The following is a 70,026-nucleotide window of genomic DNA, read 5'->3' as shown; positions in this document are numbered from 1 at the left end:
CCCCAAATGTGGAAGGATGTGAAGGAATTTGTCCTTTCTTGTGATGTTTGTTCAAGATCCAAGATCCCTCGACATCGTCCATATGGACTTCTCCAGCCATTGCCTATTCCGCACCGACCATGGTCTTCAGTTTCTATGGACTTCATTACGGACCTACCGCCATCGAATTCATTTGACAGCATCTTTGTTGTGGTAGATCGATTTACAAAGATGGCGCATTTCGTGCCTTGCAAGAAAACATCGTCAAGTGAAGACACCGCAAGACTCTTTCTTGATAACATATATCGTTATCATGGCCTACCAGATGATATCGTGTCGGATCGAGGTACTCAGTTTGTATCCAAGTTTTGGAGGTCCCTCTTTGAGATATTGAAGGTGGATATTAAGCTCTCTTCGGCTTTTCATCCTCAAACTGACGGTCAAACGGAGCGGGTGAATCAAGTTTTGGAGCAATATTTACGATGCAGCATCAACTATCAACAAGATGATTGGACTGCATATCTACCGCTTGCTGAGTTCGCATACAACAACACTCTTCATGCGTCAACTCAATAAACACCATTCTTCTCCAACTACGGATACCACCCCAAGCTCGATTTATTGAGTTCTTCAGCAAATAACAACCCAGCAGCTGAAGGATTTGTAAAGCAACTATCGGAGCTTCAAGCGACGTTGAAGCTTCAATTGCAATCTGCCCAAGAGAGTTACAAGGCATCTGCAGATAAATATCGAAATGAGGCGCCTACTTTTAAAGTTGGAAGTAAAGTATGGCTTCTTCGACGAAATATCAAGACCAAGCGGCCATGTGACAAATTGGACTATCGGAGACTAGGGCCATTTGTTATTGGGAAGCAGATCAATCCGGTGGCATATCGTCTGGAGTTACCAGCTACTATGAAGGTACATCCAGTCTTTCACGTGTCTTTGTTGGAACCTTATCGAGAGTCAGCTTTTCTCCAAAGAGTACAAAGTCCGCCACCAAGTATCGAAATTGAAAACCATGAGGAATACGAGGTGGAAAAGGTACTAGATTCACGGCGTAATAGGAGAAAATTGGAGTATTTAGTGCATTGGAGTGGATACGACATCAATGAACGAACGTGGGAGCGTGCCAAAAATCTTGCCAATGCACCAAAAAAGGTACAAGAATTTCATCAACGATATCCTCATAAACCTAAGCCGATTCAACGATAGCTTTTTGCTGAAGCTTGCTCATCAAGTAGCATAAAAAGGGGGGAGGGCACCTCCAAAACCCATAGTTCGATAGTGTAGAACTTTGTTAGCAACTATAGTTTGCTCTCATCATTTTAGCCTTTGGACATGGATAGTCAAGATACTACACTTGTTATGTCATCTCAAGCGACTAGCTCACGAAGACGACCGCGAGATGAAGAACCGCCTGCACCACGACGACGTCGGAGGATACCGAGTAACAGATCGCTAGTAATTGTATTTGAGGTCGAGCCTGCCTACGACGGTCAGCCAGAAGGTGTGTTTGGAGGACAGTTTCACAATGAAGACACAGAAGTCCATGCTTGGTCAGAGGTTGAAGGTGTTGGTCACTACCGTTGGCTCCAAGGGCCGATGAATCATTTGCCTCGCGAACAACAATTGGAATTCATAGCGAATGTGATGCGACAGATTTTCATTTTCTTGCGTTGGTATTGACTGATAACAACATTGCTTCTTGGAGACCTCGAAGTTAGAAGAGGAGGTGATGTCATGGACATACATTGGAAGATTCTTCGAATATTCTTCTAGAATATTCCCTAAAGATTCTCTTAGAAGGTTCTAGAATATTCTTAGAAGTTTCTAGAATATTCTGATAGATTCTAGGTAGTTGCTCGAGAAGTTTCCTAATTAGTAGAAGTTGTTGGAGAAGCGTCCTAGTTAGCGGAAGTAGCTCGAGAAGCTTCCTATTCAGTAGTATATATAGGAGTCGAGGCTGAAGGGTTCTTCAGTCTCGACAACACATCTCTTGGAGTTCTAGCTCACCTTTCTGGTGTTGTTCTTGTACTCATCTGTTTAATCTAGTTCTGCCACTTCTTCTTGAACTTCTTGTTAGATTTCAAGTCTGTATTTTGTGTCCGTGACACCATCATAAGTAGACTCGATCTCAAATACAATCACTAGTGATCTGTTACTCGGTATCGTCCGTTGTCGTCGTGGTGTAGGCGGTTCTTCATCTCGGGGTCGCCTTCGTAAACTAGTCGGTTGAGATAATCTGATTGACATAGTATCTATCTCTTGGCTATCTATATCAGAAGACCAAACTATGGCTACTGAAAAAATTCTACTTTATCTTGGAGAAAATAACTACATCAACTATGAATTTTGGTGGTGCTCTCCCCCTTTCTTATATTCTTGGGTGAGCAAGCTTCAAAAGGAAGCTATTGTCGAACCGGCTTAGGTTTATGAGGATGTTGTTGATGAAACTGCTATACCTTTTATGACGCATTGGCGAGATTTCTAGCTGGCTCCTACATTTGCTCATTAATATCGTAGCCGCACCAATGAACAAGATACTCCAACTTGCTCCACCTTCGCCGTGAATCCAGTACCTTTTCGACCTCGTATTCCTCGTGATTCTCGATCTCAATACTAGGTGGTAGACATTGCACTCTACCAGAAAAAAGATGACTCTCGATAAGGCTCTAACAGAGAAACATGAAAGACTGGATGTACCTTCATAGAAGCTGGTAATTTCAGACGGTATGCCAGTGGATTGATTTGCTTCTAGATGATAAATGGTCCCAATCTTCGATAGTCCAACTTATCACATAGTCGCTTGGTCTTGATATTCCGTCGAAGAAGCCATGCTTTATGTCTAATTTTGAAAGTAGGTGTTTGATTCCAAAATCTATCTGGAGATGCCTTGTAGGATTTTTGAGCGGATTCTAATTAAAGCTTCAACATAGTTTGAAGCTCTGATAGTTACTTTGCAAATCCTTCAGCTGCTGGATTGTTATTTGTTGATGGACTCAATAAATCAAGCTTTGAATGATATCCATAGTTGGAAAAGAATGGTGTGTATTAAGTCGACGCATGGAGGGTATTGTTATATGCAAACTCGACGAGCAATAAATATGCGATCCAATCATCTTGCTGATAGTTGATACTACATCGTAAGTATTGTTCGAAGACTTGGTTCACCCGTTCTGTTTGGCTGTCAGTTTGTGGATGAAAAGTCGAAGAAAGCTTGATATCCACCTTGAGTATCGCAAAGAGAGATCTCCAAAACTTTGACACGAACTGGGTTCCTTGATCTGATATGATATCATCTAGTAGTCCATGATATCGATACACATTATCGAAAAAGAGCCTTACTGTGACTTCACTGAATGATGTCTTTTTGCAAAGGACAAAGTGAGCCATCTTTGTAAGTCGATCTATCACAACAAAGATGTTATCAAATGAGTTCGATGATGACAGGTCTATCATGAAGTCCATAGAAACTGAAGACCATGGTCGACGTGGAATCGGCAATGGTTGTAGAAGTCTATAAGGGCGATGCCGAGGATTCTTAGATCTTGAACAGATGTCGCAGGAGAGGACAAAATCTTTTACATCCTTCCACATTTGGGGCCACCAGAAATCTCAAGAAACAAGCTCCAAGGTCTTGTTGAATCCAAAATGTCTCGCAACTGGAAAATTGTGACAAGATTGAAGAACTCGGAGTCGTGCTGGTCCTTTTGGAATATACAATCGCTCCTCAAAGTATAAAAGATCTCCCTCCACCTTGAACTTGTCGTCATTGGCACACTGCTTGATATCAATGGCTACTGAATCTTCAATGGTCATGGCATGTACCTGGTTCAGGAAGTCAGCATCAATTGGCACAATAGTAGAACAAAGCCAAAATTGCTCTGGCTTAAACAACGTCGTATATTGTTGATCAAACGCTGCTTCTTTAGCCTTTGGTAGAAGATACGATCTCCTCGATAAGGCATCAGATAGTCCTTGTTGCTTTCTAGGTCGATAAGTGATAACAAAATCGAACCTAGATAGCGACACATTCCACCAAGCTTGACGTCGATTTAGAACTCGAGCCGACATGAAATACTCCAAATTCTTGTGATTTGTGTATACGGTCACTGGGTGTGCAGCTCCTTCAAGAAAGTGATGCCATTCTTAGAAAGAATCTACTATAGTAAGAAGTTCCTTATCGTGGATCTTTTAATTGATTTCAGCAGCAAAGAACTTTTGAGAATAGAATGCAACCGGATGGAGCTTCTTGTCTTCTCACATTTGTGAAAGTACAGCTCCCAAAGAAAAATCCGAAGCATCAGTTTCTAAATAGAAGGCCTTTGTAAAATTTGGATGTACCAAGATTGGAGCCGTAGTAAATGCTATCTTCAGGTCTTGAAATGCCTTCTCCGCTAGAGGTCCCTATTCTTGCTTATCCTTGTATATCAACCGAGTGAGAGGAGTAGCAACTTGAGAGTAATTCTTGATGAAGATCCAATAGAAGTTAGCAAAACCAAAAAAACATTGTACGTCTTTAACCATCTTCAGAACCTCCTAAGACACGATTGCTTCCACCTTCTTGAAGTCCATCTTTAAGTCTTCTGTAGTTGCAATGAATTCCAAATACTCCATCTCCATTTGGTGAAATAAACACTTCTCCAACTTGGCATATAGTCCTCGATTGCGTAGTTTCTCCAAAACCAAATGAACGTGCTTTTTGTGCTCTTCCTCATTTTTGGAGAATATCAGAACATCATCCAAGTAGATGATAACAAAATCGTCAAGGTGCTCCCAAAAAATATCATTCATCATATGTTGGAAGACCGTTGGAGCATTGGTAAGACCAAAGGGCATGACATTATACTCAAAATGGCCATACCTTGTATAGAACGTTGTCTTGGACTCGTCTCCTTCCTTGATTCATACGAGGTTGTAAGCTCCCTTTAGATCAATTTTTGTAAAGATTTTTGCACATCCAATTTATTCTAAGAGACCAAAAATCAAGGGTAATGTGTAACAATTTTTCTTTGTTATCTTGTTGAAGCCTCGATAATCCACGCACATCCACAACGAGCCATCTTTCTTCTTCACAAATAAGATGGGTGTCCCAGTTGACGATTTTGAATGACGGATAAAGTTCTTAGCTAGATTCTCATCGATGTACTTCTGAAACTTTGCCAACTCCATCTACGATAGATTGTAGATTGGGCCAAAAGGCGGTTGTGCTCCTTCCTGCAAGTCTATCGTGCAATTATATGGTCAGTGTTCCGATAGCATGTTGGCATTCTTTTTTTGAAACACGTCTTTAAAATCCTTATATTGCTCCAGTATACTTGTTGTCGAGATCTTCTCCCCTGTAATTGGAGCGACATAAATGACAAATGATGTGCCTTCCTTGGACGATCTTACAAACGTTCTTGCTCCAATGAATAAGGATTTCTCTATTCAGGGTTTTCTACTAGGCTTGCTCTTGGTTGGTTTTGTGGGAAAGGTCATCTTTCACAACCTCCAATCTATGGATGGGTTATGCTTTTTCAACCAGGAAAGATCAAGAATAATAAGATTTGATGGAGTTCTAATAATATTGAAAATAATATGACTACTATGGCCCTTAAACGTCACTTCTATAAGTTCTGATTCATGGGTGACACTACCAGACAATAAAGGTCGTCCATCTATGACCTCAACGTGAACAAGTTTGGATTTTTGTACTAAAGGGATCTTATGACGCTTCGCAAATTCTTCGTCTAAGAAACAAGCAGATGCTCCTGAATCTAATAATGCTAAGGTTCTCAGTTTTTGAGGGCCAATAAATAAAAGGATTGTAAAACAAAGGGCAAGTTGAGCAGAAAGAAAGGAACCTGGTTATTATTGCGATATTTCATTGTCCAGTCGTACGATTCCTATTGTGGCTGGGCATCCTTTTTTTCCTGAAAAAACGTGCCCCTGGTCTTGATAGTGCATCGATTTTGCTTCTTGGAGCAGTTTCGAACTTTGTGGCTGGGCATCTTCATTTTCTTGAACAAACGTTGTCGTATTACGTACTTTTCTGCTCGAGAACGCATCGGGCGTTTGAATGTAGAAGGTAGTATAGAGATTTACTAATATTCAAGAAGTCTATCGGTTTTTGACTGTTGGAATATAAACAATTACAAGAATATATCGTAAATCTATATGGATGTCCTTGGACTGCTCGCCGAAATCTTTTTTGCCCCAATCAGTAGGTCTCTAGATGTTACAGAGAACCCCGAACAACCCAATCTGCTAATCTCTGATACTGCTTTATACTCACAACCTTGTATCCATTGACTGTCTTGTTAGATAAATACAAAATTTTTCATTCACTCCGCATACTCAATTCTATAGACACCCTTTTAATTCTTCAATTACAGATGTAACTTCGATTTCACAAAACAGTCAAGAGTAATCACACCCACTTCATTAAAACCCCGATTCACCAATACAATACTGACTTCAACAATGATTGTCTCAGTCTTCCCAAAACCCTATGAAGAAAAAAAACCCCAATTCTCTGTCTTTTTTTCCCCCGAAGCATAAAACTAGCTCTCCGACCCTTAAAACTCTAATTCTCCCCCATTCATTTCTTAACCTATCCTCCTCTTTAATCCTAATTCTCCCCCTCTTTCAAACCCTAGCCTCTCAATTTCTTCAATCTTCCGTCTTGGATCCGAAATTGGCTCCACTGTCAGAGCTTTCTCCTCCATTTTTTGCCTTTTAAAAGGTTCTTTTTTTCGAAAACAACATTCCCTGAAACGGCTCAGAGAACAGGACAGCTTGAAATGGAATCGAAACTCCCGTAATCGGGACCACATTGAGTCGCCCGACCAATTCAAGTCTCAGATTGGCTAAGAGGCCCGTAGTAAGACCTAGATGTTCTTGTAATTGGGTCAAATTATCCTTCGCATCAGATTGGCTAAGGGGCCCGTAGTAAAACCTGGATGTTCTTGTGATTGGGTCAAATTGGTCCTTCGCGTCAGATTGGCTAAGAGGCCCGTAGTAAGACCTGGATGTTCCCGTAATTGAGTCAAATTGGTCCTTCACGTCAGGCTTGCTCAATTATCGATTTAGTCCTTTCAATTCTGTTGACTCCCACTATTGGACTCGAATGGAGCATTTCGTTATTGGTAAGTATGCCCTGACCGACTGTGACGGGGTATCTGAACTAATCCCTGAATATTGGTACTAGAATCGATCGTTGCTCCCAATATTCGAGGTAACTGAACATTAATAAAAGTCCTTTTTCTTTATATTTTCACGATATACTCGTGTTACAACACGACATCCACCCCCTCTGAACTTGTGCATCCTCCGGTATACACCAATTTATCCAATTGCTGTTTGATTTATAATATATTCTTTACGTCTTTGTCTAGTTCGTCTTCTTCACCTTCATTATTCAAATCACTTTCATCTTCTTGCTGCAGAATCTCTATACCTTCATTAAGGTCTTCCATGTTCATTTCTACAATTCTTTGTTTAAACGATTTCACTCTCTTCCCTGCAATTGGTATTTTTAACCTTGAGCCATCTAACTCCCGCAATGAATAAGTCACATTATCATGAACAATTGTTACCACATACAGTCCAAACCAACGTTTTGAAAACTTCCGTGAAGTGCTATATTGGTTGTCTAGACTACTATCATAAAAAAGTACCCAATCACCTTCTTCAATTGCTTTAGATCTCAATCGATGTTGCTTATCAAATCGCACCTTGTTTTGTAACCTTGCTCTTTTTAACCTTTCCAATGCTATCTTCACATCTTCCGATCTTTGCTCCAATTATCGAATCCTAATAGCGAGAAGTTCTTCTCTTGTCAATCCATCTTCCTATGGTAGCATACTCCAAGTAAGTACCTTTTCTTCAATCAGCATAATTGGTTTTCGACCTGTCATAAGTTCTACTGGCATATATCCTGTCATTAAACTATGTGTTGTTCGATCAGCCCATAATGCAAATAACAAAAGCCGTGGCCACTCTCTAACTTTCCCATTACAAGCTTTAACTAATACTTTCACAATCGGTGGATGACCATGTTCGCTTTTTGCATTCCCTTCTGGATTATAAGCAGTAGTCAGTGATAGTTTAACTCTACATCTTTCAAAGAACTTACAAGCTTCTTGTGCATTTAATTCTCCATGATCTGCAGTGATTTTTCCTATGCATCCGTAGCGGCAAATGACATCTTCAAGCAAAAACCTACAAATCCCCTCTGTAGATTTTGTCCTCAATGCTCTTCCTTCTACTTGATTTGATAAATCTTCACGAACTAAGACCAAATATCTCATCTGCCATAACCCAACCGGCATAATAACCAAATCAAGAATCCATTTAAAATGAATAGCCAGAGGATACGTAGGATGAAGACCATCTCAATGTCAGATATTAGAATACGATTGACAGATTTCACATGACTCTACAAATGAGAGCACATCTCGATACATATTTTTCCACCAATATCGTTCCTTGAGTTTAGCAAAAGTAGCCCAAATTCCTCTATGCCCTATCCATAAACTATCATGAAACTCCTTTAATAATTTTAGTTTTTCTTCCTTTTTGCCTATTACTCGTTGTGGCATCCCAATTCCTTTCTTCGGTCTCTTCCATAAGAATCCATCCCGAAGCAAAAATCCATATGCTTTTTTTCTTATTTGTTTGAATTTTTTTGTAGACCAATTCCTCTGCTTAGTCAAGGTATTCAAGTAATGACCAATATCCAATAATTCTCCTTCATAAGATTCTTCAAGAAATACCTTGTCTTCTCTATTGAAATTTGATATTGAATAGAATTTCAATCCGACGTCATCAATGTCTTCAACCATTTTGTCCTCCCTCTCGTATCTTGTTCGAGATAGCATGTCTGCTACTAAATTGTCTTTTCTAGTAACATGCTTAAATTCCAGATTTAGTGACTTAATATAAGCAATCCATCTCAACATTGCAATATCTGGCGTTGAACAGTTAGTAATCATTCTGAGCAATGGTAAGCAATCTATTTCAATTACTACTACTGCTCCAATCAAATAGTCTTTTTCAGCTTTCATAGCTGAAACAACTCCCCAAAGTTCTCTTTTGACTTGCGAATATGCACGTTGACGAATACTTAAAACTTTAGTTCCAAATCGAACTGCAAATCTATTCCCACTTGAATCATCTTGACCCATAGCCCATCCAATGGCAATTGGACTAGCGTCCACAGTAAGAATCACTGGTCTATTGCACTTATAATCAACCTTCTTCAATATTGGAGGTGACATCAATAATTTCTTCAATCTTTGCATTGCTTGAATATATCTTTCTTCCCATTTAAATCGGTAGCCCTTGCATAACAATTCATATAATGGATCCGCTATGTGAGCATAATGAGGGATCCAGATGCGATAAAATACACATGCACCTAAAAACCTGCAAACCTCTGTTAAAGATTCACAATCCTCTTTCATCCTTCCAATTGCATCAACTTTAGTCGAATCTGGTTTTCTTCCGTAAGATCCACATAAATGTCCAACAATCACAACCTCTTGTACTCCAAATACGAACTTCATACCTAATAATGTAAGATGAACTTCTCCAAGCCGAGTTAAAATCTTTTCACAATTTTGTATACGATCAACAATATATTTGCGACACCCCCTCTTATCTAAAGTCTCATCCTTGTCTCCTTCTCTGCACCCTTTTATAGGAACATCATCCAGAAAAGGCATAGTCTTCTCTGGAATAAAATCTCTCAATACCTTATTCATCCCATTCATCATATGCGCAACTGAGTTGGTTGCGCCTTGAGGAAGAGTGTACATTCTAACCAATCCAAGTGGTATCCTCATCGTTGTCATATCTCTACTTCCTTCGGCAAGTTGAAATTGATCATAACCTGAATACAAGTCATCCATTGAATAGATCGCCCTTCCTGCAAACGCCTCAGCAAACTCATCCACAATAGGTCCAATTCCTACATTCCTGACAGTTATTGCATTCACCGGTTGCATATCTTGAATAAAACGTAGTGACCCATTCTTCTTAGGTACCATAAACCATCGACTAGAATACGGTACAAATTAGGGTTCCAATATTTTTATCTTTATTTTTTCTTTTAATAGTTCCACCAATTTAAGTAAATATGCCCTCGGTATTGGAATCGGTCTTAGATTCTAAAGTACATGCGGTACAGTGAAGATAACCATAGGTATTATAATATTTGGATCCACACACCCAATTTCATAAGATTCGAAGGCAAACGATCTACTTTGTTTAGCCAACAACTTTTTGAAGTAAGTAATTTCCTCCGGCAATAAAGAACCATCAGAACCAATCTTCAATTCTTCAAAAGTCTCTTTAGTAAACTGATGTCTAATTCTCATTCGATCTCTTAAACTTGCTTCTTTTGATGCTTCTCCCATTTGTTCTTTAGAGTCTTCTGGTAATGGTCCGGTAACAGGCTTTACCTTCTTATCTGCCGTTTTATATCTCATCTCTACAGTGACTTCTGGTGCTTGAAAAGATTCAAGTATAGTATAAACCTCTCTTGAATGAATCTCAACAATCTTATCATTATCCCCTAACCCAATAGATGTAATCAATTCCAATGAATCTTCCAATCCATTTTCTTCATAAACACCTAAAATCCTCTCATCATCTTGCAATGTACCTAACTTGCGTAATTTTCTTTCAATATTATATAATCTTTTTCTTTCTTTTCTTTTAAAATCATCAACTTTCTTATATATAATATTTCTATTCTCCAAAATATCAATAAAACTCGCATCAAAGGCACCTTCATTTCGCGAGAGTACCTCCTCTTTTGTACCTCCATAATCTCGCTTTATAGTGGTACCTCCCCAAAATCCTTAAATCCTTCAACAATCTTTGGCAATGGTTTCTCCCTCAATCTATCTCGATTCCGTTCATGGTTAGTAAGTACTGTTAGAAATTGTACAGCTTTCCTCTCATCTTCGCTACATATCCTTGCATAAGCAGAACCATCGTCAAGTACTTTTGTTTCCATCCATGTTGCCGTAATATAAGGTTGTCCTAAAATCAACGGATAAGACGTTGTATCTTGAACAAAGAAATGTTGCTCCGTCGCAACATCCCTAATCCAAATTTTGACATCTGGACAAGCTCCATATAATTCGCGCCGTGTGTTATTAGCTATTCGTATTGTCCATCCATATTCCATATTAATTGGCCAATTTTGTTTCTTATAAAGATTTTTAGACATAAGATTTATTTCAAAACCATGGTCAACTAAAACAATAATTGGTTCTTTTATATCTTTTACTTTCACCAATACCTCAGTAATTGCCCTTGTCCAATACTTTCGAGTATAATGACTCAAAGTTTCCATTTCCTTATCACTATAATCTTCAAAATGTACTCGTTGATTATACCCATTCTTTTCATATGTTGGTTGCTTGTAACCAATATCAACCTCTTCTTCATTTTTATATATTCTTGCATCAATAGCATGACTCATTCCTATTTTGCCCATTAATTGCCTCTTTCGCTTAATGCTGTCAATGATAACATCATGAAACTCCTTCTTTGCAATTTCTAAAACTTCTTTCAATGTGAATTCCACCTTAGCGTTTAATATATGTTCTTCCAACACCCCTCTCAAATTTGTTGTCGCTTCAATGTCAGAAAGTAGCTTATAAGCAATTGATTTGCCTTTATCTTTTGTCTCTCTTGTTTTTTCTTCCAATGATGCTGAGGTATCCTTTACAGGTAATTTTTGTGAAGCTGCCTCCCGAGCCTTGTCTCCTCAAGTTTGCTTCTTAGAAGAATTTCCTTCTCTCGTATCATCAAAAATTTTTTGTCTCTTTTCTTCCATCAAAGCTTCATGTTGGCTCTTAACAATATATGCATGAACTGAAAGAGACTCAACAGGATCCTCCCAACCTGTTGCACCTTGTATTGTATCTACAGTCCTTAATAACGCTTCTTGAGGTAATTTCCCTTCTTGCATTGTAGAAACGGCAGAAGCCCAAAACTCACTAGTTTCCGTTCTTCTACCAAGGTCATCATCTACTCTAGCACCATAACTTGCACTTTCTCGTGCTGCTGTTTCATGCTCTTTTAAGTAATCTTGAACCAATGCTCTCATTCCTCCCTTGCCAAAATTGGTTTGAAGAAGATCCTTCCTATCTTTTAATGCTATCTTCCCATCTTTCCAGCAAATAATTCCTTGCCGTATCATATTATTAAAATCATTGCAAAAACAGCTTCTTAGTAACGCAATCAGCATCTTTCAAGAAATATTCGTCTTTCAATGCATGTGAAAAAACCTCCCATAAATTCCCATAACGATCCGTAATCGATGTAATATGGTCTCTTATCTCCAATATTGTGGCAAGTCCAAATAATTCAACCATTTTCTTCTCAGAAACCCGATTTAATTCCATTTTACAAACATAACATCTTAAATACCTTGAAATATTCCTTCTATCAAATTGATCAATTTTATTGACCACTGCTTGCAATTCTTTGGTTGCCAAAGCTTTCTTTCGATCATTGATTTGTTGTTGCTGCATTGATAATGAAAAGGCTTGAAATATACTAGCAATAGATGGATCCATGTGCATACCTTGTCCTTTAGAAGAACCCCCACCAGAAACTCCTCCCAAAGATCCTTCAAAATTTTTATTTCCGTTCTCCATAAAAATAAAAATAAAATCAAGCAAAATCTAATACCTTCTACCTCAAGATTTCATGTCGGGTTCACCACTTATATTGTATTACATGCTATCTTGCTCGAGAACGCATCGGACGTCTGGCTATAGAAGGTAGTATGGAGATTCGCTAATATTCAAGCAGTCTATCGGTTTTTGAGTGTTGGAATATAAACAATTGTAAAAATATACCGTAAATCTATATGGATGTCCTTTGACTGCTCGCTGAAATTCTTTTTGCCCTAGCTGGTAGGTCTCTAGATATTACAGAGAATCCCAAACAACCCAATCTGCTAATTTCCGATACCGCTTTATACTCACGACCTTGTATCCACTGACTGTCTTGTTAGATTAATACAAAAATTTTCATTCACTCCACATACTCAATCCTATAGACACCTTTTTAATTCTTCAATCACAGATGTAACTTCGATTTCACAAAATAGTCAAGAGTAATCACACCCACTTCATTAAAGCCCTGATTCACCAATACAACACTGACTTCAGCAACGATTGCCTCAGTCTTCCCAAAATCCTATGAAGAAAAAAAAAACCCCAATTCTGTGTCTTTTTTTCCCCCGAAGCATGAAGCTAGCTCTCCGATCCCTAAAACCCTAATTCTTCCCCCTTCATTTCTTAACCTATCCTCCCCTTTAATTCTAATTCTCCCCCTCTTTTAAACCCTAGCTTTTGAACTTCTTCAATCTTCCCTCTTGGATCTGGAATTGGCTCCGTCGTCAGAGCTTTCTCCTCCATTTTTTGCCTTTTAAAAGATTCTTTTTCTGAAAATAATGTTCTCTGAAACGGCTCAGAGAATAAGACAGCTTGAAATAGAATTGAAACTCCCGTAATTGGGACCACATTGAGTCGCCCGACCAATTCAGGTCTCAGATTGGCTAAGAGGCCCGTAATAAGACCTGGATGTTCTCATAATTGGGTCAAATTGGTCTTTCGCGTGAAATTGGCTAAGAGGCTCGTAGTAAGACCTAGATGTTCCCGTAATTGGGTCAAATTGGTCCTTTGCGTCAGATTGGCTAAGAGGCCCGTAGTAAGACCTGGATGTTCCCGTAATTGGGTCAAATTGGTCCTTCACGTCAGGCTCGCTCAGTCATCGATTTAGTCCTTTCAATTCTGTTGACTCCCACTATTGGATTTAAACAGAGCCTTTCGTTACTGATAAGTATGCCCTGACCGACTGTGACGGGATGTCTGAACTGGCCCTTGAATATTGGCACTCGAATCCGTCATTGCTCCCAATATTTGAGGTAACTGAATATTAATAAAAGTCCTTTTTCTTTATATTTTCACGGTATACTCGTGTTACAACACGACAATATGCCCTTGGTCTTGATAGTGCGTCAATTTTGCTTCTTGGGGCAGTTTCTAACTTTGTGGCCTTCTTCACCGCAATACAAGCATAGACCTTCCTCCATACGTCACTTTTTTTCTTCTAAAGTAAGGGATTTGACATGTATCGCATCAATTTGCATGTCTTCTATCTTTGAATGTGAATTCACATTGCTTGCTGATATAATTGGGGCATGGCGAATCATATGTTATCTTAAGCATTAATCTTGGTGACATTAGAATAGGCGGTTATCGCACTTTACAACTTGGCTAATAGCTTCGTTGAGCATTCGTGGATTAGGAAGAGTTAACAGCAAATCCTTCACATCGTCCTTTAAATCCCAATAGAATTAACTCATCAATGCTTCTTCATCCCAATTGATGTCGCATCCTAATTACCTGAAATTCGATGCATAGACTGATGTAGAGTGCACCCCTTGTCGTAGTGACCGGATCTTTGTTATAGCCCATCGAACCTTGTCGTGTTCACCAAATGCTTCTGCAAACGCCTCCAAAAAGGTTCCAAAGTTGTTTAGTATGGACGATCGTTTCTCAAATAAAGAAACAAACCATGATAGAGCTTGTCCTGTAAGTAAGGTTCTAACAAGCCCAACACGTGATTCCTCCGTTGGATAGCATTCGGGCTATAAAACTGTTATCAACTTGATTTGATTGACGAATCTTCAAAACTTGGAATGCATACTATCGAACTTCTCCGGAAGGCTAACTCGGAGCTCCTTATGTTGTAGAACCAGCAGTGCTTATCGAACTTGAGGCAAAGTTGCTTCTCCAAGTGCAGAAGTTTGAGGCTGATGCAACCTAGATTGTGCGATCCCAGATGCTCCATCATTATGAAGCCTTGCCACGACTCCTTTAATCTCTGCAGTTCTTTGTGATAACGTAGCGAGGACATGCATGATAGCATCCAACTTGGACTCCGAACTTTCCATCATACTAATGTCTTGGCCTTCGGCCATTCTAAGAGAAAGACAAAAATGACTCTACAAGAAGACAATATTGGTTTAGAGGAGGGTACTCCGCAACCTCTAAAATGCCTTAAGAGCTTCAAGAAAAGGAGTAATCCACTCTCTCCAAGAAGAATAAGACCCCAATATTGTAACAAAAGAAGTATCGGTTTAGAAGAGGGTAATCCGCAACCTTTAAAACGCTAGTACACCTTCAAGCAGAGGAGTAATCCACACTCTAACGAGGAAGAAATTAGACCTGATATCTGAGATGAGTGCAATCTTGACAAACTGTCATGGACACAAAAATACAGGCTCGAGATTTAACAAGAAGTTCAAGAAGAATTGACAAGAACTAGATTAATCAGATGAATATAAGAACAATACCAAAGAGGTGAGCTAGAACTCCAAGAGATGTGTTGTCGAGATTGAAGAACTCTTCAGCCTTGATTCCAATATATACTCCTATTTAGGAAGCTTCTCAAGTAACTTCTACTAACTAGGAAACTTCTAGAAGGTTCCAGAGACTTGTTTCTAGAAAGTTCTAGAAACTTGTCTCTAAAAGGTTCTAAAGACTATGTCCTTAACATCTTCTACCAACTAGGAAGCTTCTCAAGTAACTTCCATCAACTAGGAAGCTTCTAGAAGGTTCCAGAGACTTGCTTCTAGAAGGTTCTAGAAACTTGTCTCTAGAAGGTTCTAAGGACTATGTCCCTAACATCAAGCTAGCTCTCAAATCATAACCTCCAATCTTCAAATGACTCCCTATTTTTCCCTAGGATGTCCTTTTTGTAGTCTGAGGCTTGATTTGGACCCTGTCTCACAAATGGTTGACCCTCGAGTATCAATCTATCCTATCCTAAGGTGTTTTTAGCCCAATCCTACTCTCAACTTAATTCTAGTACCAACTACACTAATTATTTACCTCTTCTAACCTGATTTTATTAATTTATGGTCTTTCTAAGGTAATAGAAGAGGCTCTATAACGTAGAAGGTAAAATTACTAACCAACCTTCAACCTACTAATTATTATGATAAGAAAATAATCTAAGAGGCTTTTATAAAAACCATGTTTAGATACATCAAATTATAATTGAATTAAAATAATTAGATATTAATTAGAAATTCAACTTTGATTACAATTTCACTATATAGTCTTATTTCATCATGACAACATGAGCAAGTTTAGTTTTTTTAGCTAAAAGTATGCTCTGTCTTTTAGCAATTTTTTTATCTAAGAAACAATGTTGTTTAAGGTTTCAACCACACAGTCCCTATTATAGTTAGACAAATTTATTTTTTAACATACTATCTTCTTTGATGGCCGTACTCTTCATTTTGTGGTTGTATCGCTTTTTTGGATAATATTGAATATTGTACTTAGATTCTCCACAATACAAGCAAAATCCTTCTTGACAATAATAAGTCTTTTTTTGCTTAGTTACAAGCTTGAAACATACTGCATTAATTTACATATCCTTTACTTTGAAATGTATATATTGAGAATATGTTGGCATTATTTTTAAATTATAATAATGTTGAGGTGTATTTGTGTGACTCTTATATCAAAATTCAAAAAATCAATTATTACATCTCACAACAAAGTCAATTACTGGACTCAATGTTTAAGAATCAAATAAGTTGAGTATCAATTTTTTTACCTCATATTATAATGTGTAGAAAAATTGACTAACAAGTGCACTATCATTCTATTTGATATCAATTACAAGTTATCAAAACTATAAAACATATAATATTATCAATTGATTTCTTTGTTGCAAAATATAGATCTTATTGGTTGCAATACAAATTACATCATGTTCTCCACACATATATCAAAATTTTTTCAAAAAAGCCTCCATATTATCTAATATTGAATCTTGTTATTCAAAAAAGAATAAAAACTATGATAATGCTAAGTTTGAAAAGAGTTTATCAATAAATATCACTTGCAATTTTGGAGTTTAATAGCTTTGGCATTGAAGTTCAATCATAAGTTGTATCTAATCAATAAATCCTCAAAAATTGAATCTTATACCATCAAAATTTTCAAGCAGTGCAATCTTTGGTTCTTTAATACTGATAGGATGTTCCATTCTAGAAGAAGGAACATGATTTGGTATAGATATTGAAGCACCTCCAATTATCTCTATATCTAGGCTCTTTGCTATTCTTATTGCCTCTTGTGGTAGTAAATTGAATTGATGCATTATAAGTATTAACTCCTTTAATTCCTCTTGTATTTATGCCATGGCACTCTTTATTTCAAAAAAATTTGGCATAATAATACTTATAAAAAAAGAGATGTCTAATATTATTCTAGTCAAATAGATGAAAAGACTTGAAAAAAAAGAAAGAATACTAAAGATAATATCAATTTAAAAGAGGATAATTTCTAATTCCTAATCTGCTTAAGCCTTATTAAGAGAAAGAAATAATCTACTATTAATGAAGAAAAGACAAAGCTTTAATATTATAAGTGTACTCTTGTCAATCTTTCAAGGATAAGAACTTGATGAAAGCAAATAAATAAGTAATACTTTTTTAAAGAAATATAACAAAATAAAAATAGAGAAGCATGTATATTCAAAAAAAAACTAGAATGACTATTGTTAAAAGAGAAAGAAATTAGAGATTCTTGAAATTAGTTTAGAAACAACAAAAGAGTTGATAAGAGTGAAAAGACTTCATTTTTGCCCCTATATATACTACCTACCTAAGATCTATGTAGAGATGTTCTATAAGACCTCCAAAAACATATTCACTTTGTATGATATGTATCTTAACTGATAAGACAAGTTTTCTATATGGGTGCTACATAATTAACTTATTCTCTAAGCTACCAATATATGTGGTATGTAGTTAGCTTGTTGACCAAGTTTCTAACCTATTCATCAAGTACAAATACATATAAAAAGCTTTTAAGAAGCTTTTTTAGAAGATGTTATGAAATTAATCTACTTTTACATACTTCTACTTATTTATATTATCTAAATAATAAATACAATAGATATATATCTATGATACTAACATGTTGATAAGACAATAAATAAGCAAAGGTGTTGATATATATGTCTTTGCAATTGTTCAATTGATTTATATACTAAGAAATTAAAATATAATATTAGATATCTTTTTATTTTAAATTCTATTCACAATCATCTATCTTCTTAAAACATATTAATATACTCTATTAGAAGATTTTTTTTTTTTATTTATCATGCAATAAACAGTGCAATAAATTTTTCTTTTAGAAACCAAGTTTAGAGCACTTTTAACTACTATTTGACAAGAACCTGAAATTATGAAAACATCTTCAAACGTATAGAATCAATGTAGAATCATGCAAAGTAAATTACTGCAAAGATATATATATATATATATTGTGATGAAAGCAATGCTATCACTCAATTATTCTTTGCTCATCTTCTTTCAATAGAACTTACAAAAAAATATTCTTATGTTATCTTATAAGATTACATATATAAGAAAAATAAATTTCAAATGCCACTCTTTCACATTATGGATGTAACTTCTTTGAATTCTATTTTTTCATCATGTTTTGTGTTTTTGAAGGATGAAAAGAAAATTGACTATATTTGAATATTAGAGATGAATAAATCACTCTTTGATAATAGAATGATACCACTTATATTAGTAATTGATAGGAAATTAGCAATTATATTTGTAATATAATTTTTTTTTATATCAATTAATCTTCTTTGCATTTGGCATATTAACAAGAACATTCTTGTTAATTACAAGCAAGAATTTTTTGGAGATGAGTAGGCAAACTTCATCCAATTTTGGAATCAGATTGTGGCTAATCATACAATTGATTTTTTTGAATTCAATTGGCAAAAAATTGAGTGAAACTATATTAGATTTTTTTTATTGTTATTAGTTAAATAACAACAATTTAATTGCCTTTAAAGAAGAGAAGGTCCAAACTTGGATTGATTTGAATGAACACTTTTATGATCAAGTGGTTTATATAATTTCTTATTTTGTACTATTAAAACTATATGTATTTGTAGAAATATCAAATAAATAAGAAGAGTATTTATGATAGTTTACTACCACTTTTGGTATTCAATGCAAACATCTGCTGCATGAATGTCTTAGAATCAATAGTTATCTAAAACCATTTGAGTTTTATCTAAAACGGCATCTTGATCCTCTCCCGCTTCTATCATTATCTTTAAGCTATATCATCCAATAAAATGTTTTAATAAATAGAGGTACTATTGAATTAATTTGCTGATATATATCTTAAATTAGGTCTTGATTAATAAACAAAGAAAAAGATAATCTTACTTGATTTGACATTCTAACAATATCATGTTTCCAACAAGCCTAATTGCTAAAAAATTTAAAAACATTCTCCTAGTACATTGAATTATAACCAATCACAATCTTTTATATAAATAAATCCCTCTTTGTTTAAAGTTGTGGAGGGACAAAAAAGGCAATGTAAGGCATGTAGTCAAAATGGACATAATATTAGAATATTTTTTATACCACGACATTCAATTTAATTGATGTTCTATGTTAGAATATTCAGATACAAATATGATTAAGTCAATTAAAGTCATTGATATTAAGAGTAGGATAGGCCTTTCAGGCCTAGTATTAGCAATAGTTTGATTAAGTGAATTACTTATATCCAAGGATATACAATCTTGGCATTATATTTGAGAGTGTCCCAATTTTGCATATTATAACATTAAAGATAATATTTTTTTTTATTTTATTAAACTTTCACTATTCAAATGTTACAATCCTTTATGCCTTTGTTGACTATCATTGTAATTCTAGATTGATGTTGGAATTATGTTGTGATAAAAAAAAAAAAAATTGGCATTTTAAATATACATAGAATTAACGAATTTGATTTTTTTATATTCTATATTTTGGATATGTGCTAATATTCTTCATCTATATGATTTTAACAAGTCCTCTTTGTCTTTGTATTGACAATGATATAATGCTAATTTGGTATTGCACATCTTATTATGGTTGAATACAAGGCCATGTATAGATTATTTTCAAAGTTAAATTATATTTTAACAACATTTAAGTAGTTTTTAAGCTTCATAATTTTTTCAATATGTGCAACAATCATTGAAGGCACATGGCATGCAAGTATATTTTTGTCTATATTTGTGTGTATTTGGTCTTGATTTTTATTAAAGACAAATATTCGTTTAACTAAATTAGGATAAAGCTTACATTCCACAATTGGTTGTTGCTAGCAATCTTTTGACCACAAGGGTTGAATTTGGCACCATTCTTTTAATTTTAAAGCCAATAAAGTTAATATTTATTTTTTATTTTTTTATTTTATTTTTTATATTATTAAAGAAAGAAGAAAAAATATCATTTTGTAATATTATGTGACAACAATTGAATGGTTTGATAGTATTAAAACTTATCAAGTTGCATTGTAATGGTTGTAAATAAACTCTAATTTCTCCAAATTAAAAGTAATATCATTGTTGAAATTATTACAAGGATTTAAGGTCAAGTGAGAAAAATTAATAATTAGTAGTTGAAATATATTAATGAACTCACTTGTTTGATAAGAATAGACTATAATAGCATGGCATTAGTATTAATCAACATCCATCCTCTTTTATAGTTGTAAAATAGAATGATAAACAATACATAATTTGTTTCATTCTTTTTTTAGTCTATCAAATATCTTTGTGTAAACAATAACCTTGTAGAATTTTTTACTTACTTTTTTCTTATCTTATTTGTATGTATCAAGAAAAAATAAAATAAAAAATATCCCATTTTTTTTAAAATTATTCATGATTAATTTGTTATTTTAATATTATCATTCTAATGACAAATAGAGCCTTCTAACAATGTTGGGATAGAGAAAATTTACCTCAAAAAAACGTTGGACTTTTGGCTATCATTAATTATTCAATTAAGCTTAAAAATAAGAGAAGCCCTAAGTATATATATAATTTTTTCTTTTTGAGCAATTATACCAAATATATAAGCCTCAAGTAACCAACAACACCTAATATATGATAAAATCCTCTAAAACCTTGTGTATCCTTATGTGGAAATTTTCCTGAACTTCAACACTTCATATCTCCTACTCTAATCATCCAAAAAAACTCAAATTTTACATGAAATACTGATGTATTCTTATTAACCTCTATAATAAATTTTAACAACAAATTCATTGCTAAGCTTGAGATATCTTAAAAATCCTAACAGTCACTTTAAACCCTTGTCTTTACACACCTACATGTAATTTTCTTCAAATGCCACGAAATTTATATTTATAGCTTTCTAATACAAAATTTTATATTTTTCAAAAAATTTGAGCCAAAAATTTGTTTGAAAACGCAAGTTATGGCTCCAACCATTACTATAAACAAAACCATTCACTTATTGCCTTTGATTTGGAAGTGCCACCTTCAACTTCCTATAACTCCTTTATATGAACTTCAAAAGCAATAATTCTTTTATGAAAGATGTAGGCCTTAAAATCGCCGTTCTAATTGCCCTTTTTGATCTTCAAAAGCTGCTATACAACTCCTCATATCTTCAAAAGAATAATAGAATGTCTTAAATTAATACCTTATCTTCAAACGGCTATATCTTCTTCATCTTAACTACAAATTTTCTAATTTTTGTACACAAATTGTAGCCCAAATCCTAAAATTTACAACCTTGGTTTTTAATTCTCAAATGCCTTCTTTGAAGTCACTGAAATCCTTGTTAAGGTCACAGGCAGCCTCCTCAAAGTCCATTGGGCATGGTATTCGACCAATAGGGATGAAGTTCTCTATTCCTTGCCTTCATCCAACCATGCCTTGCTTTCATCCCTTCTAATTAGCTTCCAACTAGTTTAGATTTTCATCCTTAGGCTTCCACCTTCTCCCAAGGCTTTATATTAAACATTTAAGTCCTATATTTTTTTTAATACTAAAATCAAAACAAATAATAATAAAGAAAAAAAACAAACAAAACAAAACAAAGTAAAGTTTCTTATACCAACTCTTTTTAATTTAATCTACTAACTACTCTAACACACATCTAGATTTATTAACATATACTATATTTTAACTAATTTTTATATACTATAAGAAATTACAATATGACAACGGTTGTATGGATGTGATAAATGAATCTAATATCTTTAAAGAGATTTTGCAAAAATGAATAGAAACTTAGGTGGAAAAAAAGTAACAATGTTTTATCAGCCATGCTTTCTTCTTGTTGATTCCAAGTTCGTATATTCATTTGCAAGTTGTGATCTATCTTGCACTTTTGCTTAATCAGATGGATAAGCTGTGATGCAATATGTTGTGGACAATCTAATTAAAAAAACTATAAGCTTCAAATGATATAACAATATTATCTAACAAGAATTGTCTGCAATATATTCTAAAATTCTATTTCATAGAAAGTCTTATCATTCTTTCAACATATTAAGAGAATTTCTTTGAAATGAGACCTATGAATGAAATCACATGAGTTGACACACAAAGTTTTTATATGTCACGGCCATAATCATGTAAGCTAATAATTACATATAGAAATAGGTAGAAGTAAGTAAAAGTAGGTAAAAGTAAGTTAATTCTATAATATTTAATATGGATGCTTCCTAAAAACTTCCTAGATACTGCTTTGACTTCATAGGTGTCTTTAATTGACTTTTTGGATTAGAAACGTGGTCAACAAGTTGGCCATGTGCCACACATGTTGTTAGCTTGAAGATCAAGTTAATTAGGTGGCCCACACGTAGAAAAACTTGCCTTATAACTCAAGGCATGTGCCCTACAAAGTCAACACATATTCGAGGTCCTATAGAACGTCACAACATAGCCCCTATTTAGAGAGTATATATAGAGACAAGAGTGAAGGCTTCTTCACTCTTGTCAACTCCTTTCTTGCTTCTAGTCTAGTTTCAAGGGTCTCTAGTTTTCTTGTCTTTTGGCAATAGCCATTCCAGTTCCTCTTTCAATATATATACTTGTTTAGATATATTTTGTTACCTCTCTTTCAGTGAAGGCTCACTTGTCTGAATTGTTTTTTCATCGAGTTCTTGTCCTTGACAAATTGACAAGAGTACACCTACAATATCAGAGCTTTGTCTAATCTTGATTAAGAGTGGATTACCCCTTTTTCTTGATAAGATATAAGCGTATTAGAAGTTGCGGATTACCCTCTTCTAAATTGATATTGTCTTTAGTATTTTCTTTGTCCGCAAGTCCTCTCTTCTATTTGTCTTGAGCGATATTAGACATCTTCTCTCTTCTAAGTGTTATCATGGCAAAACTTCTTGAAATGAAGAGTGCAATGGCACAAATACAAGAGCAATTGAGGGAGTTAATGCTTGCAATGCATCAACTCAATTTACCACCACAAGGAGCAACAAGATTGGTAGGAAGTGAAGATATAGAAATGGTTGGAGCTGCTTCAATATTTGTACCAAACCATGTCTTTTTTCCTATGGTGGAACGCCCTTCAAATGTTAGAGAACCAAGAATTGTCCTACCCGAGAAGTTTGATGGTACCAGATCTAAGTTTCGAGGATTTATCAATCAAGTCCAACATGTGATTGAACTTCAACCCCAAAGCTATCCAACTCCAGGATCACAAGTTAGATTCATTGGTATGCTTCTTTCAGGTTCGACACTATCGTGGTTTTCATCTTTTCTTGAACGACGAGATCCAATATTGGATAATCTAGAGGCTTTTTTGGCGGAGTTTTGATCCATGTATGGAGAACATGATGCAATTCGTGTTGCAACCAATAAGATCCGTATTTTATGACAAGGCAATCGATCAGTAACGTTATATGCTTCACAATTTTGACAACTTGCAACTGATATCAAGTGGGATGATGTTGCACTTATTAGCCAATTTCTCTATGGATTACAATATGAGGTAAAAAAATTAATGCTCAACTTATCTGATCCTCAAACATTGAGTCAAGCAATTGACTTTGCTGTGAAGTGTGACAAGCTTGGTAAAACGATCTACTATCACGAATATAGAGTCATAAGAACATGAGATTAGAAGATCTGTGAGGATCAGGTAAGTTGACTCAATGTTTGAGGATCAGGTAAGTTGAGCTAAGCTCTTTCTTGACAATATCTATCGCTATCATGGATTACCTAAGGATATTATATCAGATAGGGGAACTCAATTTGTATCAAGATTTTGGCGGACTCTTTTCAAGATTCTTAAAGTGGATATAAAACTATCTTCGGCATTCCATCCTCAAACTGATGGACAAACGCAGCATGTTAATCAAGTTTTGGAGCAATATTTAAGATGTACCATTAATTACCAACAAGATGATTGGACATTTCTTTTGCCAATGGCAGAGTTTGCTTACAATAACACGGTACACTCTTCTACAAAACAAACACCTTTCTTTACTAATTATGGTTATCATCCACGACTTGATACTTTTGACTTTTCAAAAGTTGATAATCTTGCTGTGAAAGATTTGGCAATTCATTTATCAGAGCTACATGCAACAATGAAGGCGCAGTTAAAAGAGGCTCAAGAACAACAAAAGGCCAATGCGGATGTCTATCGAAAGGAACAACCATCATTCGTCTTGGGTGATAAGGTATGACTACTTCATCGCAATATCAAGACCACTCGTCCTTGTGACAAGTTGGACTATCGAAGGCTGGGACCATTTTCTATTTCTGTACAAATCAATCCAGTTGCATATCATTTAGATCTACCAGAGTCAATGAAAATCCATCCAGTATTCCACATGTCTCTTTTTGAACCATACAAGATAGTGGACATATCAAGAAGACGACAAGCTCCACCTCATCCTATAGAAGTGGACAATAATGAAGAGTTTGAAGTAGAAGAAGTCTTAGATTCAAGGCGGCGCCAAAATAAATTAGAATATCTTGTCCATTGGCGCGGATAAGGTATTAGTGAATGCACATGGAAGCCAATAAAGAATCTTGCAAATGCAGCAAAGGCGGTGGAGGCTTTTCATCGACGACATCTATCAAAATCAAGATGAAAACCTTCTTTATAAAAGAAACAACATCTAGGCAAGATAACATTCTACTTTCAATTCTTGTTTGTAGCTTTGTTGTAGTAGTGGCGCTCAGGAGATGGAGAACCAACAACCAATGGATTCAACTCAAGAGCCTTCATTTGCTGACCTGTCGGATGAGACATTACGATTGTCACAACCTTTAAGACGACACAATCGAGATGAAGATCTTCAAGAATGACATGTTCTTCTTCGAATAGATGGTGAGATACAATGCGTTTGGTATCACGATTTGGGAAGGGACTCTCGATGTTTGGTGATTTTGCTAGACGTAGGAATAACTCCTGATGGTGTTCCAAATATTCTATTTGAAGGAAGTTACGAAGGCCTCAACAATGATCAAATAACTGGGTGGTCTTCCCGCCCTGGTATGGGACACTACCGATGGTTGAAAGGCCCTATCAATCATCTTCGAAGAGAACAGAGATCAGAGTATGTGGCGAATACAATTCGTCGCATCATAGATTTTCTCAACATATGATGACCGCTCCTCGTGGAACTCGTGCCTAGAAGGGGGGGTAATGTCATGGCCATAATCATGTAAGCTAATAATTACATATAGAAATAGGTAGAAGTAAGTAAAAGTAGGTAAAAGTAAGTTAATTCTATAATATTTAATATGGATGCTTCCTAAAAACTTCTTAGATACTGCTTTGACTTCATAGGTGTCTTTAATTGACTTTTTGGATTAGAAACGTGGTCAACAAGTTGGCCATGTGCCACACATGTTGTTAGCTTGAAGATCAAGTTAATTAAGTGGCCCACACGTAGAAAAACTTGCCTTGTAACTCAAGGCATGTGCCCTACAAAGTCAACACATATTCGAGGTCCTATAGAACGTCACCATGTAGCCCCTATTTAGAGAGTATATATAGAGACAAGAATAAAGGCTTCTTCACTCTTGTCAACTCCTTTCTTGCTTCTAGTCTAGTTTCAAGGGTCTCTAGTTTTCTTGTCTTTTGGCAATAGCCATTCCAGTTCCTCTTTCAATATATATACTTGTTTAGATATATTTTGTTACCTCTCTTTCAGTAAAGGCTCACTTGTCTGAATTGTTTTTTCATCGAGTTCTTGTCCTTGACATTATTCTACAACTTACAAAATTTTAAGACTTAAATTATACAAAATACCAAAGATCAAGTGTGTTTGTAATTTGTATAATTAATGTCTTTACTTTAAACTCTAATTTTTCTAGTTTTTTGAAGTAACAATCTTACAAATGATTAGAAAGTTATTTATGCGGACATCTCATAAAAGTTTGAGGCCCTAAAAAATTTACATTAACATTTAATATTGATCAAAATAATAGATATCAATCACTTAACAACAATTTTTACAAAGTGGCTATGAATCTCATATATATTATTTATCATTGCCAATTAAATGCAATGAATAAATCTACTACACCTTAGTATTTTATATGTTTATGTTTTATTATTTGCATCCTCATTGTGACTACGAAAAGTACAAAGAATTTGATTAATACTTAGACTTTATAAGCAAGATGTGTAATCAACCTTAGATGTGATATATGGCCTTACTAAGATATGTGCAACCAAATACACAACTAATAGTGGCTATAAAGTTACAAACATTTAGATTGAATAGTTCAACAAATGTTATTTGATACTTGTAAAAAAATCAAAACTTTTTGATATAAGACTATTTAGATTATAAAGAACATTACATGCATGATCCAATTACACCTCAATAAGATGCAATAAGTGTAATACAACTTGACTTTTGGACTAAAGAATATGTTATAAAAAGAGAAACATAATAATAGAAATTGGACAAAGATTCATGACAAATTTATTACAAACAAATAGATATAGAGGTAGCAGATGTAAAAAACTGTAGAAATTAGATGACAAAAGAAAAAATCATCTAAAACGAGTATGGGTGGAATTTTGTATAGTAGCTTCATTCATCCTAGTATCTACTTTTGAAAAGATAGTGCAAAAGTCTTAGTCCAAATTGATCTTTACCTATTGGTGACTAAGAAAACATTTCTTTTCTTAGTTTCATCCCTATCTAAACCTTCTCTAGGACTTCTACTTGAGCCACATCATTTGCTTGGGATTATTAGATATTAATACTATACTTAATACTCACGGCTCTATTTTAACAAATCTAAGCTACATAATTGTATCCTAACAAATCTCAGCTATGGAATTCCTATATTAAATAATAAACTTAGCAATAGTCATAAATTTGTCTCTTTTGTACTTTTTAAAGAGAGTCTTGGATACAATGAGCATGGCTATCTTTTATACAAAAGAAGAGAGTCTTAGGCAAAAGAAAGGAGCAAACACATTTTGAAGTATAATGATTCAATTCATCCGCATCAAGCTATAGTAATGAACACATTACATAGAGTAGATTGATACTTGACTAAATTAATTATCACATGACCATAGATATGTAGCTTTAACAAAATTAGAATGTGGCTTTAACAACTTCCTATATATTTTATTAAAGTCTTCTAAGATTAACTATGCATTGAGTTTTATGCTCTAAAAAAATACTATATATAGTTAGAAAGTTGCTTATTATGTGTTTGACTAAAATAATTAGAAGTTTTCAAATAGTATTTTGTTATTGTTGATTCTTAATTGATGAAATTATTTTTGTTTAAGATGGTAATTAAATAACATGGAATTTAGTGTTATTTATTATTATTTGGATTTATACTTTCAAAACCATAATTTCAAGTTAAATCTTATTTAAATATTAATAGTCTTTTCAAAGAAAGTTGGTAATATTTTTTGACTTATGAAATAATTTACTATAATTATTAAATGATTACGATAGTAGAAAATAAGTTATTTATCATGTTAGAGTGTATAGATTGTATTTATTTAATTTTATAAGTTTTATAAATATTGGTTGATATGAATTTTAAGAAGAATATGGATGAAATAAGTTTAAATTATTTAATACTTATTAAAAATTATAATTATTCTTATACATAAAATAGTCTTTAAAAATAATCTTTAAAAAAACTCAAAATTTGATATCAAGTTGTAAACAACTTTTATTTTTTCAACAATCTTCTTAAGGCATAATATCATCATAATCCATTTGCAATTATTATAAATAATTGATATTATTAGAATTCAAACTTAAAAAATTCTTTATAAAATGCATGTTTTAAAAATAATTGATATACATAATTGCTAGTATATCCACATGTTGATTTTTAAATTTTTAAGGTAATTTTTAAATTTTAAATTTATAAATAAACTTTCTTATCTAAAGTGGATTATCCAAGTTGTCTAATAATCTTCCAACTAGAAGTATTAATGACTTTAGCATCACATAGTAAACTAATTTTTTCCAAATAAAATGTATTGAATAATATTAATTTAAAATCTAGGACAATTACCTTACATGATAATAGAAATATTATCTATTTAACTTCTTAATAAAACTAATTATTTTTGTATCCAAATATACTATATATAGAATATAGTCCTACTAAGACAATCAAACAAACTATTGTATGAACTTCAATGTTATTACATTTAGTATATTGATTTATTTTAATGTGGTTGAAGATCTTGCCAATATATTACAGTATATGCTTTTAAAAGTAAATAAATCCATGTCATCTTTAGATATATTGAAAATTTCTTTTTTTTTAGTAAAAAATTATAACATCAATTTTAATGCTATAAAAAAAACATCCTGTCACGTATCTCAATAGAGATTAATGTTAATTAAATTCTCAAGTAAGTGATGTTGAACTAAATTAAAATTGTCTATTGGATTCAATCTAAAATTAATATTGTATGTTTAATACATATACATACTTTAGCAAAACTATTAAAACCTTAAATAAGTGTTTATTTGTCTTTTTTACTTGAATATTAAAATTAAGCCTTTATTTGGTGAAATTAAGAATAATTTTATATAGGTTTATTTAAATATATTGGATAATTACTTTTTCTTTTTAAAAAACCCCAAATTGTGAAATACATATATGTATATTAAACCTACTCTTAAATAAGTATATCAAAGTAGTGTAAGAAATATTCAATTATTTTTTTAGAATAAGATTTATTAAAATTTTAAATTAATCTGTTTTTTATTTTATTTTCTTTTTTTGGTGTTTTTTAAATTTAAAAAAAAAAAAAAAAAAAAAAAAAAAAAAAAAAAACTATGACATAATGTCACTTTTGAGAAAATGTTTATCAAAATTACAAGACACAAAATGTCTTTAGTGAAGGATAGATTGATCCTCAGAAAAAATTGAAACTCATTCTAAACCAAGAACAAAATCATGAATTGCCACAAAATAAGTTTAAATAAAAAATCTATTAAATTATTGGGATTTGGTTTCTCCAACAAAAGATCCAAGGTCAATAAAACAATGAAATCATGATTGATAAAAATGTTCTTTGAAAAAGAAGGCACAACATAAAAATGTCCTGATACTTATAATCTTACCCATGAATTATCCTCATACTCATCATATCATTGTTATTCATTTGTAAATGAGAATGCTTGTAATACAATTAATAACCCTACATCAAAATGTTCCAAGCAATGCCTTCCAATTTTGATTTCTACCACTCATAAAAATCAGCGACCACAACAGAGCAAATTTTCAGCAAACATCCTAATTTTATATATCAATTATTGAGACCCTCCACTCAAAAAGAAGTCAAATAAGAATAGGCAGATCAAAATTAATTGGTACACGGAGGAGTTCACAGATGCCGGTTTCTCTCAGCAGCATACGACCGGTGATAACAGGTAAGTTTCGAGCTCCTGACGCCAAACCCTAAATTGATACATCCGTCTCTCGTGACTAGTGGTGGTATTTCTCCCCGCGAAGAATTGTCCATGCCCTGCGAGCGAGGGAGAGCCCATTTTCTTAGACTGAAAAGGCGACATTGCGTGCGTGAATCAGCCATTTCAGGTACCAAGGATGAAGCTTATGCGAGGCATTATGTTCATAGGCAGACGAAAGTTTAAAAGGGTGCGTCACGATTTGCAAACCTGTAAATCTGTTCGAGAAGCACCAGGAAGGCAATCTGATGGTTGAGCACCATTGTCGACAGCTTCACGCTCACGTTCGCACGCTCACGAACTTGGGGCCCGTGCCCAAATGGTCCTCCGATGCAGAACACAATCGCGCTGGCTCCCTGCATGCGTACAAACATTCATCAGACGGTGACTTTACATGTATTCATTCACCGTGGATCTGATAACAGGTTTAACAAACGGCATTTAGCTTTGATGATGGCCAATGCCAACCCACAGTTTCCCCCGCATCGGCAACCAGGTCGGCGAACTTCTCAGAGGTCAGTTCTTTGCCGCGTTCGTCCAAAATTATTACCTGCCAAGCGGTTCAAAGCTTAGATCTCAATGATGCAGTTGTTCCCTGCACAATGAACCCAAATTCTGTTTTCCTTATCTGATGGAATAGTTGGAGAACTCATGAAGAGTTGGATATTGGATTAAGGGGGCAATCGCTAAAGGAGGAAAAGGGATAGATGGCTCCCACCGTTTGAAATATTTTTTCAATAACTGTTTCGAAACCATTGGAATCGATGAAATTCGCGGTTCTGCTTGCTGTTTCCAGTTGTACTGATTGGATAATCGGAGATCGAGAGTGTATGAAAGCTTACCCAGTCCTTGGTCGAGATGGATCGCATCACACGTTCCCCCTCGCTCGAAACCTGTGTAGGGACATCGCTGTCATACCATCGCTTCAACTTCAGCAAGACATCATTCTTGGGCACTGAGCAGCAGCATTCTATGAATCTGTGACTTTCGCCTTTGCACATGCAATATTAACAAGCGTGGTGATGAGTTGCAAGCGCACCTGGAGTTTTTAGGGTTTGGGCGCAGCTGAACTTCCTCAAAAGGACAATAACGCTGAATTTTTTTGATGTACTCTAGAGCAACATTCTCCAACGCGGCACCCCTGTCTTTGCCCACTGTCACCAACTTCATTGGCATTGGTCTCTGCATTTGCTCCACGGAACATCTCTCAATAAACCAATCAACAGCGATATGGTTGTCAAAGCCAAAAGGGTTCAGGCCGGGTTACAAGTACGTAGGACATTGTGATCACGCTCTTAACACACGTCTTGTTTTGATGGCTCTAAACTCACGTTTGGTAGCCTACAGAGGATTTGATTTCTGGGATCACCTACAGAATGTTTAAATTGCCAACCGCAAAATCAATGCTCTAAGGTGCACTTCAGAATCAGTAATTAGGTTCCCAGAACTGCCCTCCACAGGAAAGGTCGAATGCATTGGTAACAACGAGTTAGAGGGTCGTCCTTACTGTAGCACGCGGAAATCGAGTTTGTTGGTTTTGCTGGACATGGTCTCTTCTTGCTATTTCATCTCAAAGCATAGACAAGTGAGTTGAGAGAAGGAGAAAATAGCTTAATGTAGAAACTTCAGAAGGAGATGTGCTTGATTGAATCCACGACGATACATGTGCAATTCCTTCTTTAACACCCCAAATCCAGAGAACACTGACTTCAAGGATAGAGCCATCACCTGCATACACAGATAGCCGCCAAGGAGGCTGCTGCACAAGCGCAACCATACTGCGAGAATAATCCACCAGCAGATTAAATTGCGCGTGGGTTTACGAAAATGAACAGATACTGTGATTTTGTGGTAACAACGGCTACGGACTGAGCAACTTGCGATTGAGTGGGATAGGTTGGGATAAGTTGGGAAAAGGCCAATGAGCAAAATCTCCTTAAAAATAGGTCAACCAAGCTGCCATTTCTGCACCGTTGGCAGGTCTTTAGTGTAGATGCGAGGTTAGGTTCCTTCAAAATACCAAGTGGACTACTTATCTTTCTATTTTAAGACATTCGTGTGAATCGGTGGCAAATGTTTGACTGTATGGCACTGTTCAACTCAAGGAAATGCGCGTGCTACAATTTTTTCCTTACTAATGGTTAAATACAGCCGATGCTCATTGACCTACTCTCCTGTTATCAAACCAACACGTGCTGACGCTGTCATCGTCTCGAGATTCATATTCCTACTTTATTTTCCTGTTTATCTTCTTCTCGATCTGCAATCTGTCCATCTGAATCTTCGAGTTTTTTTTGTTGCTTTCGATTGGGCATATATAGAAGAGATTACAGAAATATATCTCATCTTTTTCTTTCCGATTTTCGATTTCGCACAGGGTTCAGTTTAGGGCTCTGATTTAGCACTCCCTTCTTGCTTTTCTTCCGCATTGTTTCTTGCCGTCCTCGTTCCGCCCATTGAAAACATTCCGAAATTTCAACTTCCTTGATTGGATTTCAGGTGCAGAGGATCTTGCGATCATGGCGATGAGAGGGATCCTTTTGGAGGGCTCGCTACTGGGTGAATCAGTATCTCTGGAGAAATTGTTGACAAGACTAGCTTATTCAAACCTCCATGTCGTAAGAACTTCTTATTTCTCTGCTCCGTGCATCCTGTCTTCACGCTTTTCCTTGTTAAATTACCACAAAAATGCCACCAGTGAGACGTAGCACGAAGCCACGGAATTTAGATATTTCAACCTTTGATATGCGCTTTCGATCACTTTGTACCGACATTAGATCCCTTTGAGCTCTCAATCCCTGCTGGGCGACTGGGGTTAGCATCCTATCTTGTAGAAACAGAAGAGTCCATTGCTAGACTGGATCATTTTATACTTTACAGGCATTTCAACTTACGTGTTTTGTGAATTCTAGGCTTATTGTAGGTCTGCTTTGCTTCTGGCCGTAAGTACTATCACCTTTATCTTAGTAGCGGGATTCAGGAATTTGTTGGAAGAGTTAAATTTTGAGTCCTGTGAGTTTATTCCGTCTTCTCAGCTCTTGTGAACTGAGCTTGGATCTCTTGTAGTTCGTGCTTCGATACACAACTGTAAAACACGTGGAGATCTTAAATGCATCAATATCATCGCAGCCCGTAAATGTTTGCTGCACAATGCGGAAGCATGAACGCTGCAATCTAGTTACGAAGACTAGACACTGAGTAGTAACGTTTAGAGGTGTTGTGGGCCCTACCCTTTAGTTTTTATCTTCCGCTTGCGATAACATATCTGATGTACAGAACTTGATAAGAAGGGTGTTGTATGCTGTACAGATGTTGCTCTTCACTAATGGGCAGGATCCCTCTGAAAAGGTACGGAAGTTTTTTGAGTGTTCGTTTTTGGCCAAATGCCTATCTTCAGACTCGCGCTATCCGCTTGAAAGGCGTTTGTAAAATTCAGTTTGGTCTTCTTAATTTTTTCCTTGGTTACGGACTGCAAGACAGAGGCTTATAAGCTCTATCAAGCAGAGTCCACAAAAATTGATGCTATCTTTCTCCACCTTGAAGTTGGTCCTAGTAAACACAAGATTCTGAAGTGTAGGAGTTGGTATCTGCAGGTGGATCTGCTGAAGCAGTTGTCCGTGTCAGAATTTGTGAAGGTAGTGTCTGTAGACGCCAACGAAAATGTACTCAAGGCAATCAAAGAATCTTGGCCAGTGCAGGCCTCCCATTCTGTGTTTGTGGCTTCAACTGATGGAGCTGCTGTGACTGAGCTAACAGCGTCAGGCTGGAACATCCTTTACTCAGGTTTGCAAGTGACTGGATCGTAATGTCTTGCAAAGAATACTCATCTGCTCAATGAGCAATACGTGCAACATTTTGTTGGGAAAGTAAGGAGAAGCGGTTGATAACTGACTTTATTGCTGTTTAAATTCACATCCAGAGTCTAGGATTCTATTTTGGGCTTTATAACGCGCAGAGACTACACTAGTGCCTGTAGTCTCTGCCCGTTAGGTGCCGTGAATGAGAGTACATGTTATTCACACTTGAAGTTGAGGCCAAAGTAATGCTAGATTTTAGTGTGAGGTGGAATTGAAAGTTTTCTTTTAGCTATAATTTTACTTTAGAGCTTTATTCTGCATAGTTGGGCATACGACAGCTACTCTATAAAAAATGTCTGGACGTCTCATGCAGGGCAAGGAGTTGCCAGTAAAGAAGCGTCCACCATTCAGGACATAGACGACGTATTTGCAGCTTTAGCAGAATTAAACAAGAAGGTTCGAACTTTTCTGATTGTCACAACAGAACGTCTTTGATAATACACTGGTATTCTTTTGTGTTTTTTTGCTTATCGTATGGAGTGTTCTATTCCATCTACTTAGCTTACAAAACAAATAAAAAAATTTGCACTTTCAGTTTCTCTCTGAGTTGCTTCATAATTACAACTTGTTGCTGAGCAGGCCTTTGGAGTGGAATTACTTGTTGTCGGCCACGTGATGAAATGGAGCCGGGAGAAGGACTTCTTGAAGGTAATCCCTTATCTGATACTTTCTCCACTCTTTACTCTGGCGGTATTCTTCTGCCATTTTGAAAGGTACACATGTTTTCCTTTCATGGTTTACATGATCTGTAAAATACCATCACATAGCATACAAGTTCTGTAAATTTTGATTCTAAAGAAATCGTACTTCTGCACTTCACTTTATCATTTTACATCATTTAAAGTATTTTTCGTTCTTCAGAGGCGTATGCTGCCATCAGTACCCACAAGCAACGATTTGGTTTTCGTCCCACTTCGCACAGACCGCCCCATGGAGACACAGCTAGATGCTGTGGATATTATTCTGCACAAAGCAACGGATGAAATCGTTAGTGTTACTACGATACAAACCCCAAACCCTGCAGAACGCATCCAGTACTCAGATAGCATCAAGACACTCCAGAGGTATCAGTTCGAGGATTTTCAAATCGTACTGTCGCTCTCCGTAGCTTTATTTCGTAATTCTGGCGAGCCTATGTGTTTGGACCGCGAAAGAACCTTCACGACTTTCGCAAATGTTTGTGAAGGACAATGCTAAGTAGTTTTACTTGTGCAGATATATTGAAGAGCACCCTGGGAAATGTATTGTTGACCCAATTGACCGGCTCGCGCCTATATTAGATCGATCTCTGACCCGTGAAGTCTTGAACGATTTGGAAGATGCGAAAGTTAGTGATACCACCGTTGTCAGAGCACCTCGATCTGTGGAGGTAACGTTAAGGCCATATGTTACAGATGGTATCGTTATTTGGTGATTTTCATAAATGTAGTTATGGTGTTGGAAAGAAAGATAACTCTTTCGTCTGACTTGAGAGACCTTACAGGTGGAATGATTCACATTATAGGTGTTTGTTGGAACTGATTGGATGATTATAGAGTCTAATGATAACATTGGCTCTTTCTTGTAGGTGAAAGACTTGGAGGAACCCCATTTGACAGAGGCAGTCAGTGTGGGTTTTCCCACGATTGTGAAGACCATGATGGCTTGTGGGACTAACGATGCTCACACAATGGTATTCTTACTCTGTGCAAACTCTCCTCTTTTGTTATTTAAGTGCGTCTTTAGTATTTCTGACTCAGGAAGAGTCTTTATATTTGTTGATACATGCAATTTAAAGCAGCTTTTTTACGGTATGTGTCTGAATGCAGGCTGTGGTGTTCAAGAAGGAAGGCTATGTGAATTTAGCTGTGCCTCTTCCAGCTGTGGTTCAGGTTTATCATTACTTTCGACTTATCAGTTCTATGCCGTTACTGCCCTAGATTTCGAAGTCACCGTAGGAACGTTTTAAGATAATTTTGGGATTCTGATGGTTATTTGTGGTGCTGAATCATGTAGGAGTACGTTGATCACGGTTCATGTGTTTATAAGTTCTATATTATTGGCGATAAGGTGATGCATTCTTGTCGAAGATCCATGCCAAATGCGGCTTCAATGGCCGTATCAGATGGTTCGTCTGGGGGTATGCCAGCATTGGTGTTTGATAGGTATGACCCTACAAGCTTTACGCTAGCTTGGAGAATTGTCTTGCTTTTATATGTCACGAATGGATATACTGGATAAAATATGTTTGCCATCTCCTGGGTCCAAAAAGAGATGCATCTACCAGAGTCGAGCTGAAATATTTTCTGCTATAGATTTGTGCACCTAGTTTAGGGGCATTCCGAGTGAGTACTTTGCAGATAAGCCGTTAAGCTCCTGTGACGTAGCTGGAAATACCCTATGTAAGGGCCATGTTGGTCTTGTTTTTGGAAATTTTCTTTTAAAAAGATTGGAATATAATCTGATATTCTGCACAATGCCAGCCTAAAATCAATGCCTTCAAGTTTTGAGGGCGACGGCAAATTACTTTCGAACACGGTGGTGGAAGGAGATGGAAGTTTGGACGTGGAAGCTGTGGAGAAAGCAGCGGTATGGCTTCGCAAGAAACTCGGTCTTTCAATCATCGGCTTCGACATTGTGGTAAGTCCTCATTCAATTTTGCCAACTCTTGGTAGTTTTGAGTACCCCTAGACTTTGATTCCCATTCTCGTAATCTAGGCTTCTCTTGGAGTGCATATCAATAACATACTCTTCTGCTTTAGGCCCTTCATGCAGCCTGTAAGTTTTATTGACTAGGAGCATCAAGTCATTTGTGACTGGGTTTGGGTTGGCTGGGTTAAATACAGGTTCAAGTGGGAACTAAGGATCATGTCATGGTGGATGTCAACTACTTCCCCTCTTTTAAGGATGTTTCTGATAAGGAATCCATTCCTGCTTTCTGGGCTACACTTCGTAATGCTCACGCCAGCAAGACGGCATCCACTTAAAATGTATCACTAATACTTATTAAGTTCATATTGCCTTTTAGTACTTCCCACTTTGAATTTGATGAGGATCAAAACATTTGTACTCCAGGGGTGTCGGGGATGAAATTTTGGTAAAAGTGCAAATGCCCGCTCAGTAAACGGAGTAATGGACTGAGCAATTCCTAATCTCAATAATCCCCGAAGTGCAATATTGTTTCAATTGTGGATCTTCCACTGGCTAACTGCATGTATTCGTTGGAAAGCTTTTGAATGAGCCTTCCATTGGTTCAATCCAATTTCCTTTTGGGACACTTTTGTAAGGAGTGGTATGGCTTTGGTCTTCAATTCTCATTAAACCTATAAAATAGTTATAACTGCTCTAAACAAAAATAAATGCCTATGCTCCCTCACTCAACTACTTCTAGTACTTCAAACATTCCTTCAAGATTTAACTGGACAATTAGTAAAACTTTTGCTGACCCCCACACCCATCAGTTTCACCTTAAGTACTCTGCCCGTGCTTTTTGCGGCCAGGTTAACTTCCGTGCAGAGGTTGTACAAGTAAATGCCCGGCATTCTGCAAGCCTGCGCTCATGGAAGCCACTCTCTAATTGACTCAGTCCACAGCTCATTGTTTCTGTTCACATGTGAGGCCGGTGCTTCCCGTCGCTGAAAAGTTGGTCATGTCACCATTATTATGTTCAACCTAGGCATTGATGCTATCATTTGTTGTGCACCGTAATCTGGAGTATTGGTATGGTCATGAATTTACTTTTAGGGGGGCCTACCTTGGGGTATCTTTCCATTTGCACAGTGAACTGTGCGTACGAGTAAATTTCTAGTGCTATCTATCTGAATGATATCTTGTATGCGTGGTAGAGCATGGCGATTGATAGGAACGACGATACAGAATACTGAAGACTTAGTTTGTTTTGGTTCTGTAACATGTGTTGGCAAGGTGGTCGGAAACTATTTGGGTTTTAAGTTACCATGTCATCGGACAGTGGAGCTTGAATTGGTTGCTGGATCACGGCTTTGCTCTTCTTTGTTGGGTCACATCTTTAGCATGAAAACTTTTGGTAGCTTCCACTGACGTGTCGGTCATACGATAGCAGTAGTGAGACCTACTGTTCGTGATTTTCGATCGTTGTGTACATTGAGATTTTGGAAAAATGATACGACATTAGAGAGTGTTGGTTGTTAGGTTTTGTGATCAATTGAAGCTACGAGTACTTGTTAGTTGCGGAGAAGGAGGATAGTGGTTTTCTTTTTGCTGGTTGCTCCAAGTTTCCGAGTAAAAGAAGTTCAGGTCGCATGTTAGAGTTATTGTCTCTACTACAAATGGGCAAATGGGTGTTAGAGCATGAAATGTAACGGGCAAGGAGCACTTGTATTCGTTTTCACAATTGAGTGAAAACTAAGAAGATGTCTGGTCGCCAGACCATTTTGAGATTGAGAGGTCGTGGCGATGGAAACGCCCGCAATCGGCGTTTGTTCTTCCTGGTATGCACAATGGCGGGCATACTGTTCCTTCTCTCACTTCAGCACAGCTCCTTCTCCAACCACCATCTTCCCATAGACCAAACCTTTACGAACACGCACCTTGATTGGACTCTGTCAAAGGCGGTTACTGCGACGAATAATCCCTTCATTGAGAACGAGGGAGGCTTGGAAAATTCTGAGACTTTGGACCTCAAAAACAAGATGTTACAAAGCAAAGTAGGGAAAAAAGAAGAGGAGAAGGAAGAAGCAGATGCTAAAGAAGTAATGGAGGAGGAGGAGGAGGATGATGATAAGAGCGACGATGTCAACGATGCAATTGAAAAGGAAGAGGGTCGTTTTGAAGGATTGGCATTACGGGATGAATCAACTAGCAACGAAAACGAAGCGTCAGAAGAGGGGGCTAGTGATGATGGAGTCCACAAGGTTGCATTGAAAGCTTATCCTGTAAGTTTGCTCAGACATTGTCATACTTCAGCTCCAATAGCCATACAACATAGGCAGCATAGCAAACCGAATGACTTCCAATTGCCCAGATATAGTATGGAATATGCTTTCTAAGGTATTGTTCTATTTGTAATTGGTCCGAAGGGTTCGTGTCCTTTAGGACGTGTAAATTACCTTTGAAGATCCGACACTGAGACAAGAGTCTGCAGGTCTGTGATCATCGATTCACAGAGTTGGTTCCTTGCCTGGATAGGGATCTGAACCATAAAATGAAACTGAAGCTGAATTTGTCGTTGATGGAGCATTATGAACGGCATTGTCCGCCGAATCATCTCCGCCTGAATTGTCTCATCCCACCCCCTCCAAATTACAAGGTACTGTGAACATCCCCTTCTAAAACTTTGTCCATTTATGTGCTTGGTTTACGGGAAGTCAAGACGAAATAAGGTATTCAATCAGTCCACAATGGGCACCCAACCAGCAGCTGTCATCTCACTCTTGAATTGATCTATTGTACACCATTGAGGGAAGGTACCCATTAGATGGCCGAAGAGCAGAGATGAAATTTGGCAGGCCAACGTGCCACACACTTTCCTTGCCACTGAGAAATCAGATCAGCATTGGATGGTGTTAAGCAACGACAAAGTGAAATTTCCAGGGGGTGGCACTCATTTTCCAGATGGTGCGGACAAGTACATCGCCCATCTTGCCAAGGTGAGCATCTTCTCACAGTTTCCTTTGTTTCATTCTTAGCATTGAAGTCGCAACATGGCGGCACTGACTTTCTTTAGGAATTCACTGTCCAAGATGTTGTTCAATGCACTTATTTTCAATTATTCCCCGACCTTGGAGACGTTCTCCACTGTTAGGAGCTACCAATATCATGATCATTTTTCTAGTTTGATATCTTATGACCGAGCAGGTAGAATTCTTTGCTTTTAACAGTCTTCGAGAAAAGACGGAAAATCCTCTAGAAGTAATCAGACCCAAAGATGCAGTGTTGCTATTATACATAAATACGTCACTTGAGACTTCGATTGTTTTAGAATATTGAAGGTGCTGTGTTGCCTCAATTCAGATGCTCCATAACAAAGATGGTAATTTGAGCAGTGCCGGAAAGATCAGAACTGTCTTCGACGTGGGATGTGGGGTGGCAAGTTTTGGAGCCTACTTACTTTCAATGAACATCTTAGCTATGTCGTTGGCTCCTAATGATGTTCATCAGAACCAAATACAATTTGCGCTAGAGAGAGGCATTCCCGCAACATTGGGTGTCCTCGGTACAATGCGGCTTCCTTATCCAAGTAAATCATTCGACCTGGCCCATTGCTCCCGTTGCCGAATTGACTGGAGACAACGGGATGGAGTTTTGTTGCTTGAAATAGATCGGATACTGAGGCCTGGAGGTTACTTTGTTTGGTCATCGCCTCCAGTATATCGGGATGATCCAGCAGAGAAACAGGAGTGGAAAGAGATGGCTGATCTCGTCAGCAGGATGTGTTGGACAATTGCTTCTAAAAGGGATCAAACGGTTATATGGGCAAAACCTCTTACAAATGAATGTTACGAGAAACGGCCACCTGGAACTTGGCCCCCGTTGTGCAGTGTCGCCAATGAGCCAGACTTAGGCTGGCAGGAACGTATGAAGATTTGTATCACTCCTTTGACACCTCGTAAGTACTGTTTTTTTATATTCCTGATATCTTGAAATGAGTAATTTTTGGGAATACAATTTTTTGGAGCCATACTTGGAATAAGCAATGCATCTTATTACTTCATACTGTGCTGCTTATTCCAGTGAGCATGCCTGGTAGGACTGATTTGGTGCCGTGGCCCAAACGAATGAATAGTCCTCCCTCCAGGCTGAAGGAGCTTGGATTTAACGAGAAAACCTTCATGGATGACACGGTACCGTTAACGTCCACCTCAGATTTTCCAGTACCTTGTTGAGCATTTACGTCCCTCAGCCCTCCACAGGAATTAAAGAAACAGTGTTGTGTAGCGTACGTTTGTTGTCATTGTTTCTTGTTTTATAATCAACTTCAAGCTTGTAAGAAATTCGGGATATGAGTGCAGTTTGCCAATATCCACACTAATAATGTCTCTTTGATATGCATAAAAAGATTGCATGGAAAAGAAGAGCGGATCTGTACATGGAGAGGCTAAGGGCAGGTAAACAAGTAGACCATGATAGTTTTCGGAACGTGATGGATATGAAAGCAAACTTCGGCGGATTCGCTTCTGCACTCGAAGAGATGAAACTGCCAGTATGGGTCATGAACGTTGTGCCTATTTCGGCACCAAGCACTTTGAAAATCGTCTATGACCGTGGCTTCATTGGTTCTTATCACGATTGGTATGGTTCTGTTTGGCTTTAGTTCACGAGGACTTTATAAGAATTCTTCCTAGCTTCTGTGTGTTAAGAATATATTCTTCCATGTCTCTAATCAATTTCTTTTTTACTCGTACATAGCTATCAACTTTGATCTTCCCAGTTAGCTACTTCCCCATTTTTTTTATTTTTTTATTTTTTTTTTAATCAACGCAGCTTTTGTTTGGTTTGCAGGTGCGAAGCATTTTCAACTTATCCACGAACATATGACTTGCTCCATGCCTGTAATGTGTTATCGGATGTCTACAACCATGATTGCAGCTCTATAGACCTGCTCCTTGAGATGGACAGAATCTTACGCCCGTTAGGTGTCGTCATTATACGGGACAAGGTCTCCCTTATTGAAGAAGTCAGGAAGCACCTTAACGCTCTGCACTGGGATTTGTGGTCTGATGTCTTTGATGCCGAGAAAGACGAGGTCTCAGATAGAGACGAGAGAATTTTAATCGTTCGCAAGCAGCTGTGGCAACCGGAGTCTATAATATAGATGTGATGCTCTTTCATTCATTTCTCGAAACTTTAACTTGGAATCAAATGTTTTTTTTGCTTCTGGATGGAGCTTTGGTGTTTGTGTCCAAACTGTGGCGATACTTGCCTCGGTTAATGAGTTGTTAGGAGGCGTATGTTTCGGACTTTGTATCCAGTTTCACCACAGGACGGAATTTTATCTAGACAATGAACGCATAGCTTTATCTGTCAGATAATAGAGCTGTTGCACAAATGAAAATCAGTGAGGCATTCTGAAAGGGTACATCTTTGAACTGAAATACGAGCTGGTTTTAGTCGCCGCTGTCTTCCTTCCCTTACATGGAATCTAGTTCCTTCTGTAGGCCCAAAACTTCATGTAGTTTTGAATTGGATCTCTTAGGTTAGTGGGTTAGGAGGAGAGTGCTGAGAGAGTTGGTATGTACATAGTTTGTCAAGAACATCGAACAACATCTTGTTCCTTCCATGTTCACGGCTGGTGCTTCCTCAACAGGCTGCGTACTTACTCAAGACGATTATAGTCTCCAATGTGTGCATCAGAAACTTTGCAGCTGTTAGTTCTTGGACAATGGGTTGACTAAAATCGTTTGCAGGATGAAGCCTCCCAGTTGGTGATTATTCGTCGCGCTTCTCTGTACGTCGATTGGTTGTCGATTAAAATTTTGGCTGCAGATTGTCAGTAAAGCGCGAGGACTCGATTGAGTACATGACGTGCCCTGAACAAACACAGGAAATCAGAGAGACGGCATTTCACACGCGTCCTTGATTCTCACATTCTTGCTTTTGGACATTGTGCTTCAAAACGAAAATGAATTCAATGATCACTCCGAAAACTTTCACCCACAGAATCAGGAGCTGTGTGAGATTACACAAACTCTGTTTTAATGTGAATTTCCTGCGTCTAGTGCAGATATATAACGACCTTTTCTTTCTTGCGTCATGATACCCTCTTGCATGCAGAAAGCTGACGAAGACGACACGCAATGAACCCATACATTGATTTCCCTTGCTCGGACACAATGTCGCAAGTTCTGGAATAAAGCCTGAACCTGACGGTGTTTAAGTGAAGTAACCTGAGAAAGATCAACCTCCCAATAGAAATTGGTGTGACCGGCCAGGATATGGGTGTGGTTCGGTGGGCAAAAGCATTGAGTGATCAAATAAAAGACGACTGTGGACAGGACAATATGGGAGCTTAATTAAATTGCGATCAGTTCAGAGGAGATTACATGCACATGACACGCAACAGAACTTCAAAGCTTCACAGCTTCTCTCAACTGCCCAAAATTGCTCCTGATCCTCTCAGATCCCCGTACCCCATTGAATTACAGCCCTCATGGCTGTCTGTGGCACTCTTCATAAGCTTCCTGCTGCTTTGGTCATGAATTTGGAGCGATTGAAGCTCCAAGACAGAACTGAATAATGGGATGCCTAATACAATATAAGCTACTGCTCACTCCTGTCGTCATCGTATTTTCTGAGCATTATGGTTTGCAATGGACCTGATCGTAAATAGTAACCCTTAAAAAGGAAAGCCGCGTACATGGCAAAAATAAGCTTTTAGAGAATTAATGGGTTTTGTGAAAATTTGCGTTGTGGAATAAAGCTACCAGGACGTTGACGTTGACGCGGAGTGAAGGCATCAGAACGTTGTTAAATGAAGATATCCTTGTACATTATAACAGTGCAGATTATGTTCTTTGGACGTGATGATTGCAGTTGCAATATCATACTACAAGAACGGCACTTACCCACATCTCCGTTATCATGGCATCTCACGTTGATATGGCATTGCGGAGCCTTGTGCTTCTCTTTCAATCCGTTCCCTTTTCACCTGTGCACACAAGCAAAACAGCACATGCACACTCCCCATCTCAAAATACAGAAATACCATCTTATTCACTAGCTTCCATTACATCACATTGAATGATTCAGCGTGCTCTAAACCTGTGCAAGGTTAAACTTTTAGTCATGTTTACGTCACCAGGAAAGAAAGACATTGATGACCAACCTGTGCCAGGGTGTCTTGTAAGTAAAACTCGAATGGAGTCTGCTTCGCCTGCATTTCAAACAAGTGCATGTTTTTGTATCCATCCATCTCCTACTTCCTAGGAACATCCGAAACTCTACATGATATTCTTCTGACTGGAAGGGTTTCATTAACTTATTCATGAATAGCTACCTGGTTATCGTTTACCATGATACTCGTTGCAACAACTTGCTGTTCCCTGGCGTTACCGCAGTATACAAGGATGCAGTCCTTCAGAATTAATTCAGAGAGTCTTGCAACTAATTCAAACCTGCATTTTCTTGTCAAGATACTTGTGTTTAAATCCGCAATCCATGGCTCGTTTTAATCGTTGGTAACGGTAATCTGTAACTTGTGTAGGCAACCGGTGTAATGCCTCCATGATATCAAAATCATGCATCTCGTCATATAGATCATCGTACCGTAAACCTGATTCCACCAAAAATCTCTCACAACTACGTCGTAAGAGTTCCGAACCAGGTTCAGGTTGCATTTGCAATATCCTTAGGACTGAAACCGTACAAAGGTGCAGCGAGAGGTGCTGTAAATACATGGAAATGCTGTCATAATTATCAAGCTATAAATCATCAAGGATCTCACACAAACACATGAACAAGTTAACGTGTTGACAACCGAGCACTTGCTTCGCTTGTTGCAAAATGTGGGTGCATTGTGTGATTGATGAGGAATAAGAACAATAAACAGAAAAATCCTATACCGTATTTCTTCAGCTCTTTGGAGACCTTCCCTCGATACCAATTGGAACACCATCCGAAACTTTTCCCCATGGATTTCTGAATCGTCCAAGCAGCTTTCTCTGCCCACACGAACTTAACCATGCCGCGGGAGCTCTTCTAGTTTACGAAAACTAATGATCCCGCCTACACTGTCGAATACTTTTGTTCTACTCACCGCCAACACAGGCAATGCTCCAACAGAAAAAAGAACGATACTCCCGAGTGATCGCGATTCACGCCGACAATTCAATTCAAGGGACTTTGAGAGACATGCTGAGGTCTGCTCGACGACCTCATGCAAAAGCATCTTCATTAGGTCAAGCTCGAGGAAGTGTTCATTCGTTCTCAACCTCAACTCTGTTCATCCATATCAACGAGTCGTTGATGAATATTTGAGGATGTCATCTAGTCTTTATCCTTTCTGAATGAATGATCGTTCAGTTCACGACGCTGGGAGAAACATTGTCGCCCCTTTTGTTTCGTGTCTATTACTGCAGATAGTTTTAGAAATAATTTTAGGGGAGTTCTTAGTACAGCAACTTTAGAAAATAGTGAAATTTAAGATCTCTTATTTTTTGTGTATACGTCAAACCTCAAGAAATAATAATTTTTTTGTATCCAAAATGTATTATTTACAACTATATAGGAAATGCGTGTGTGTGTGTATATATATATATATAATACAATAGCATTCATGTCTAGTAAAGTAGTAAAAAATTATGCTAAAATCATTAAAAATATATGTCGTTTTGCAATGTAAAAAGAAAATATCTTTATTCTTTCACTATGCACTTCTCCAAATAAAATCAAGATTCTTTATTTTAAAGGTAGTGAAGCCAAAAATATCACAATAAATATGCTTTTTCTCATTATTTTCATACTAGCTACTTCAATTGTTAAAGTAAATAAGAAATATCTTTGCCAATAAGAACCGAAATATTCCTCTTGTTATTTGATTTGATTTGATTTTAATTTTTTGGATCGAATTTTTTTTAGAAGATGTTCAGTTTCGACTTGACAAATTAAAATGTTGCAACTTTTTCGTGCCCAACAGCACAGTTTTCCGTGACATTTTATTTTTATTTATTTTTGAGGAATGTTGTTTTTACTTAACTTCTATTGTAATTTTAAAAATCAAAGTTTTTTTTAATTAGATACAAAAAAAAAGTTCACTCTCCTAGTCAATTTGATTAATCAATATACTAATTTATTTATTCATACCAATTATAATTATGGCAACTTCTAGGCTATTTTTTAATTTAATTTAATTTAATTCATTTATAAGTTGGAGTGGTGTAAATAAGTTACACTTCCTTTGTATGAAATTTCCTACTGCTTATATTTATTTATGTATAAATATGTGCGTATGTTTCTTTCAGATACGTGTTTCTAAATAGATGCGACAAAGATCCAAGTATTGTTTAATTAAACAACATATGAAAATCAAAATTATTGGGATATATGTAGTATTTCAGTTGAAAATCACTGACATTCAAAAATCACATAGCACTGATTGTGAAGATCCAAACAAGGAAGTAGTTTTTGTCTTGAAGACATTGAAGCACTGCGCCACTAAAATGTGCCTCAAAGTTTTTGCAGTAATAGCAACTAAATCAATGCACATGTATGATCTACATCAGTGTCAGCTATGCCCCTGCTGTAATGAAAAGTCCAACTTGAAAAGGGAGTGTAAATGCTCATGGAAGGGCTCTGAAAGGCTGCCCTTCTTTTACCCAGCCATGTGTCTTTTAATGACAGCGGAACTTCCACTGCTCACAGATACTTTCCTTCGGTGGTCTCTGGTTGTGCACGGCACTGACCTACGACTCATGACCTGTGCTCAGGTGATCTCATCTCTTGTTTCGTGACATGGTAGTGATGGTCATCGCCAATCAGAAGCATGTTCTTTTGTTACAGTATGTCCATGGTACTCTTGAATTTTGTTCAGAGGGTTGCTTTGACTGGAAATTCTTAACCCTCACTGCATGAGTGCACGTTCTACAGTTGTCATGTGCTCAGTGTGATTGGAATTGGTGTTGCTGGAGGTGAAGTGCTTACGACATAACTTACATAAGCTTATGTGCGGTCATTTGATAATTGCAATGTAAGACTTGGAATCTGTGCTGGTGCCATGTTTAAGACTTCGAGAAGTTCCGTAACATGGTTATCGACCAAAGATGCGCACAACTAACGTAGTCAGAACTTTAAATTACACAATGATGTAAGCAAGGACCTAATTAAGCAAGAGCTAACGATTCTGCTCTTGCACCTGAAAGCGCTGAGCATCTGCTAGTAAGGACTTTCTAGAAGGAAAGCAGACATACACAGGGTTAATAGCAATAACTTGCAATTAGAAGACAACACAGTCTATATATTTAAGACAACACAGCTCCATGTTTCCAGTAAACAATACAATACAACCACAAGAGGTGGAAATACAGCGAAAGAAGAATATTCACGGACTTTGGCAAGATTGAACTCAAACTTGCATGTCCCATTCAAGCCGTGACAACAATCGACACACTCTCTAACTCAAGAAGTGACTGAAACCCATAAAATTGAAGCATCGAAAACGTACTAATGGATGTTATGTTGAGAATTCTCCACATGAAAGAAGTCACAAAGTTCTCCAGACTGGTAGCAGTCCAATTCTTGAGCAAGAGGACGCCAGAAGCATAGCAGGGCGTCACAGCCACGCAGTACCAGCAACTAGAGCACGTACTCCACTTCCATACACTAATTTGCATGTACAAATAGGTTTACAAGTTATCCAAATCTAAAAACAAATATGTTAAAAAAGCATCCTTCATCTTAGCATAACGCCGGGAGCGGTGGGTGCAACCATGGGCCGAACATAATTCTGCTGTGCCACTTCCCACCCTAGAGATGGATCGAGGCCCCGGTTCTGAAGCTCTCGATGCTCCTGGCAAATAGCGCACCACCCGCAGCAACAATGCAAACAGAAATCCCCGCAGCAGCCCTTCTCGAGCATATACTTGCGTCGCAGCCTCTGGCGCCACCTATACGAGTAGACGCAAGGGACTCCAATTGTGCAGAGTAGCGCGTAAATCGTCCCCTGCACGAAACAAGAGGAACGTCCCTCGTCGAGAACCTCCGTAATTTGGCCAAACGACACGCAAGGACACCAGCACGTCTGGCAACACAAGTCACAATCGGAGCAGCACCCACAAAGGTCCGTGGTCCACTCGCCTGTGAGCGCGGTCGGTATCACCATCGGAGGGCCGCCGATGGGAGCCTGCGCCGGCATATGGTCGTAACTAGGTTGTGGTGCATACGGCCCTCCTTGATGAGTGTAAGGATTCGGCGGTGGGTACACCGGGTGCCCTAGCACCGGCTCCGGGGGCGCATTGCTCCCTCCCTCACCGTAAATCCCCATCTCGGAGTCTCGCTTTCGGTCCTTCCCCCTTCTAATCTTTGCGGCGCAGTGTTCACAACCTACCACAAACCACAAGGCACCCACCCCTCTACGCAAAAGAACTGCTGCTGCGACTACCGGACTCTAAATCCTACTCTCGCCCCCACAATGCCGCGATTATGTAACGTCCGCAGCGCCTGCAACGAAGACGCAGAGAAGTACGATAAGCAAGCGGGCTTGGGCCATGATTGTTGCAAGTTGCGATGAGCGCGTGCATTAGTGCGTCCGGGGAACGTTCGCTGTGGGTGCTGCTTTCCCTATACCATAGCCATGAGTGCTCTGGGCGTATCTGGTCGATGCAGCCTGATCTCATCGCTCTCACCGTTTCTGATCAGTGCGGAGGGAGAATCATAGTTGGATCCTTTTTCCATTGCAGCAGAGGGGATCCTCCTCGTCGTCTTCCATCTCCGATTTCGGGCCCAGATCGGGTCCTCCGATGCCGCCGCCGGCGTAACGTCGCTGCGACCCTGGGTCCCCCGAGACTGGGTCCGCCTTCGCCATTGTTGTCTGTACTCGCTTTGTGTAGCCAGGAAGTTAAAGATTTCTAGTTGCTATCTGGATCCCTTTTTGAATGTGCCTACATCCCAACATTGAAGTCCAAAATCAAACTTTTTTATATTGTAAAAAGTAAATCAAAAAGATTGAAACTTTAGTTTATGAGAGAAGTTTAATTTGAGATATAAAAATAGACAATGTAAGTGTCCAATGGTGGAGCAATGTATTGAAATGGTAGAAAACCACTTTGGTGTTGTTTCCAATAATGTGTAAAGTTTGTGTTTTGACATTCTTAATTCACTTCTATTGGTGAAAATTAGATAATGTTATCTTAAAGATTACAAAAATGGCACATAAGATATTGAGTGAATGTATGTATATATATATGTATGTATGTATGTATGTATGTATATATGTATATATGTATATATATATATACATATATATATATATACATTTATTTATACTACAGTGGTTAGTTTTCTTATTCTTATTAATGCACAATATGTTGCCTAGATAGTAATTTCTTTATCCTTTTGTGCTTCTCTAAGGATTTTCTTTCCTCCTATAATCTACCATTGATGTTTCTAAAGATGGATATACACAAGTTATTAAAATTCCAATTCGAAATACTATTATGTAATTTAAGTCTGATGGATATACACAAGATAACACAAATAATTTATAAAGGTCAAATTCTTTTATTATATTTATCATATTTATTATATTTGGATTACTGTAATATTAAAGATTTTTTAATAAATGTATGCAGATTTATTTATTTTCATATTAAATCTGTATTTTAAAGTGATACATTAAAAACATTAAACTTATAACACTTTTCATTTATTATTTATTATTATTATTATGTAAAGATGTAAAGAAAATGAAAAAAAGCATTAAGAAATACAAGCCTTTGAACAAAACAACAATTAGATTGTTCTGAAATCTTTATTGACAAGACTAAGGTACTTCTTATCTTGCCACCTTAATTATACTATGACAACTAGGTCTTTTAGAAGAAGCTCTAATAAACTATAAAATATCTTAGATGTCTAAATCTTTTATATAATTTTTTAAAAAAATAATTGAAACTTTTAAATAAGTATAGAAAGTTTTAGAATCCAACAAAAGATTTTAGAGGATTCCAAAGGTTCTAAAGTTGATAGAAGATAGTATAAACAGCTTGAAAGTTTCAAAACAATTCTCAAAAGGAAATTGACAAGAAAACTTATTATTTATCCACAAAGAAGTGTAAATTCTATAGCTCTCTAAAAGACTTTAAGTATAAATAAGTTTGTCTAATATGTATATATATATATATATATATATTTATATATAAATTTGTAATTTTCTAAAACATTATTTTTAGTTTGAATATATACAAGATATATTTATTTCTCTTCTTAAATTTTTCTAAATATGTTAATAGAACTTAATGCAATCTCTCTTCTAATATTATAGTTTATGATTTTAATATGTTAATATATTTAAAAATTCACAAAGTTATTAAAATTCCAATTCTAAATACTATTATTTAGACACAATTTTTTTCTACAAACAAGTTTAAAAATACATAAATATATACGTTTTAAGATGACTTTTGTTTAATTAGAAGAAAATCATAAATGTTATGTATAGGTTTTCTTTTTTCTTTTTTCTTTTTACCAGATTATATATTTTTATAAAAGAGAAGAAAAAAGGTATTATTATTATTTTATTACATTAATTCTTTGGCCCTTAAAAAATCAAATGATTATTTTTGTACATTTTAAATTTCGAGTAAAATATAACAAATTTTTATTGCAAGATAAATATATGGAATATAGTCAAATATAGTAAATATATATACATATAGATAGATAGATAAGAATAACATATTTACATAATATATTTTCCTACACTATTAGTCTAAAATGTTCCGTATCATAAAACTAATAAATTATAATTTTTTTTACTAATCTTCACTCGTAATCAAAATGATTGTCACTAATATACATATTTATTCTAATATTTATATGATTAAGTAGAAGTAGGTGAAAGTAGATTTAGTTTATAATATTTTCTAGAAAAGCTTCCTAGAAGCTTTATAGATGTTGATTTGATTGGTAAGTTAGAAATTTGATCAATAAGTTAATTATGTGTTGGTAGCTTGGAAAATAAGCTAAATATATAATGCACATATAAAAAACTTGCCTTACAAGTTAAGATTTGTGTCTTACAAAGTCAACATGTTTTGAAGGTCCTATAGAACATTACTACATAGCTCTTAGTTAAGAATATATATAGAGGTAAGAGTGAAGTCTTCTTTACTCTTGTCAATATCTTTCTAGTCATTAGTCTTGTTTTCAAGTCTTTCTAGTATTTTTGTCTTTGGCAATAGCCTGCACCTATAGAAGAAATACTAATCTTATACCTATCGAAGAAATTTAGAGTTTGTCAAGAAGTTGGACAATTGAGGGAAGCAAGTAAATTGACCTCATAACCAAATGGATTTACTCAAGTTGGATTTATATGTTCACTTCTATCTGAAAATGCTCTCTCTTGGATTTGCACCTTTGATGGAAAAGAATTCATGACTCCTTTATGATTTGAATTCATTTCTAGAAGTATTTATGGCCATATTCAAAGAAAGCGATTGAAAAAGAGTAGCAAAATTTAAGTTCTTATTTTTATCACAAGGATCACAATTAGCTACCATATATATTGTTAAATTCCAAAACCTTGCTTACAATGTGGATTGGAATGACAAATCCCTAATCAATCAATTTTGATATAAATTGAAAGATAATGTTAAAGATTTATTAGTTGAAAATATCAAAAGTAGAGTCTTTAGAAAAAATTATTATTCAAGCCATTGCATGCAACAATCAATTATTTGAAAGATGTCAAGAACCAAGACTTGGCTAGAGAAGAATAAGTCAAATAATGAAGCAACTCCTAAGTTTTTAAAAACTTATTCATCAAGGCAGAATTAATGCAAATTGATATGGTATATTTTAAATCCTCATAGAGCAAAAAAAGACTCAACGTTGTTAAGAAGGCTTGTGCTTATATTATACAGAAGCTAAACATATGAGTCAATATTATCCTAAGAAATAATATAATTATAAAATAAAGAGAATGGTTGCCAAAGAAGACAATGTATTAGAAAACAAGTTTTTTCAATTATAATAGGAACCATGCAGTTGGAATCTTATGTAACTACTAGTAGAGGTCTTATTCTTTGTTCAAATCCCTCACCTTATTTTACAATAGAAGTTCATTTTGGATCCAAAAATCACAAAGTCTTAGCCTTGTTAGATTCAAGAAGCTCAGATTATTTTATAGACAAAGACTTTGTCAAAAAATAAGAAATATTGTTAGTCAAAAAAACTAAATCCGTACATGTAGAAGTTATAGATGGTTATTTGATGTCTTCTAGAGATGTTATTCATGAGACTGTTCCTTTAGATGTAACAATTAAAGATCATAATAGCATAATAATATTTAATGTAATAAGATCTTCATCTAATCCAATTATTTTAGGATTATCTTATTTAAAAAAATATAATCCTCAAATAGATTGGATTTCTTGTAATCTTAATTTTTCTTATAATTTGATCCAAATTTTCATTAGTAAAGTAGAAATATATAAGCCTAGTACATCCAAATTGTTGTTGGTAGATGCTAAAGCTTTCATGCATGCAACAAAAGAAGGATCATCTATTGCTATATATGCCACGCTTATTTTTTATGGTAGAAAGATGTTAATTGGTATTCCTAATCAATATCAAGATTCTCAAGATGTCTCTTAAAAGAAAAATATAGATATTCTTTCAAAGCATTGATCCTATGATTGTCCAATTGATTTGTAAGAAAGAGCTCAATCACCATTTGGATCAATCTACAACTTATTGCAAAATAAATTGGTTGCATTAAAAGAGTATATTAAAGAAAACTTGACTAAGAACTTCATACATCATTCTAAATCTCTAGTAAGTACTCCTATCTTATATGTGAAGAAAATAAATGAATCTCTACAAATGTGCATAGACTATTAGGGACTTAATAAGATCACCATCAAAAATAGATATTTTCTACCTCTGATTTTAAGACTTTTTGATCAATTCAATAAAGCAAAGATCTTTACAAAAATAGATCTACGAAAAGCATACAACTTGATGTACATCAAAGAAAAAGATGAATAAAAGATTATTTTTTGAACTAAGTTTGGACATTTTAAATATAATCTCATGCCTTTTGGATTCATAAATGTACCAAGTGCATTTTAACATTTCATGAATGACATTTTTTATGAATTTCTTGATGATTTTTTTCTCTATTATTTAGTCAAAATTCTAATCTACTCTAAAAACATAGAAAAGGATGAACTTCATATTTGTCATATATTACAAAAACTTAGAGATACAGGATTATATGCCAAGATAAAAAAAATGTGTATTTTATAATACTCAGATTGGTTTCTTAGTATACATCATTTCCAACAAAGGGCTTATGATGGACCCAAAAAAAGTTCAAACTATCATAGATTGGAAGATTCTAAAAATAATTAGAAATAAGTAATTTTTTTTGGAATTGGCCAATTATTACAAGATCTTTATGAAGAACTTTTCTCAAATTTTATCTCTTCTTTCACACCTAACATGTAAAGATAAACTTGAGTGGAGCAAAGAAGTTAAAGCATCTTTTGAAGTTTTAAAGATAACATTTATTATTACATCAATTTATATTGCATTGATTTTTTCAAGGCATTCTTTATAGAAACAAATGCATCAAACTTTACTACAGGTGCTATTTGGTTACAAATCGAAACAAATGACAAACTCTACTCAATAGCTTTTCATTCCAAGAAATTTTCAGTAGCGAAGATCAACTATGAGATCAACGACAAAAAATTATTTGAAATCATGGATTCATTTCAAAAATAGCATCATTATCTAAAAGGCACTTATAAACTAGTCACCATATATACAAATTTTTAAGAACCTTGAGTATTTCATATTAGCACATATTTTGAATAGTTGTTAAGCTTGTTGGAACATGTTTTTATCAAGATTTGATTTCAAGATCACTTATCAACCTAAAAAACAATAAGGTTTGTCAGACACCATTTCTAGACATTCTTATCTTGTACCAAAAGAAGGAAATGTAGCTTTTGATCTACAAAGAACAATTTTCTTAAGCCTGAGCATTTTCATCTTCAATCAATAAAATCAACATTGATTATTGATTCAATCTTTGTTAAGTAAATTCAATTAAGTATGTCCTTTATTCTTATTATTTATGATATCAAAAATAATTCTTTTAAGTCTCATGATACTTCCAGGTTCAAATTCAAGAATAATCTATTGTATTTTGAGGAATAATTATATATTCTTAAAGGCAAATTATGATTATATTTTTTTAAGCTTGTCATGACTTTATAGTGGTTAGACATTTTAAATATAAAAAGACTTTGGAGCTAATATCTAGAGATTTTTGGCAACCTCAAATGAAGAAGTCAATCAAAGACTTTGTACAATCACATGATATTTGTTCAAGTTCTAAAATTCTTTGTCATCAATTTTATGGACTTCTTCAGCCATTATCTATTTTTAAATAACTATGGTCTTCTGTTTCTATGGATTTCATTATAGACCTTCATGTCTTGATTCATATAATTTTATATTTGTAATAATAGACCATTTTACAAAGATGGCATATTTTGTACCATGTACAAAATCTATTACAGGTGAAGAAACAACTAAGCTTTTTCTTGACAACATCTATTGTTATTATGAATTGTCCAAGGATATTACATCAAATAGAAAAACTTAATTTGTATCTAGATTTTGAAAAATCTTTTTCAAGATTTTAAAAGTGGATATAAAGTTTTTTTTGACTTTTTCCTTAAAATGATAGATAAACAGAATGAGTGAATCAAGTTTTAGAATAGTATTTGAAGTATACCATCAATTATCATCAAGATGATTGGACAATATTTTTGCCATTGATTGAGTTTGTATACAATAATTTGATACATTCTTCTATTCAATAAATATCTTTCTTTACCAATTATGGTTACCATCTTCCACTTAATATTTTTGACTTTTCAAAAGTTAATAATCTTACAAGAAAAGATTTGGCAAATTGTTTATCAAAGCTATCTACAACAATAAAGATGTAGTTAAAGAAAGCTCAAAAATGACAAAAGATCAATGCAGATGCTTATTACAAAGAACAACCATAATTTAATATGGGTGAGAAGATATGATTATTTTGTCACAATATCAAGACTACTCTTTTTTATGACAAGTTGGATTATTGTAGGTTTAAACCTTTTTTTAATTATGAACAAGTCAATCCTATTACATATTAATTACATCTACGAAAGTCTATGAAGATCCATCCCATATTACATGTATCTCTTCTAAAGCTATTTTAGACAATGAATATCTCAAAAAGATATAAATGCCACTTCTTCCTATAAAAGTGGATAATAATCAAAAATTTGAGGTAGAAAAAGACTTAAATTTAAAGCAGTGTCAAAATATGTTAGAATATCTTATTCATTAGTCCAAATATGATATTAGCAAACACAATAGAAGTAAACAAAGAATCTTGTAAATACAACAAAAAATATTGAGGTTTTTCATCAATGACATCCATCAAAATTAAGATCAAGAATAGCAAATTTTTGGGATAAAAGAAACAAGATCTATAAAAGATAGTATTCTACCTTTTATTCTTGTTTGTAACTTTTGTGAATTTGTGATACTAAAGAGATAGAGAAACAACAATCATCAGATTCAACTCAAGAACTTTCACTTGCTGATTTTTTGGATAAGATATTATGATTGTCACAACCTTCAAGATGACATAATTAACATGAAGATCCTCAAAAATGACATGTCCTTCCTCAAATAGATGGCAAGATATAATGTATTTGATATCACAACTTTGAAAGATACTCTTAATATTTGATAATTTTGTTAGACATAGAAACAACTCCTAACGGGGTTCCAAATGTTTTATTTGAAAGAAGTTACAAAGGCCTCAACAATGATCAAATAATAAGGTGATCTTTCCGCCTTGATATGAAACACTATTAATGGCTGAGAGAACCTATCAACAATTTTCAAAGAGAACAATGATCAAAGTATGTGGCCAATATAATTTGCCACATTTTGAATTTCTTTAGCATATGATGATCGCTTTTTATAGAATTTGTCCCTAGAAAGAGAGGATAATATCACCACTATATATATATATATATATATATATATATACTCTAATATTTACCTATATGATTAAGTAGAAGTAAATAAAAATAGATTTAGTTCATTATATTTTCTAGAGAAGCTTCATAGATGCTACTTCGGTTATATATGTGTTTATAGTTGATTGATAGATTAAAAACTTGATGAAAAAATTAACCATGTATTGATAACTTGTGAAACAAGCTAATTATTTGGTGCACATATAAAAAACTTGCATTGTAAGTTAAGATACGTATCTTGCAAAGTCAACACATTTTAGAGGTCTTTTAGGACATTGCCATGCAGCTCATAGTGAAGAGTATATGCAAAGGCAAGAGTGAAGCTTTCTTCACTTCTGTGAACATCTTTCTAGTCCTTAGTCTTATTTTCAAAACTTTTTAATACTCTTATCTTTGGCAATAACCATTCTAGTTTAATATTATATCATCTTTGAATCATATAAGAGTGTATAATAAGCAAAATTAGTTGCTATTCAAAGTAGAGTTCGATCGATGGGGGGAAGAATATACTACTTTTTTATTTTATAAATGTTACAATGCGTGCAAGTTTTCCCGACAGACCTAAAGTACCATTCGGCGACGGCCACAAGTAACACTGCGGAGAGGAACGGAGCAGGCAACGGGAATGGTGTCACTTGGGCACAATGGATCATCCATCACCTCATCAGTAGTATCCAGCACCAGTTTCTCGATGTTGCGGGTGATTTTTGAAGTGCGTGGGATTGTGAGGGTTTGAAGTGGGGTGAGTTGCTGCGCGCGAGGAGGGAAGAATTGTTAGCCATGGATTGGGAGGGCCAGAGACTTGCCGAGCTGCTGATGCAATGGCTTTTGTTTGGCTCCGCTTTGGTGGCGTTTCTTACGGGTTGGTTTACTGCTTCCTATAGCACTATGCTTTACATCTACCTCGGGGGAGTGGTGCTCGCGTTTCTAGTTTCCGTCCCTGACTGGCCCTTCTTCAATCGGCATCCGTTCACCTGGTTGGAGCCCATGCACGCCGAGAAGCAAAGCCAACGGCTGCTTGCCAGACAGCAAGCTGCAGGGAAGAAGGGCACTAAGTCGCAAGCGAAGCGATGACTTGAGCCTGTCGAATAGGGTTCGTTACGTTTTGCGGTATGCAACGATGTGGTTTTTTTATTTTCTTTTTTGTGTACAACTCTCAGCATCATGCGTGTCAAGGGAATTGAGACCCCACACGCCCCGTTTTGCAGTGTTCTGGGTCAATCGTTAAGGTTTGTATTGTAAATTAAACTTAGGATTTAGGGTTGGTGATGTCAGTGAAATTTCGACACTGCCCTGGTTGTTGGTTGTCGGCATGGATCATGATCGGAAGACTCGCTGTGATGGGAGCCGTATTTGTTGGCTGTATGGGTATTCCTGTGAATAACCCATGTGTTCCTTTCTTTGCAATGAAGTGTCTTCTGTGAACAGGAGTAGTAAAAAAAATTCTCTGAATGCGTGCCAGGCGTTTTTATTACATATCGTCTAGATTGCCCCTTGTTTCGTTGTGACAATTGGTGGACTTAGGTTACTGTTATCAGTATGGTGTTCGATCTTGCATGTAATTTCTCGTAGCGTCCAACCAGGGATGATACATTCAAATGAAGGGGAATGCTTTGTACATTCTGCAGGTGACTGATCGCTTTTGATCTTCAAGTCCTCCCCGAGAGTTTAGCGGACGAGAGCAGAGTAGAACAGGAGTTGGATTATGCCGACATGATTGAGTATCCTGTTTTCGATGCTCTCTTCCCCTGCCAAGAATTGGGCACTCCCTGCAATATTACTTGCTGTAGGACCCATTTCAGCTATCAAGGTGAGCGACAAGTTCTAATGTGCACTAGCGATGCACGATGATATGTCATGCTAGGTTACCTATGCAGTCTTAGGTTACAGTTATTTATACAAGAAAGAGATGTATCCTGTGAGTGTCCTGGATCACAGCCGTAATTGGAAAGTAAATTGTAAGCAGCTATTATTTTGCGTTTTTCCTGCAGGCTTCCGATGACATCGATGTAACCTCATGATTCCATCTTGCTTCAGCCTGATCACAGTTCATTCTCTGTATATTGAATCTCTGGTTTCTGGAAGTTGGTGATGCTGTGAAATTCTCATGTCGAACCTTGCCCTCACCTTAAGGCTCGGCAAGACTGCTCGAGGTTTATGTTCCACGTTTGGCTGTTCGGCTGGAGCTTTTCAATATCGTGATGGGGCAAAGTTATCATGTGCCAAGGTGCAATAATGTGGGTGAAAACAAACCCTTCGCGGTGATCCCTTGCAATGTCTGTAAATTGGGAGAACGGTGACTGAACAAATAATTGTGGTGTGACACTCTTGTTTGCTGATGTGGCAACTTGCATCATCGCTAAAGCACAAATACTCCATGGAGCAAATGAATTTGTGCATCGATGATGCCCAAGGAACCTTGACAACGTACAACGTTATAATTTCATCAATCTATAATATTAATCAGCGATGTTTCTTTTACGAGTGCTTTCTCGGAAATATTATCAAACGAAAGAGAAATTAAAAAAGGAGAAGCAGATGGCCACATCTCATTGTGTAACTTTGAAGATATAACTTCAAAATTCTGATCCATATTTACTAAATTAGTTCTAGAAAATTCTCCTTATTGTATGATCTGACATAGCTTCTAAGTTTGGGACCAATTGTCCTTAGTATTGTCCTCAAAAGTGTACTCAATATTCTTTTAAGAGCATCTTGCTTAACATTGTCATAATTGTCATTCTCTGTTTATTGTGGGCAAAATGTCTTCTTTTAAACAGAGAACGACAGTAAAAGGCAGTGCTCTTAGAAATCTTTCATACTCATTGTTTACATCATTTGTGTTCTGGTGCCAGTAATATATAGACGTCTTTGGTTATTTCTTAAATGGGGCACCATGTTTGCATGTCTTCAAATTTTCTACATTGTCATTCAAATCCAAAATACATGTAATAAAAACAATAAAAAGAAATCTTTCTTTTTGAGTATAATACTTCTTGAACTACTTCAACTTTAAACAGTTTCTTACAAAAATTGTTTAATGCATAAAAGAATGCTAAATGACACCATTTTGAATAATCTTCTTAATTTAGAATAGTGTGCAAGGCTGAAGTGAATAGAAAATAACCTACATATGTTATTTACTTTAAATAGTTCTATTATTTCTAGGCCAATTAAATGTAATTTTGCAAAATACATAATATATTTCAACCAAAGCTTCACTATGGTCCCTTGAAATTCAGTTCCTACATGTTGGTTGGTTCATATTTTATTTAGAAATGATATAATCTTTGCATTGTTCAAGTAATTAAAAAATTTTAATTAATTTGGAGAGACTTTAGAAATATCAAGCTTAGATAAACTTATCAATGACCATAGGTCTTTTGATACTTACATTTAGACTTCTGATACTTAGTAAGAGACCACAACTTTTGAGTCTTTTAATTAGTTAAATTTGAGGAGTCTTGCCTAGTTTACTTTATATTAAGTAAACTTAGTTCAAATGTTAAGGCAAAAAAATTAGGTCAACATAAATATTGTTATCTCCTTGAATTTTTCTTAAGTGCATTTAAGAGGTGGTTTTTTAAAATATATATATATATATATATATATATATGAGAAGCCATATTAGAAATTGCAAAACACAAAATTTAACAACTTTTCAAAAAAAAAAAAAAAAAAAAAAAACTTGTATTATTTTACTCTTAGTTATGCTTAGAATCAAGATTTAAAAAAATATTGTACTAAGACTTGTAAGAAAATAATAATTTGATCTATTTTTATGATTTATAAATATGTATACATATATGTTTTAAGACTAAGACTTTCAAAGGAAGATCTTTCCTCACCAAGGGACCTCGGTGAGGCTTTTGAATTCAAAAACTCATGAAAAATGACTGTAATTTCCATGTGGTTTGATAAAATGTATTTAATAATTTCCAATACTAAAGGTATTATTTTTGTGTGTATATATATATATATATATGTCCATTCCACCCTCAATTCTACCAAGGATTCTTAACAGCAATTATATTTCCTATCCAATTCTCCACATCGAAATACCACTTTTTGTTGTTGCTATTCTTGCTTTGAATGGCATTCAAAGATACTTACACACTGCAGAACGAAAAGCGTTCATTAGAATTCAAGTTTAATGCAGTAATAAATCCGGATGGGATATCTGACAGGCTCAAATATCTTCAAAGATATTGCATTTTTAAATTATTTTTAAAAAAATTCCCCTCATTTTGTAAAAGGATCAAATTATGTTGATGGTGTATGCATTGGTAGGGATTGTACTAGAATGGGGGGCACGGGACTCAAGTTCACTGCACATGGATTGAAGGCAACATGGGGACTATGGCAACATGGGATATGATGAATCTGTGAACACAAAAGCTGGCAACTCCAGAGCAAACTGTAGCTTTTTGTAGGAATGTACCACAATCCACCAACTTAAGAGCATTCAATTGGCCAACCCACCAAGTTCGTCACCATACCCACCATTAATATGCCTGTCCTTGGATCTTTTTTCCTATAAAGAAATTGGAGGTTGGCAACGTGGGTTCTTGGGAGGCTTTGTCCACTTGGTCATCCCTTTTGTATACATCTCCACTTCACTTTTGGTGTGGCTTTGTTGCAACCCACAAAGCCTTTGTAATGTATCATCATACGGTGACTAAGACTTGTTTAATGATTAATTTTTGTTGAGATTTGTGAAACTAATTATCTTGTGTGGTGCTACACCATTACATTGACATGAAGAAAAATTAGCAAAAAAGGATGAGATTCTTTTTGTTTTAGTTGTAGATTGATTGTGTTGTGAGAACATGTTGAATTGTGCTTTGTGGGAATGTAAAAATATAGTGCAAATAATAATAATAATAATAATAATACTAATAATGATAGTTATAATAAGTTTTTAAATAGTGTATGAAATAGTAAACAACAAACTCTTCAATTTACTGTCTAATTTTGTTTTTTAAATGGTTATTTCATTTCTTCAAAAAGATATATTCTATTGAAGTTGGAGGTATTTGGACACTTCACGTCATGTGTATATGTTAAAATTTGACATACTTGGCACTTGTTAAAAAAGAAAAGAAAAGAATAGTTTAGTTTTAATTGTTATGTTCATGGATGCTACCTACTGTTTATATGATTCTGATTCATTATCAGGGGAAAAAAAAGCTTAAAATATATTGGATGTATGAATATACTTCCAAAGAATCAAATATTTTTTTCCAAAAAACTACATTCATATGCTTGTATTGTGATTTAGTTGAAAAAAAACATATAAACTATTCGTGTGAGTTCATTGTTAATTGAAATTGAATTTTAATTTCTGTTAGAATCACATCGCTTTTAACTCATTAAAAGAAAATCTATAAATGAAGTGTCGAGTAACTTCAACTGCATTTGATTTGAATCTGTGACCAAATTTCACATAAAATCGTTGCGATAGCTTTGTTCCCCTTACATACAGCAACACCTTTTATGTGCATGAATTTGCATATGAGACTCTTCAATATTTTGTAACTCAACAAGCAACAATCGATGACATTGAAAATCTCACCATGGTAAACATCTAACGACAGTCCTCAAAATTCGTTTCCAAATCAATTGAACAAGACAAAGTCATCACTTTACAATACCTCACAGAGTGAAACCTGAAAGCTAGTTTGGTGCATTGTTTTATTCATGCATACAAAGAGTTTTAATTTTAATTTTAATTTTTTTGTCTATGTCATGGTTTTCGAGCATTGTGCAGCTACCTAACACTCCAGCCAACACCAAGCAACCAATCAACCCACCCGCAAATGAAAACATCGCAGTGGCGCTGTGATCAGTAGAAGTGGCGGTCAGTGGTCGGACATAGCAAACCATCAAGCGGAGAATGACAGTTGTAGCATGCAACGTAGGTGGATTCACAGGCACAAATGTAGATGAATTCACACTATCGCAGGAGGGAATATGAATTCGAGGTGCATCAGTCGCGATCCCTGTTTCCATCGACATAATGAAGGGGCCGTGTCTCCGAGGCAGACACTGTCACCACTCTGATTCCCACTCAGTCACGCGTTGAACATTTTGCACCGCCTGCAGTCAGTTAATGGCGTCTCATCTCACAGCTTCGCTGATACTCCCATGAGTCCCTCCCTCCCTCCCTCGGCCCCCACACGTATATTACCTGACCTCCTGCTCACCTTTGGCTGCATGTGTGCTTGCTTCTCTGCCAGTTCTCAAGTCGAGCTGCCAGTAATCAGGTTCGTTGCAGTCAGTGCATATCGCGAGGAGATTTGTGGAGAGAGAGAGGGAGGGTGAAGTGGGTGGAGAAGCGATGGCAGTCTGTGGGAAGAAGGTGTTGCTGGTGACCCTCCTGGCGGCCCTCCTGGTGGCATCCACTCAAGCTGCGGTGACGGTGGTGAACCTTGCACAGGCATTGAGCATTCTGGTGAATGGAGCGAACGTGGACGTGAAGACCGGTAGTGTGTCGGTGGATGTAAAGGGGGCTAAGAGTCAGGATATTGTGGTGAAAGGACCCGATGGGAAGGATATCAAGGTGAATGTGAAGGATGGGGATGTGCTTGTGCTGGTGCCGAACATTCTGGGCAATGGTGGCATCATCGTCAACGTCAATGGCGTTCAGGCTCCTTAAATTTGTATGTACTTGCAGGTTTCGCTATTTTCCTTGTAGTGATTTGTGACTGTTGGTTTATCTTGTAAACAGGTCCCACATGACTGTTTTCTATAACAGTTCGGTGACGAGTCATGAAGACATGTTATTGTTGCATATTCTTTGGGGATGCGATATCTTTGGTGTCGGTCCCACGTTTGCGGCACCCATGTATGCACTGTTCTGAATTTGAGGCCCCGCAATTTGTGCGCAGGTTCAGGGGTATCGCTAGAGACGCTGCAATAGCCGTCCACTTCCCATATTTAGCCACATAACCTGCAGACTTCGAGCGTGTAGGTTATGTCCTTTAAGCACGTTGGGGTTGACACAACAAACGCTCTTTCGCTCAAGAGCTTGTTTGAATTATGTGGCAGTTTTATAAGTTTCAAGAAGGCGGAGAATTACTTGCCTCCGACAATTACGTGTCTGATATGTTGCACGATAAGTAAAAGAATTGCAAGGCTTGTTCCGACAAGTTTTGCGCATTGTCTTCAGTCTCCACTAATTCTCGTTTCATAGAATATTTCTATTTGTGGTACTTACTGTTCACACCATATATGTAACAGAATGACACCAAGGGTACAGTGACTACCTATGTGCCGAGATATATATGGTTGCTGGCTGCATTCACAAGAATATAGCATTCATCTCATACAGGGTCACAAGCTTTGCGAATTTCAATTAAGTAAATGTGGTGGAGTTTTCTAGCGCTCTTTCAGTACTTATTGCCTAGGTACAAACATTATGGACAAGTTGCTTGTAGAAAAGATTGAACAAGGAACCTGTGAACTTTGTGACCTTGTCAGTAGTTTCTTTTCATTGAAGTAAAACAATTTTCAAAGCATTCCTTTTCTCAAGACTGCTTGGAAATAGACTTAACATTTAGAAGAATAACACAAGATGAAAGCTTTTTTTCGTCAACTCTTTTACTTTCATTCCGACATCTGTGCGCCAATCCCTTTAATATCTCTTGAGCGTCGATTCTAGAATTCAAAGAAATATCTTGAATTCTCAACGGGGAAATCAATGAACAATCTGTCCTGCTGAAACTGATTGTTAAATGACGTCGTTACTTTCCACGAAAGCAACAAAGATAGGGCCCAAAATCTTTTCAATCTGATATAGACAAATACATTTTTGTGACACCATGGTCATCTATCCACAGTTGTCAATATTTTCTTATTTTAGTAACATGAAACAAAATCTTGTCAGATGCCCTCTCCTTTCGGGATGATAGCTAGCTTCATCTGTGAAACGACTATATCCTAAATAAACCGAGTAAACACAAATCTATTATTGGCGTATGCACCATTCAACTCATCTCAAATCATGCAACATTTAGTTTCTTCTTTACTCTGTTAACATGCATAAACTTCACGAGTTGCTCGTCAGATAATTGTTTGCATTCAATGTCGTATCTAAATACTTAAGGCCAAAACCACATACAAATCTAGAGTGTCCAATGATTGCCGAAGCAGCTCGTTGCACAAAAGACGTCTTCACATGTAACACGACCTCGGCGAGCACAATTCAAATTAAGCTTCGTTATTGCTCTATAATAATGGGCAAACAGGGCTATAGACTAGGATTAGTAGTGTAAAAGTTATATACTTGCAATGTCTTCAGCAGCAGCAAATTACTAACACATCAGCTTTCAGCAGATAGATTTGCATTGCTAAGTTGCAAACAAATTTCTGAAAGGCCGTCATCGACATGACGGAACTTGAAAAATAAAATACGGTTCTTCATGGTCACTTCAATCGTCAGCCCCAAAATACTACAAATCTGTGAACGATTGTGAACCTCATTTCACCTCAATTCAGCACAACATCAACACTAACTTACAATCTTCACTAATTCTGCCGTTTGCAACTTAGGAAACCGTCTTACAAAAGAAAGCTACGCAATCTGAGGATGTGTGGAATGCTCAAAGTAGTATAACATGGATGCCTGGTCTTTCCCCTCTGTTCACAAGCACAGATCTTGTAAGCGATAAGGGTTGTACATAAGATAAGTAAGCTCTCAAGATTAAAAACTACAACCAAAGAATCAACAAATGCATAAAATCCACACGCTTACTTTTAGAGCCGATATGATTCAGCAATAAATTCGAGACAGTTAAAGCTCAGAACACTAGAACTCCCTACATCCGAGGTTGATTGATTACTATATACTTGGCAGAGCTACTCCAACCATGTTCTTCCCTTGACGTAAATTCCGTCATACACGTCTCCATACGAGCAGAATTAGGCACCCCGCACTTAGCTCGGAAATCCCTAGAATAATCGAAAGAGGAATGACCATGAAAGCTCCAGAAAGCTCACAAGCATTTGAATTCAGCCAGTGGTTAAAGCAGATTTTCTGGAGCCAAGGTATCCGGGGGTTTCATCAGCAGCCAATAAGGCAGGATCATACTTCACGGGCTCTATCTTTAATGCACCGTTCGCTTTCTCTGGTAATGATTGCTTCGAAGGATCAGTGGCGTCCCCCTTAAGCATCTCCACGACCTCTAGCATTGTGGGTCTATTATCAGGGGAGTTTTGAGCACAAAGGGCTGCAACCTGAAAACAATCAAGAAACTGTATCTTTGAGAAGAGCGGAAAGTTAATCACAAAACGTCGATTATTTTTTGAAAAACAAATCAAACGAGTATATGAAAAATTCTCACAGAATTACCTGTACAAGTCTCATTAGCTCCTCTTCATCAAACTTGCCTTGCAACTTGGGATCAACCAGGTCACGGTACCGCCCTTGCAACACTAGAGGTCCGGCCCATTCCACAATTGTTCTTCTTGCAAGGCCAACTCTTTCAATGGGCTTCTTCCCACTGATGAGCTCCAGAGTCAAGATTCCATAGCTGTAGACGTCGCAGCTTTCGGAGACTTTGCCCCACATTGCATACTCGGGTGCCAAATAGCCCAAGGTTCCCTTTACTCCAGTTGTTACATGTGTTGCTCCATCAGGTATCAGCTTCGCAAATCCAAAGTCGGCTACAAGGGCTTCAAAATTCTCGTCCAAAAGAACGTTGCTGGCTTTGACATCACGATGGATGATGTGGGGTGTCGCATGGTGGTGCAAGTACCTGCGATCAAGCAAACAGATCTTTTAAAAGAGAGAAAACCTACTAATATCACTTCGTTGTTGGAACATCAATTCTTGGAAGATTTTAAGTAATGAGGTATACGAAAAAAATGCATACGCGAGCCCCTCCGCAGTTCCAATGGCGATTTTGAATCGGTTCGGCCAGGTTAGGGTGGAGTCGGCCGCAAATTGTCCATGTAAATGCGTCAGCAAGCTCAGCTTGGGCATGTAGTCATATACAATCAAGCGTTCCTGGCCTTCGGAGCAGTAACCTCGTAAGCTTAGCAAATTCTTGTGCCTGACGCGGCCCAAAATCTCAACCTCCACAGCGAATTCCATCTCGGCTCTCGTGCTCCATACTTTAAGCCTTTTCACGGCAATCTGTACTCCAGCAATCCATTTCAGCAACATGGGTATATCATCTCAAAGACACAGAGCGTACCTACACCTGAAGCTCAAAAACTTCACCTTAGTTGGTTTCTAGGTGATATATGCAACATCCGCAAGGTATTTGCGCAATCGCAAGGCCAAATTAAGTACCCCTACTGCATACAATACATTGTTTTAGAAAATTATGTGAAGAGGGTGAAATCTGTCGTACTTGGTCACCACTCGCAAGCTGGCCCCAGTAGACGCTTCCAAATCCTCCCTCTCCCAGCTTATTATCATAGTTGAAGTTGTTTGTAGCGGCATGCAACTCTCGCAGCGAAAATATGCGCCATGCCCCTGCTTTCTTGCCGCCTGCTGAAGACCTGGACAGCCAGATCGACAAAGACTGTTAAAATAGACGTAGCCATTATCCAGACCGTACTCCTAAACCTACATTGTCCAGAACTACATATATAGAAATACATACAATTTTAACAGAACCTAAATTATAAGTAACGAAGTGCGTATGAGATAGAATTGGTTGCTTTAGCTGCTGGTGATCGGTTTCACGCTTAAAATACCGGGGCATTCACTGGGATTCGCTCGCAACTAGCTTGCCAGCTGCTAAAAATGTCGGAGAGGCGGATTAGGCGAGGAACTAAACTACTCTACCACATGTTGAATCGAGATCTCTTTCGACCGTCTTCAAGCTCCACGCCAACACCGAACAAAGGTTGGAGAAAAGAGAAAAAGAGAGACGGAATCGATACCGGTACTTGAGGGAAAGAGCAGCACAAACTCCCAGGACCCCACTAATGAAGCCAATGATCGGGCAAGAACGGTATACTAGTTCCCTGCATTCTTCCTCATCAGCATGTGCGTGCAGCCCATTTACCTTCTTTCCTTTCTAATCGACACTAACAACATTTCCGTACAAGTTTCAGATTCCTCCGTAAAGACCTTCCCAAGCTCATATACAGACACGCCCCCGCCTTAGAACCATCACACGTGACACAAACCTACGCTTACTTCTGTGTCTTGGACCTCCCGAAACACCAGTACTGCTTCCAGAAGATCTGCATCTTCGTCCCCCTACGCAGCCTCCAATTCAGCAAGCCATCACTGCTACCTTCCCACCATCATCTGCAGCAACTTGAACACTGGCGCACAAGATTGTTCAACTTCCAACGATATCATCTTACAGACCAAAAAATAAGCCAAGAGAGACACTCAGATGCCCCGTAACATACTGACGCTTCTCCAAAACGAAATCAGCACTGTTCTCGCTCGTACAGTGCACAACAACGCAGACTCAGAAACCAAGAGTTTCCGCAACTCGCTCTAAACACGCGACCTCTCGGAGGTGGGAGATGAGAGGAAACGAAGACTTCGTTTGCAGGGTACCTGCGACACAAGCCTCAAACTCGGCAATGAACGACGTACCCACTACACTACACCACACCATACCACATCACATCACAATAACGGAACTACAACCAAAGAATGGAGAGAAACTCGGGAAAGTAAAGACAAAGGTAGGCACTTTTTTCTTATGGGGACGCCGGCAGAACGACAAGAGTGGCATTGGGCGCTTCACCTTGCGTCAGCATCCTGAAACCCACTTTCTCCGTCCCTACACTTCTACACTTCTTCTTCTGCCACTACTACTACTACTACTACTTCTTCTTCTTCAGCAACGAGAGCGACCTCCGAGGCCACCACTACCACAACCAGCAGCGGCAGCAGCAGCGACAAGCAGGCAAGGCTGGAGGCAGCGCTGCACATGCTGCAGTGTCCCCTGACGAAAACGCCGCATGCTCTACTTGCTGGATCTCAATGCCAAAAACAACACCTCTTCTGCTGGCTCAGGCTCAGGCTCTGGCTCTCACGCTCACCCTGTCTGGCTTTGGCCGGCTAATGGACATTGCTTTCGCCAGCCTAGTATTCCCAAGCAACAACAGCACATGCGGAATGAGTGAGAGGAGACCCTGATGTGATGCTTCTGCTGCAGCACCTGTCTGTCATTGCTCTTCTTCTACTTGCCCAGAGCTGCTGGCTTTGCTTTGCAACATCCCTCCCTCCCTTTGTACTCACTCACTCTCACTCCTTTGTTTGTTACACACAACCTTTTCTTGTGAGAGGGGTGGAAAGGAGCCTGTGTTGTGTTGCCCTGCCTTTTAGAGCTTATTTTGTGTATGTTGAAGAAAATGTTGGAAATTAAAGTGCAAGGCATGACATTGTTGCAAGACGTGATGGTTTTGCTTGCCTTATCACAAAGAATACCAGGCTACCTAAAGTTTACACAAGGCATGGAAGGAACATGTGAGACTTTTGGTATTCTTAATGAAACAATTTTAACATGTGGATATTTTAGTGTTGACATATGTGTTTATTTATTTACTTATTTATTGATACTATTTGTTGATTTTTTTACAGTTTTATCCAATAATAAGTTAAAATAAGTTAAAATATATTTCAAATAGTTATATACATTTGTTTTATATATATATATACATATACATATATTCAAAGAAAGTTGTAAATAAGGAATTTATGATAGAAAACACTATAACACTAAATTTTAGATCAACTAACATGTGTAAAACTTATTTTGTAATTGACCTGATTTTTAAATAATAATAATTAATTAATCGATTTATTTATATTTACAAATAAGTAAATATATATAACAACAACAATTTTTTTAAATGCAAAAAAATAAAAAATGGTTAATTTTTTAAAAAATAATAATGATAATAATAGTAAAATTTAAGTACTTATATTTTATTTAATTTAAAGTTTTTATTATAAAATAAATATTTAAAATTGAACCAAATACAATTTTTTTTATTTATACTTACTAATTTTATAGCATCTTATCCATGAATCTTTAATATTAGCCTTTAAAACTTAAAAATCTAATAATAAAATAATAATTATAATTGATGGTATTTCTACTATATTTGATAATTTTATTTGTATATGCTTTAAGTTGGTATTAATATTTATCTATATTCTTAAAGAACTATAATTAGTAATATATATATATATATATATATATATAGAATATTTCTATTGGACTAAGCATGTATCAAAAAAATTAAGTCTTTCTTCAAAAACATAATAAAAAATTTAAATTACAAATATTCTCTTTCTGTAATACGAACATAAAACATAAGTATTTAAATCACAAATTGATTGGTTATGTCTAAATAAAGATTTTTTGATCAATTATCTTAAATTAAAATGGTTTCAATTTTATTCTCCTTGCCTCAGCTTTTTATTTTTCAAATACTAATTTTAGAATATCCGTCGTTGTGCAACACTTACAATTTTATGAAATATAGAAATAATAATAATAATAATAATAATAATAATAATAATTTGATTGATTAAAAATAAAAAAATTATATAATCAAAGATAGAATTTTATAAATGAATAATTAAATTATATAAAAATATTTGGAATCAAAATTTGACTTTTATATCTAATAACTGTTTAAGTATTATAAAAAATTAAAGATTTATCTTCATTTATAATGTAAATTTGCTTAAACAATAGTCTAAAAATTATCAAATTTATTATAAAAATATATTTCTATAAGTATAATTTTAAAAATAATGAAGTTATATATATATATATATATATATATATAGCGAGAGAGAGAGAGAGAGAGAGAGAGAGAGAGATACATATATATACATATATATATATATATATATATAAGTGTACATGTAGAGATTTATTTGCAACAATTTACTTCGATATTAATAAATTATGTATTCTTCAAATATTATATATATGTATATATATTAATTTAATAGATAAATAAATAAATAAATAAATAGACACCATGATTTTAATAATGTATTTACTTCAAAAACATTACTTCACTTAGTTTAACTATTAAAAATAATTACAGAATTAAAATGAAATATATTATAAGTAAAACTTTTTAAATTTTATACTTACTAAAATAACTTGTTTACTTGATATATTCAAATTAAGTTTTGTTTTCATATTCTATTAACTTAATCTTAAAAATTAAAAAAATCACTTGTTTTTTATTTTTAACATCCAACAAATGCTATCATGATTGTTTTATTTTAGATCAATTTTTAGTTGTATATATAATTATTAATAAATATGTTACATTTCATTCTTTATGATGTGTGAGTATATATTGTAACTTTTGTGTATCTATTGTATATATATACATTGTAATTTCATAAGTACATTTTTACATAAATTATTTTTATCACCATATTAACAAATATTTTCTTTTTAGGTAAAATTTATCCAATTCTAGTTCTTTTCGACCATTATTTAAATCTATTGCTTCTGTTAATCTTGTTAGAAGGTCTAATCTTAACTATTCCGACTCTCAGAGTCAGTATCTAACGAAAGTCACAGAAGCTTCTGGTTCGCTGAATACAAATTTACGTTCAGGATCCTCTTCTTTGTGGCGGAAGCCGAGAATATG

The 70,026-nt window shown here is 36.1% G+C and overlaps 8 protein-coding genes and 1 pseudogene across 28 annotated transcripts in view; 4 read left to right on the top strand and 5 right to left on the bottom strand.

Moving 5' to 3' along the window:
- Positions 1–29,471: 29,471 nt before the first annotated feature.
- Positions 29,472–31,758, bottom strand: LOC112287702 (putative RNA methyltransferase At5g10620). Of its 3 annotated transcripts, XM_024530996.3 has the most exons (7): positions 31,560–31,758; positions 31,339–31,391; positions 30,871–31,013; positions 30,674–30,740; positions 30,304–30,381; positions 30,042–30,187; positions 29,704–29,890 (listed from the first exon to the last, which is right to left on the bottom strand). In XM_024530996.3, exons 1-7 carry the CDS (start codon positions 31,606–31,608, stop codon positions 29,851–29,853), a joined length of 576 nt encoding a protein of 191 aa, XP_024386764.1. In that variant the 5' UTR covers positions 31,609–31,758; the 3' UTR covers positions 29,704–29,850. The 3 variants fall into 3 exon arrangements, with proteins under 3 accessions (XP_024386765.1, XP_024386764.1, XP_090109846.1); XM_024530997.3 differs by lacking the exon at positions 30,304–30,381 and having other exon boundaries at positions 29,472–29,890; XM_090253720.1 differs by lacking the exon at positions 31,339–31,391 and having other exon boundaries at positions 31,560–31,724.
- A 51-nt stretch (positions 31,759–31,809) lies between these two features.
- Positions 31,810–36,944, top strand: LOC112287700 (inositol-tetrakisphosphate 1-kinase 6). 5 transcript variants are annotated; one of them, XM_090253719.1, is made up of 13 exons: positions 31,810–31,831; positions 32,331–32,449; positions 33,141–33,179; positions 33,425–33,614; positions 34,002–34,084; positions 34,268–34,336; positions 34,550–34,752; positions 34,904–35,057; positions 35,256–35,360; positions 35,497–35,559; positions 35,684–35,832; positions 36,151–36,307; positions 36,514–36,944. In XM_090253719.1, the coding sequence occupies exons 1-13, from the start codon at positions 31,825–31,827 to the stop codon at positions 36,652–36,654; spliced, it is 1,479 nt and encodes a 492-aa protein (XP_090109845.1). In that variant the 5' UTR covers positions 31,810–31,824; the 3' UTR covers positions 36,655–36,944. The 5 variants fall into 5 exon arrangements, with proteins under 5 accessions (XP_090109845.1, XP_090109842.1, XP_090109844.1 ...); XM_090253716.1 differs by having other exon boundaries at positions 31,823–31,971; XM_090253718.1 differs by lacking the exon at positions 31,810–31,831 and adding an exon at positions 31,890–31,914.
- Positions 36,945–37,278: 334 nt separating this feature from the next.
- Positions 37,279–41,530, top strand: LOC112287699 (putative methyltransferase PMT3). Its single transcript, XM_024530992.3, has 7 exons — positions 37,279–38,580; positions 38,790–38,954; positions 39,112–39,294; positions 39,659–40,253; positions 40,379–40,488; positions 40,704–40,936; positions 41,147–41,530. The coding sequence occupies exons 1-7, from the start codon at positions 38,059–38,061 to the stop codon at positions 41,457–41,459; spliced, it is 2,121 nt and encodes a 706-aa protein (XP_024386760.1). The 5' UTR covers positions 37,279–38,058; the 3' UTR covers positions 41,460–41,530.
- A 130-nt stretch (positions 41,531–41,660) lies between these two features.
- Positions 41,661–44,517, bottom strand: LOC112287703 (cytochrome b-c1 complex subunit 7-2, mitochondrial). Of its 7 annotated transcripts, none has more exons than XM_073536831.2 (5): positions 44,206–44,517; positions 43,759–43,916; positions 43,470–43,517; positions 43,210–43,292; positions 41,661–42,174 (listed from the first exon to the last, which is right to left on the bottom strand). In XM_073536831.2, exons 1-4 carry the CDS (start codon positions 44,324–44,326, stop codon positions 43,224–43,226), a joined length of 396 nt encoding a protein of 131 aa, XP_073392932.1. In that variant the 5' UTR covers positions 44,327–44,517; the 3' UTR covers positions 41,661–42,174; positions 43,210–43,223. The 7 variants fall into 7 exon arrangements, with proteins under 7 accessions (XP_073392932.1, XP_090109847.1, XP_073392933.1 ...); XM_090253721.1 differs by having other exon boundaries at positions 41,661–42,124; XM_073536832.2 differs by having other exon boundaries at positions 41,661–42,090.
- A 2,265-nt stretch (positions 44,518–46,782) lies between these two features.
- LOC112287701 (protein PLANT CADMIUM RESISTANCE 7) lies at positions 46,783–48,153 on the bottom strand. Its single transcript, XM_024530995.3, has one exon. It carries the CDS (start codon positions 47,619–47,621, stop codon positions 47,031–47,033), a length of 591 nt encoding a protein of 196 aa, XP_024386763.1. The 5' UTR covers positions 47,622–48,153; the 3' UTR covers positions 46,783–47,030.
- Positions 48,154–56,091: 7,938 nt separating this feature from the next.
- Positions 56,092–57,477, top strand: LOC112287297 (signal peptidase complex subunit 1 pseudogene; annotated as a pseudogene). The gene is made up of 3 exons (XR_016505143.1): positions 56,092–56,526; positions 57,045–57,226; positions 57,408–57,477. The product of XR_016505143.1 is annotated as a signal peptidase complex subunit 1 pseudogene (transcript).
- A 4,164-nt stretch (positions 57,478–61,641) lies between these two features.
- LOC112287848 (uncharacterized) lies at positions 61,642–62,593 on the top strand. Its single transcript, XM_024531373.3, has 2 exons — positions 61,642–62,078; positions 62,307–62,593. The coding sequence occupies exon 1, from the start codon at positions 61,757–61,759 to the stop codon at positions 62,072–62,074; it is 318 nt and encodes a 105-aa protein (XP_024387141.1). The 5' UTR covers positions 61,642–61,756; the 3' UTR covers positions 62,075–62,078; positions 62,307–62,593.
- Positions 62,594–63,621: 1,028 nt separating this feature from the next.
- On the bottom strand, positions 63,622–67,589 carry LOC112287847 (PTI1-like tyrosine-protein kinase At3g15890). 7 transcript variants are annotated; one of them, XR_002971423.3, is made up of 7 exons: positions 67,140–67,587; positions 66,572–66,702; positions 65,775–65,925; positions 65,292–65,554; positions 64,769–65,174; positions 64,172–64,653; positions 63,622–64,056 (listed from the first exon to the last, which is right to left on the bottom strand). XR_002971423.3 is itself a non-coding variant. In XM_090253714.1 (6 exons), exons 2-6 carry the CDS (start codon positions 66,622–66,624, stop codon positions 64,429–64,431), a joined length of 1,098 nt encoding a protein of 365 aa, XP_090109840.1. In that variant the 5' UTR covers positions 66,625–66,702; positions 67,140–67,589; the 3' UTR covers positions 63,622–64,428. The 7 variants fall into 7 exon arrangements, 3 of the variants coding, with proteins under 3 accessions (XP_090109840.1, XP_073392790.1, XP_090109841.1); XR_002971422.3 differs by having other exon boundaries at positions 67,086–67,531; XR_002971424.3 differs by lacking the exon at positions 67,140–67,587 and adding an exon at positions 66,947–67,067.
- Positions 67,590–69,724: 2,135 nt separating this feature from the next.
- The window catches only part of LOC141045869 (uncharacterized), a 1,853-nt gene continuing 1,551 nt past the window's right edge, over positions 69,725–70,026 (bottom strand). For both annotated transcript variants that reach the window (XM_090253712.1, XM_090253713.1), the window contains exon 5: positions 69,725–70,026. This exon is cut by the window's right edge and continues 221 nt beyond it. The gene's annotated coding sequence lies outside the window, so the exon portion shown is untranslated.

Source organism: Physcomitrium patens, chromosome 10 (assembly GCF_059467195.1).
Source record: "Physcomitrium patens ecotype Gransden chromosome 10, ASM5946719v1, whole genome shotgun sequence".
Classification (NCBI taxonomy): Eukaryota; Viridiplantae; Streptophyta; class Bryopsida; order Funariales; family Funariaceae; genus Physcomitrium; species Physcomitrium patens.
The sequence above is the reverse complement of the archived record's forward strand: the minus strand, read 5'-3'. Positions and strand labels throughout refer to the sequence as shown.

Bases quoted from the DNA above. Each gene is read 5' to 3' on its own strand.
- LOC112287847 (XM_090253714.1), bottom strand. From the start codon at position 66,624: ATGCAGATCTTCTGGAAGCAGTACTGGTGTTTCGGGAGGTCCAAGACA. The intron at 65,926-66,571 runs GTAAGCGTAGGT...CTGGCTGTCCAG, and splicing joins GGGAGGTCCAAGACACAGAA to GTCTTCAGCAGGCGGCAAGA. The intron at 64,654-64,768 runs GTAATTCTGTGA...GATTGTTTTCAG, and splicing joins AGCTAATGAGACTTGTACAG to GTTGCAGCCCTTTGTGCTCA.
- LOC112287699 (XM_024530992.3), top strand. From the start codon at position 38,059: ATGTCTGGTCGCCAGACCATTTTGAGATTGAGAGGTCGTGGCGATGGA. The intron at 38,955-39,111 runs GTACTGTGAACA...CATTGAGGGAAG, and splicing joins CACCCCCTCCAAATTACAAG to GTACCCATTAGATGGCCGAA. The intron at 40,937-41,146 runs GTATGGTTCTGT...TTTGGTTTGCAG, and splicing joins ATTGGTTCTTATCACGATTG to GTGCGAAGCATTTTCAACTT.
- LOC112287848 (XM_024531373.3), top strand. From the start codon at position 61,757: ATGGCAGTCTGTGGGAAGAAGGTGTTGCTGGTGACCCTCCTGGCGGCC.
- LOC112287702 (XM_024530996.3), bottom strand. From the start codon at position 31,608: ATGGTTGCGCTTGTGCAGCAGCCTCCTTGGCGGCTATCTGTGTATGCA. The intron at 31,392-31,559 runs GTGATGGCTCTA...GAGATGAAATAG, and splicing joins GCGGCTATCTGTGTATGCAG to CAAGAAGAGACCATGTCCAG. The intron at 30,188-30,303 runs GTGGGTTGGCAT...GTACGCATGCAG, and splicing joins TTGCCGATGCGGGGGAAACT to GGAGCCAGCGCGATTGTGTT.
- LOC112287701 (XM_024530995.3), bottom strand. From the start codon at position 47,621: ATGGGGATTTACGGTGAGGGAGGGAGCAATGCGCCCCCGGAGCCGGTG.
- LOC112287703 (XM_073536831.2), bottom strand. From the start codon at position 44,326: ATGGTTAAGTTCGTGTGGGCAGAGAAAGCTGCTTGGACGATTCAGAAA. The intron at 43,917-44,205 runs GTATAGGATTTT...TGGTGGAATCAG, and splicing joins CAAAGAGCTGAAGAAATACG to GTTTACGGTACGATGATCTA. The intron at 43,293-43,469 runs GTTGGTCATCAA...TTGTGTGCACAG, and splicing joins TACAAGACACCCTGGCACAG to GTGAAAAGGGAACGGATTGA.
- LOC112287700 (XM_090253716.1), top strand. From the start codon at position 31,905: ATGTTTGACTGTATGGCACTGTTCAACTCAAGGAAATGCGCGTGCTAC. The intron at 32,450-33,140 runs GTAAGAACTTCT...TATGCTGTACAG, and splicing joins CTTATTCAAACCTCCATGTC to ATGTTGCTCTTCACTAATGG. The intron at 35,833-36,150 runs GTATGACCCTAC...GCACAATGCCAG, and splicing joins CCAGCATTGGTGTTTGATAG to CCTAAAATCAATGCCTTCAA.